We start from the raw sequence: 72,089 nt of genomic DNA, 5'->3' as shown, positions 1-72,089 counted from the left end.
TACAAGTCCACCCCGACCTGAAGTTGATTTGAATAACAAGAGAAAAATCCAACAAGCATAACACTGAAAATTTCATCAAAAACGGATGTAAAAGGAGAAAGTTATGTTATTTTAGAGTTTTGCTTAATTTCACAGAATAGTTATACATGCACATCCTGGTCGATATCCAAATGAGGAGACTGATGACGTCATCAACTCACTATTTCTTTTGTATTTTGTGAAATATGAAATATTGTAATTCTCTCTTCATTGTCAAGTGAAACAAAGATTAATTCATCCCTGAACACGTAGAATTAGCACTTTTTGATACTAAATGGCGAAGTCAAGTTGGTCCTTAATGTCAAATCTGTTTTTTTTATGAAAATTGTTTAATTCAAACAGTAAAAACAAAAGAAATAGTGAGCATGGTGAGTGAAGGACATCATCGACTTTCTCATCTGCATGTCCCTGAAAAACGCACATCACTGTTTTGTGAAAAATATATGAAACTTTAAAATGCCATAACTTTATTTTACATCCGATTTTGATGAAATTTTCAGCATTATGCAAGTTAGGTTTTCTCTATTTGTTCAAAGCATCATTTTTCTGGGGTGGAGTTGACATTTAAAACTTGCTGTTTCGATTTTTGATCGAAAGGGCCTTCTGTAAATAAAGCATTGAAGGCTGTGTAATCAGACCCCTTTAACTCGAGTGAACGGTTTACACAGCACTACCAGAATGACCCGCTTGTTGAAGTGTTCCCTCTCCCTCTGTCAAGGCTTATGTGTTTTAATCATAATATTCTTTCCGAGCATTCTGCAGAGAAATGATTTGATATTGCACTTTATATCATTAATCTTCTATTTATCTTTTATTCCCCCATTAATGTTTTGATGCCATGCCAACGACTGATCATATCTCGAAACGGGAAGTTACCTCTTCAATGCCAGGATGTGATAAAATCGATATCAAATTTATGTTCATTCCTGATCATCATGTATTTTTATCATCATATTATTCATACTGAACAAATAGTATTACATATTTAGCTTTGTTTCTCTTTGCTTGATTGTTAAAGGGGGAATAGGAGCCAAATCGTAAAGGAAAAAAGAGAAGAATATAAGATAGGCGGAAGTTTGAACTGGAATGAACAAATAAGAAAGTACTTTGTTCTAATTGGAATTTTTTGTGATTTAAGTAAAGCATTTGATACTCTTAACCACGATATTTTACTCTCCAAACTCAATCATTATGGAATACGAGGACAATCTCTCTTATGGTTCAAAGATTACTTGAATAATCGAAGGCAATATGTCACTTTTAATAATAATGACTCTGATTCTCTTTTAGTTCAATGTGGTGTTCCCCAGGGTTCTTCTTTTATTTTTACTCTATATTAATGATATTATAAAAACCTCCTCTATTTTGTCATTTGTCTTATTTGCTGACGATACAAATATATTTTATTCTCATCAAGACCTTAATTCATTAAACAGTGTAGTAAATCGTGAAATTTACAAGGTGTCTAACTGGTTTAAGGCCAACAAACTTTCTTTAAATACAAAAAAGACACATTTCATGTATTTCAGACATCAACCTCATAATATCAACACACCGATTTACATTAACATTGACGGTACGCCCTTACAACAGAAAACCAATTCAAAATTTTTGGGTGTAATCATGGATGAATTTCTGTCTTGGAACCAACACATACACCATGTTACAATTTGCGTTTCAAAAAGTATTGGAATCATTTCAAAATTAAAATTCCTTCTTCCTCATAAAACTTTATTCTTATTATACAATTCGTTAGTTCTTCCATATACAGTGCGTCCCAGAAAAAACGAAACCGAGATTTAGCGATCATTTATCATTACTTAATCAAAAATAAAATAGACAAATGACCTACCAATTTAAAGCTTAGAATCTCCTCTTTCATCTGATATTACTTAGATTATTTCTCATTCACGCATGAGTGAGCAAATACAATTTGAAGAAAGGATATCAAAAACTCATTTGGCGGGGGGTATCTGGGTTTCAAAAAGAAAACCATATTTTTGAAAAGTTCAATATCTCTTCTTTACTTTGATACCTAAATTACACGAAATGGTCAAGAAATAACAAAGTTCTGGTCATTTGAAATAAGGCTTGAATTTAAATAATTTCATAAAATGAAGAGGTTCTCCAGTCTGACTTTCAAACTCACTCAACACTCCATTTTGTTGACGATCAGCCATGCATTATATCTTTTGTTCGCCATGCGAAAGCTTCTGTGGGAAACCGGTGAAAACACGTTATCTCATGAAATAATGGAAATACAAGCCTTATTTCAAATGACCAGAACTTTTTTATTTCTTGACCATTTTCTGTAATTGAGGTACCAAATTAAAGAGCAGATATTGAACTTTTCAGAAATGTGGTTTTCTTTTTGAAACCCATATACCCCTCGCCAAATGAGTTTTTGGTATCCTTTCTTCAAATTGTTTTTGCTCACTCATGCGTGAATAAGAAATAAGCTAAGTAATATCAGATGAAAGAGGAGATTCTACGCTTTAAATTGGTAGGTCATTTATCTATTCTATTAATGATTAAGTTATGATAAATGATCGCTAAATCTCGGTTTCGTTTATTCTGGGACGCACTGTATATCATACTGCAATATCGTTTGGGAAAACTGTGCCTCTTCTAAACTAAACTCTATATTCAAACTACAAAAAAGAGCTATCCGTATGTGTACAGGCTCACATTACTTGGCTCATACTGACCCATTGTTTCACAAACTCAAAACATTAAAAATCTTTGATATTAATAAGATTCAATTTGCTATATTTATGTTTAAGTATTTTAATAATCAACTTCCTCAGTCTTTTAATGATATGTTTAGATTCAACAGGTCTGTTATTCCTACCCAACCCGCATATCTGGAAACCTCCACCTCACTAACCCCAAATTATCAATAACCCACAAATCCATTCGACATAACGGTCCCGATATTTGGAACAATCTTCCAGACAATATCAAATCATGTTCAACAATCTACTCCTTGAAAGCTAATATTAAACGTAACATTATTACATCTTACGCAGCCCCCTCTTAAACTTAATATCTCAACTGCTCTCTGCCGCACCTGCACCTACACCTGCACAGCATCCACTTGATCAATGAAGAATTATTACGTACCTTTTATGAGGCCTCCATCATCATCAAGCCTAATCGCTCACGATGGCGGTCTCCTGCATTCATTTATAATCTTGTTTTGAAAAAATACATAACACATCTTTTTTGTTAATGTATTTACAATATTTATACTATGCGACTATTATTATTTTGTTATAATCATGTATTACCTTTGTAAATATTGTAGATATGTATTTTGTAATTCTGATATTGATGTGAATGCAGAAATAAATAAAATAAAATGTATGGTCTGGCGATTTCTTCATTTAATACATTATCATGACAACAGGTGACTCTAGTGAGTGAATGAATGGCGGCTTACGGTATGAACGGCCTGTCATACTCCCCCCCCCCCCTCCTCTTTCTCCACCTACCCGTCTGTTTCTCCCTCTCCCTGTGTCTCTTCGTCTCTCTACCAGACTCCCCCCCCCCCCCCCCTCTCTCGCTACCCCATTCCTTTTCTCTCCATGCTCTGGCTATAAATTCCGTTTTATTATAAAGAAATACAGGTAAGATTTAGTTCGGATGGCTATGCGATCGTTGAGATAGGCTAAATGTAGGTATAGGCCTAGGGGTAGTCCCGAGAAACCGGAAAATCCGACAATCAAGGTTATCTATAAACCACTCTAAGATCATTAATGATTTAAAGGGATGGTCCGGGATGAAAATGTTTATATTTTAATACATAAAGTAGAATCCACTGAGCTAAAATGCCAAAAATTTCATCAAAATCGGATAACAAATAATAAAGTTATTAAGGTTTAAAGTTTAGCAATATTTTGTGAAAACAGTCGTCATGATGGGTTGATGATGTCACATCCCAACTTTCCGTTTTCTTAAGTTATTACATAAAATCGTATTTTTTTCATTATTTCATACTTGTGTGAATAATATGTCTCCCTTATAATGAAATAAGTTGCAGCAATAAATATCTAATGCACTAAATCAGATATCAATCCAATTTTTCTAGTTCTTCCAGGAAATAATTGAATAAACCTTTTTTTCATATAATAAAATACAAAAGGACAAGTGGAGGTGTGACATCATCAGCCCACCTAATGAATATTCATGACGACTGTTTTCACAAAATATTTCTAAACTTTAAAATTCAAAAAAATTGTTATTTGTTATCCCATTTTGATTCATTCATTCAATTTTTCCAACAAAATTTATAAGCAGTAATTACAATAAATAAAATATAACATCAGAGGATACGAATGACATAAATATTCAAATAAACCAAAATATAAAGAATATACACCTGATACAGAAGATGATATATCAAAAATGTTGGAAAAACTGAGTGGTCCACTGAAAAGCAAAGCTTGTAAAGTGTGGACCACTCAAGACGAAAAAAAATATAACAGTTAAAACTATATGGGCCAAAAACGAGCGGCAATACAAAATAGATAATGAAATAAAGATATAAATAATAATTATGATAAAGGAAATTAAAATCAAAAGATGAGCAGAGACAAAGGACAAAAAAGACATGAAGACACAACAAAACAAAACAACAACAAAAATAAAACACACAAAACAAGAGTAAAAATAAAAAAACATTGCTGCACAAACTGCGAAAAACCGAAGAAGGGATAAATGGAGAAAGAGAAAGTCAAAGATAGAAGGAGAGGGAGAGAGAGGGGGGGGGGGGAGTGCAGTCAATCTGACACCAACACCGAGGGCAACCTGAAAACAGGTAAACAATAAATAAACAAATAAATTGTAGAGGAAAAGGAATCAATGTGAAGTTTTGTAAGATTGCAACAAAATAGATTTTAATTTTCTTTTAAATGAATTAAGAGAACGGGGAAACTAGATATCGGGGTGAAGAGAGTTCCAAAATTTTGGGCCCCTATATATAAATGTATTTTGGGCGAACAGTGTTCTGAGCATGGGCAAATGAAGGTCGTCGCGACCTCTAGTAGGGTAATTGTGTGAGGAGTTTTTTTAAGAACATGTCATGAAATATAAAAGGAAGCATATTATTATTGTATTGGTACATGAATTGGCCAAGCTGGAGTACACTGTTAGAAAAAATAAAAGAAGTTCCTGCAGCAGAGTCTCGAGAACACCTGTAATCTTACCGAACTGCGTAATCTTACAGGAAATTGGTAAAAAACCCGTGATTTTACAGAAAATAAACAGAAGATTTTGTAGAAAACAATAACAGAATCATTCTGTAAATTCATAAAACAAGAATTTTTCTGCAATTTAACAGAACAGGTCTGTTTAAAAAGGGAAAAGGGTGTTTTATTCAAGGAAATTTGTAAGATTCCATACATCAAATACCAATTTCCTGTAAGATTACGCAATTCGGTAAGATTACAGGTGTTCTCGAGACTCTGCTGCAGGAACTTTTTTATTTTTTCTAACAGTGTAGGTAAAGATCACTGATCTTCAAAATTTTGTTTTCGAAAAAAATAGGATCAGTGTGGGAACGTACGTGAGAAGAAAAAACAATTCGAAGTGCTTTCTTTTGCAGCAATAAAATCATGTTAAGTAAAGTTTGATGTGTGTTTCCCCATATAAGCAGACCGTAGTGAAGATATGGTAATACTAAAGAAGAGTAGAGTGTGAGTAAGGAAGTCGACGGGAGGAACATTCTTAATTTATTCATAACACCAATATTACGAGAAATTGTTTTGCAAATACTGTCAATATATGACACTTCCAAGAAAGCTTATTATCTACAGTGATACCTAAAAATTTAATATTCGATACATATTCCAATTGAAAATTATCAAACATAATACTATTACACTGTTAGAAAAAATAAAAGAAGTTCCTGCAGCAGAGTCTCGAGAACACCTGTAATCTTACCGAATTGCGTAATAATCATTCTGTAAATTCATAAAACAAGAATTTTTCTGCAATTTAACAGAACAGGTCTGTTTAAAAAGGGGAAAAGGGTGTTTTATTCAAGGAAATTTGTAAGATTCCATACATCAAATACCAATTTCCTGTAAGATTACGCAATTCGGTAAGATTACAGGTGTTCTCGAGACTCTGCTGTAGGAACTTCTTTTATTTTTTCTAACAGTGTAGGTAATGAAGTTAAGGTGTTACTATACAACATGTATTTTGTTTTGTCAATATTAAGAGAAAGTTTGTTACTTTTAATCCATTCGAGTATTTTAGAGAGTTCTTGATTGAGTGTTTGAACAATGGGTCTTTATCAGAAAAAATAAATTGGTATCATCAGCAAAGATTATGAAAGACAAAATTTCAGATGATCTGCAAAAATCGTTAATATATATTATGAAAAGAAGAGGTCCCAAAAGGCTACTCTGTGGCACACCGCAATTAATGTCACATAAGTTGGAAGAATGGTCGTTCAGTAAAAAAATGTTTTCGATTGGAAAGGTAATTCCTGAACCACTCCAAGGCCTTGCCACGTACGCCATAATGGAAAAGTTTGCTAAGTAATACTTCGTGGTTGATTGTATCAAAAGCCTTGGAGAAGTCCAGGAATATGCCAACCATATGAGAAGATTTATCTAAGACATGAGCTACCTTTTCAATGAATGACAAGAGAGCATGAACAGTACTGTGTTTTTCTCTAAAGCCGAATTGAAAATTTGAGAATATATCATGATCTTTTATGAAAGTGAATGTTCGAACATAAATGATTTTTTTTCTAAAAATTTTGAAAAACACGGTAGTAAAGAGACTGGACGATAATTATTAACACTCAGCCTGTCCCCCTTTTTATACAATGGTATAACTTTAGTAGCTATTTTCATAGAATCAGGAACTTGCCCATTAGTTAAAGATAAATTTAAAATATGAACTAGGGGAACAGCAATGAATGGAATAATTGATTTTACTATAATATTATTAATATCGTCATATCCAGAGCTTATCTTGTTTCCTAAGTTAGAAACAATGTCCATGACTTCATGAGTATGCGTATGATTTAAAAAGATCGAGCTTGGGTTAGAGGGACCAAGAAAATCAGAGAAATGCCCACGAGAGGGCGGTATATTGTTGGCCAAATTTTTGCCTATGGAAGAAAAATGAGTATTAAAAACATTTGCTATGTTACCACAATCCTGAATAACCATATCATTTGATGATATTTTTGTAATATCAATTTTGTTATCCGCTATATATATTCATAGCTTGTTTAAGAATTTTCCAAGTATTTTGCATATCATGTTTATGTAATTCTAGTTTATTAGTTAAATATTTTTTTCTTTTCTAAGCGAATTATTCTCGTCAACGTGTTTTTGTAAGATGCATATTTATCTCTATTCATTTCAGTAGGTTTTGATTTGTATTTGTGATATAGGTTTTTTTTCGGTTTATTGAACGAAGTAAAGATTTTGATGTCCAAGGAAGTCTAGGTGTTTTCTTGTAATTATTATTGTTGTTGTTGTTCTTTCTTTGCTTAGGAAGAAAAGTATCCATGTGCCTATTAAGTAAGGTAATAAAATTATCATATGAAGAGCTAACGTCAGTTGAATCAAGAACACAAGACCGGTCCACATTTTCTAAACTATCATTCAGTCTAGATAAATTCCGTGCGTTAACTATACGTTGAAGAGGGCGGGTGCCGTGAATATTGTTGGGTTGCGATAATTTGTAGGAAGTCATTATCGGGTAATGATCAGTTATATCTGAAAGAATAATGTATGATCAGGATGAGGAACAACATTGGAAAAATATTGTCAATTAAAATACTAGATAAATTTGCAACACGAGTGGGTTTGGCAACGAGTGGCAAGAAAGAGGCAGACAAAAATGTTTCTATAAACTCATGCGCAATATTATTAGAGGCATATTTAAGAATATTTTTTTTGTGTTAAAATCTCCCATAATAAAACAATCTTTATTTTTAAACATGTTGTTCCGAAGTATGTCAGATAAACGAGCAATGAAATCGTTACCATTAGAGCTGGGAGGGCGGTAAACAACACCTACAGTAACATTCCTACCGCTTGGAACATCAATTTCTAGAAAAATAGATTCCATTATATCATTACTAATTGAAATTGTTTCGTGGACAGAGTAACGGAATTTATGAAGAATATACAACGCGATGCCTCCACCCAATCTCCCCTGCCGGTTTTTAGTAACAAGGTTATAATTGTCAATATAAAGTGGAAGGTTGGAGTCCTGTGAAAGCCAAGTCTCTGTTACACCTATAACAGATAATGGTTTAGGAGAGGGATTATTTAAAAGCAACTGTAATTCATCAAAGTGTCTGTTCAGGCTTCCTATATTAAGATGAAGGAGAGAAAGTGTGTCAGAGATAAAGTTCATGGTAATGTTGTCAAATTGAGAAACTGTAATGTATCTACTAAAATGATTATTTGCTGGATCGTGTTGACCAAGATTAAGCAGGAACTCTTCGGCTGATGAATTTATTTGATCCGCTATAGAATCATCATAAGTACCTGAAAAATTTGATGGAGTTGTGCTGCTTGGACTACGAGAGGACCTGAACAAATTAAATAAATCATCGTCTGTTATAGAGTTGAAAGCAATATGATCATTCGGCGTAGCCATGGCGAAACGGTGAAGAATTACTGAAGCCAACGGTGTGGTCAGAAGACTGGTAATAAGGAAAAGAAATTATGGGATGAAGAGTGAAAGAAGGACAGATTTGAGCAGCAGGACAAACAGAAACACAATGCTCACAAAAAACTAAGATATTAATTAAGAACATGGATAGCTTACTTAGGCAATATATATCAAAGGAAACAAGAAGATAATTAGAAAAACTTAACTAAAATATATGGTTACAAAAAACGATAACAGCAACAAAAACTTTAAGTATCCGTCTCTCCTGATGTTTTTACTTGTATACATCAATGAAAAAAATGAGGATATGGAATGAATATGAAATAAATGTGTCAAAAACAAAATTAACAATTCGAAATAACGACCAATCAAAGAATATAGGCTATTGCAGGTAAATAATCGAGAACCTCGAGAATATAGAATCGTATCACGTAGGGGGAAAATAATCTTACATAAAGTGAAGGAGGACAATAACATTACAAATGTAGAAAAAGAGAGAGAAAAAAGAGAAAATTGTTCATACAAGGGAAAACAAAACCGCAAATCACCAGCATGTAATTAACATAGAGCCCAACTTCTGTTTGTTGGTTCGTAATATTAAATGATTTTCGACGAAGTTAAATAAAAAGAAGACCCCAAAAAACAATCTGCAGTCTATAAGGTAAGATATTCTAAGCCATTAACATACATAAATACACTCTAAATTCCCTAGAGTGCACTTAGACACCAAACCAAAATTAGATTTATAAATATATCTCAGATAGATTCAGAGTTTTTTAATAGAAATTCTAATTCAATCCTGGCTTCCTCCCTAAAAACAGGCACCTAGACTGATTGTTTTCTAGGAAACTTAATGACGTATTAAAATAATCGTATTACGAAGACCAGCGTAGGTGGGCAATACATCGACTATCACTTTTTTTTTAAACAGAGTATTTAAGGGAGTATTGAACGAAGGAACTTTTCAACTCAATTCGGAATAAATAATACTTGTGTATTACAGTGTACATAAGAAACACTAAAATATGGAAAGGTGTCTGCACATTTAATTCAGGTCATGCTATAATTCTAAAATACCTGCAAGAAAATAATTATCATCGAAACATGATGAGCAAAGCCTATAACAACAAGGTTCAAACAAGTAGTATCCATCTTGGGATCTTATCAAGACTATAGACACTGTTTCACAGGGATGGAAACCCATAAGTATATATTCAAGTAATTCCTTTTTATCAAATAAGACAGTAAATAACAATGATGGGAAAAGTATTAATATTTTTTACGCTTTGTCACATGAAAATAATGGGAAAAATACAATAGACACGAATAAACTAATAGTGTAAACAAGTAGGTTCGCGAATTCAATTATCTAACAAGGGATAATGGTAACTCAAGAAAATGATTAATGCCATCCTTGTAAGTTAGGAAAAACACATTCTCATCATAACCATAATGATGAGGGGGAAAATATAATGACTAAGTTCATTGAAACCTGAACAAAAAACCTGATAGCTCTGGGATTATATATGTGTAGAGATGTGACGTGACTACAATACTATGACTAGCTCGTCGGCAGCTTTTAAAAAATAACTATAAATAGACGCTTGATTAAGCTTGTGAGGGACCGCCCCTCCCCCTCGCCTGCTAGGTCAATTCTACCCCAGAAAAACGTTGATTTGAATAAATAGAGAAAAATCAAACTAGCTTAACGCTGAAAATTTCATCAAAATCGGATGTAAAATAAGAAAGTTATGACATTTTTAAGTTCCACTTATTTTTCACAGAACAGTGATATGCATAACTCAGTTGAATGCAAATGCAAATGAGCCAGTTGATGATGTCCTTCACTGACTATTTCTTTTGTTTTTTTATTGTTTGAATTATACGAAATTTCATTTTTTTTTTACATATTAGGCAATAAGGACCAACTTGACTGAAGCATATAGTATTAAACAATATTAATTCCACAGGATCAGGGAGGAATTAATCGTTGTTTCCCGTGACAATGAGGAGATAATTAGAATACTTCATATTTCACATAATAAAATACAAAAGAAAAATAGCTTCTCATGTCATAACACGTTCAAGTTGACATCATGAATGTAATACAGCTACACAGTCTCCTCATTTGCATACCGAATAGGATGTGCATATAACTGTTTGGTAAAATTAAGTAAAACATTTTAAAATATAATTTTTTTTCATCCAATTTTGATGAAATTTTCAGTGTTATGATTTTTTATTCAAATAAACTTTTTGTTGGGGTGGACTTGTCCTTTAAAGTATATGGGCTGTGTATTTGTTTGTAGAGCGTTGTGGCCCAGTCTTCGGACTTTGAAACAGAGGGTCGTGGGTTCGAATCCCAGCCATGGCGTAATTTCCTTCAGCAAGAAACTGATCCACGATGTGTTGCACGCGACCCAGGTGAGGTAAATGGGTACCGGTATGAAGTAATTCCTTAAGAAGCTGTGTGCGCTATGAACGCCTAGCTTAGCCGGGTTATATAGGAGCGCCTTGAACACTTAACAAGGTGGATATTAGTCTGCTATGCAGACTCTGAATGGCTCATGAGGTGGGATCTGCTACTGGTTTGCGAAGCAAACCAGCCTGAAAGGGCGAGCGTAGCGAGCCATTTCTGCAGCCTCAGTAGACCTAGTCTGCTATGCAGACTCGTTGAAGCAGCTGAGGTACACACACTGCAGATGTGGGTCTACATTTGTAGACTAGGTGGATATGTGCGCAATATAAATATCCTATGTTATTATTATTAAAGACTACCCGTGGGGATGGGAAAAGGTTGGGGATGCCCGATTGTTGCATTGATGTATTGTGCAAGTACTAATGTCCACCATGTTGATTCAAATTTGATGAGTTGGCAATGGACCCCCTAAAATCCTTATGAAATCATAAATATATTTCAGGGCCCTGTTGTACAAAGAATTACGATTGACCTGGGGCCCATTGTATAAAACTTTTTACCTGAGAAAACTCAGGTTGTTTTTACCGGAGTTTTTGCCCCGTGTTGAAGTCAATGGCAGAAATCAGACTAACCTTAGTTTTCAATTTTTACCAGAGTTTTCTCAGGTAAAAAGTTTTATGCAACAGGCCCCTGATCATTCGTAACTCTATGGAAATCCATTATTGTCATAATTTTTCTACGAAAAATTTGCACAATGTCCTTTTTATGCAAAGAGAAATGCGGTGAATTTTCAAGAAAACAACGAATGCATGAATATACATCACAGCTAGAAAATATTTTGAACAAAAATGCATAATAGATGTTGACGTTGCTGGCCGTACATAGTTGCAATTGATTGGATCAATCGTAAATCTTTGTACAACAGGGCTCAGATGTTTGTGGGAAAGACAGATGGAATTATCACTTTGTGCAGCTCCTTTACCCCCTTTCCGCAGCTCTCTATCATTCTCCCCATATGTCTTGTACACACAGGCGGCGGAAGCGGGGGGGACAGGGGGGACGTGTCCCCCTAAATTTTTTTTTTTTTTTGCTTGTCAAAAATTTTTTGGTTGTCCCCTCCTAAAATTTGTTGCTTCCGCCGCCAATGCTTGTACACCTTAAAACCTGAGAAACGTAAGGCTGTGCAGTTTAGCTTCATGAAATCTCCCCCTCCTAAAGAGCCTCTTCATATCAAATGATGATTGCTGTTTGGAATGGGTGGAATCCTTGGTGTTACTTGGAATCCGGAAATCCCAAGGGGACAGGGGGGACGTGTCCCCCCTACTCAAAATAGTAGGGGGACGCAATATCAAATGTTCCCCCAACTATTTGTGGTCTTTTAAGATGGTAATAAATACATCATTCAAAATCGACATAAAACATATAGTTTAGGACGAGATGCCATTACTTTTGGGATGATAACCCTTTTTCTTATTTGCTTGTCAAATTTATTTTCGTCGAAATGACCTTAGATTTGGGGTGACATTTTTTTTTTTTGCTTGTCCAGTTTTCCAGCCCCTTGTCCCCGCTACCTTTTGGGAGAGATTCCCGCCCCTGCGCACCGCACGGCGTTTTTATATTATTGATGCTCTAAAGAAGCATGGTGCAAGTGTAGATGATCTGGGGAGCGTTTCATGAAAGGACTTGTCAGACGTTTTATCCGACAAGTCCTGTTTTATCCGACAGTTACCATAGGAACAGTGCCTCTCAGCCAATCAAAATCATGGAAAGATGTCAGATCTGACAACTTGTCGGATGAAAATTTGAAGAAACGCTCCCCAGGTGACCATCTTCAAAGTCTACATTCGCCCACTGTTAGAATTTGGATCACCAGTTTGGAGTTCGAGTATTACTACAGCCCAGTTGGATGAACTAGAACGTGTTCAAAAGCGAGCTCTACGCTGCATTGCATTTCCGAATGTTCTGCGTTATTATACGATCACCTTACGTTGTACGGACTGAAAAATTTCAAAGAACGTAGAACTGACCTCCTGCTTCGCTTTGTACTTGGATTACTAAAATCTGAGCATCGAGATATGCTCCCCCTTCCAGAAGATCCCAGTCCCGCTTGAACATGTCGAATGTCCAGCTGCGGAACTCTGAATGCTTGGATATACCTTTTTGCAGAACTCAAGATATAAACAATCCGCGATACCACACATTGTATCTGTGTTGAATTCTGAATGATTTTGCTGTGTTTTTTATGTATTCACAAACCTTGCTCAATTCCTTTATTTCTTACTTTCCCATTGTTTTCCCTTTTCTGATCTTTCTCTTTATTTCTTATCTCATCCTTTCTTCACTTTCCTCTTTTACTTTACTTTAGGCGAATGAATGGACTCACTGTAATTTTAACTTTGTGCAATATTCAAAGTTTGTTACTGCTGTATTTTACCTAATTATGTTTGAAATCGTAATGTTTTCTGAAAAGGGGTTTTTTATCCCCCGGCAATCCAGTGATCTGCACAATTTTGAATTTTAGGATTAAAATTAATGTAACAGTTAATTCTTTGAATACTGAATTTTGTAACGTATGTAACCCCTCAAAAAAAGTTTTGCAACTCAGTTTTGGGGGATGATATCTTTTGGTTAATGAAGTATGAAATATGATACTGGTATCATTGGAAAGCTGAATTATTCCTCTTTACATTGACATGCCATTTGCTGTGATTATGTAATCATGGAATATGCAATCACCCTGAACATTGAGAAAAGTCAGAAGTGAAATGTTGCAAAATGCATTGATTTCTAACAAGAGTCTCCATTTCTATAGAATTTCCACCATATAGGTGACAGTGAATGCACTCGGTCCATCCTCGAAAGAATTGGAAATTCGCTAATGGAAACGACGCATTTTACATTTCATTTCTAACATTGCTGCGTATTATCATGTCTGTGTATTTCATGATTACACTAGCATTACAAATGACACATGATTGTAAAGAAGAATAATCATGCTTTCTAAAGATATCATTTTTACACATTATGATGGCACATTGAGCGATTTATTAGCACTCAAACTTGCACTTTGAGTGGCAGAACTCATACATGACATGGAAACGAATTTTGCAACATTTCATTTTTTACATTGCTGCATATTTGTCATGTCCGTGTATTTCATGATAACACTAGCATTACAAATGACACATGATCGTAGGAATAATCATACTTTCCAATGATACCACTTTTACATATGATGATGGCACACTAAGAAATTTATCAGCACTCAAACTTGAGTTGCAGAACTTTTTTGAGGGGTTTATATACTGAATTGTAATTCGTACAATGCCTATCTTTCTTGCAATTATGTTATTGACCATGCATCTCACCTTTTTATTCTCTTCGTTGACGTATATTCTTGATTTTGTTATCAGTTACTGCTATATTTTTTACAAGGTTATAAACCAGTTTTGCGTCCATTTTCCCCTTCTATTTTTCTTACTCTCCCCTTTCTGTTAGTCTTCTTTTCCATATCTTCCCTTTATCCCCCTCCTTTATCTTTTCTTTCCTTTTTACTCTTTCCACTCTTTTCTTCATTTATTCTATCTCATCCTCTCTCTCCTTCTTTCTCCTCTTTTCTCATTTTTAATTTACTGTTTCCCGTAATCTTGGTTTCCTCTTTCTTCTTTTCTTTATTTCTGTCCCCGTATTCCATGCTTATACATGTAATACAGCATTTATTGCCCTAGTTGCGTTCTGTTCGAATTACACCTTTACATTTATTGACGTTTACTTTGCACATGTGCATGCTTCATCAATCAACATGTTACTTAAAACAAAAAAAAATCATGTTTTTTCACCTGGTATATCTTTTATGATTGTGTAATATGATAATCGGTTGGTTGTAGGTTTTTGCTTATATTTCATCTTTATAATATTGTACTTTGCATTTTTGTACCGTACACTGGATATGTCAGTCTTTGGACTGTTTTGCCGGTTTTCTTGATTGAACAAATGCCATACGACTACTACTACTACTACTTCTACTACTACTACTACCAGTGGCGGAACCAGAGGGGGGCGCCCCGGGCGCGCGCCCCCTCCCCCTATTTTCGCCGGATTTTTTTTTTTTTTTTTTGATGGTTATATTTACTGGATTGGTACAATGTAGTCAATTTCAAGGGCTAGATCTATTCAAAACTATATTTTAACTTACGCTCATGGCCTTTGTGTTCGCACAAATGCACCTCTGTCATACTGTATTGCAATATGTAAATTCCGGAATTCCAGGGCGCGCAAGTCGATTGGATGGAAAGTTGCACCACTTGTAATCGGGAGTTGCAGTGCAGTGACCAGTGTGAAGATGTTGGATTGGATATCATTTTTTCCCGAAATTTTGTGTTTTTTGTAACATGCGTTTGTCCGTCTTTATGGCAAATACATGTAAATTGTAAGTAACAGATCGCGAGAGAAAGTGTCAACGATGCGAATGATAATGTCTATCCCCGAGATTATTCTTCACTCAAAGATGAAGCCCTATATCGGGCGCCAAATTCTGCCTTGGTCATGTACGTTTTCGCTGGAATGTATAGTCTCTAAATTCGAGCGATTATAATTGTAATCAAATAGATTAACTTTTTAATCCAGCTCGGATTGTCCTGAGGGACAAATCCAGTCAGATTAAAAAGTAAACTTTTCTTGGATTACTAATTTTTAATCTTCAGGAAGATTACATCAATCATAATCAAATTAGATTAAAAAATAATCAGTTATGAATTAACTATAAATCCCTTTCTAGATTGACACATTCACAAACTAAAAAAAGTACACATGAAATAAAGAAATGGGTGCTTTTACAGCTTTATTTTCATAACATTTCACCAGTTAATTCAAAATTCAATGCTTTCACAGAATTATTTACATTGCAACAATACACATTTCATCAGTTAACATTCCATTTACATTAACAATACATATTAGAGTGTAATGTGATTTTGTCTGAAGACTATTGTACAATCAATTCTCAATATAATGAAAGTAGAAACATTTAATATACTGTACAATTATAAGGTGAACTAGAAATATCACCAAAGGGGATTAATACCCCCGCTCCATCAAAAAATGCTGTTACCATGACAACACGATTTTCAACACATGTTAAAAATGTCTTGCATATCCTCACACCAAGACAAATGTTTGTGCCAAATTGGTTAAGAACTGAGGAAGTAATTTCGATCCGCAAGATTTTTACCAAATTTTCTGACATAACATGCCGTTTCCATGGCAACAGTTTCCGAAACATGTGGAAAATGTGTCCTGAACATCCTCACACCAAGAGCAAAGTATGAGCCAAAAATTTCATGAGTATTGGTTGAAAAATGTGGAAGTAGTTTGATCCACAAGATTTGCAATGGACCGCCCGCCCGACCATACGCTGATTACTATATACCCCCTTCAAACTTCATTTGGTTACTATATTTATACCCCTTCAAACTTCATTTGATTACTATATACCACCTTCAAACTTCATAATAATGATATTAAGTGTTGTGATTTGATATAAATTCATAAAAATACACAGAATAAGTTATATCATATATAATAAGGAAGGGATAAGTGACCAGACAATGTATAATATTGAAAGAGTTTACAATGCAAGTTGTTTTTTCAGCACTAATCAGTGTCTCAGTAAATAACTTCATGGCATAATTAATTATAGTCATGTGCATAGGCGGAGGAGCAGAGGATTATCTTTCGTGTTTTTTTTTTTTTTGGGGGGGGCGCAACAACAGCCGTCCCCAAAACACAAAAGATAAACCTCTGCTCCGCCGCCAATAGTCATGTGTACTCGAATTCATAAATTGCAGAAATAAAAGCAAGTTAAACAAAAACTTTCAGATTGTTGTAACAGACCAACAGGGACCGCGATTAAGTCTCTGCTGAACTTTGTTCTGGTGAGACAAAAAGAGCAAAATATGAAAATGAAAGTTTATTAAACCTTAATCAGACTGGAGTATTTTGGAAGATGGAAATACTGTTGGGGGGGGGGGTTAAATGCCCTAAAGGTCCCCGCCCAATCTCGACTTTGTTGATTGCACAATTGCAACGAAAATAGTCATGCACGTCATCCATGACTTAATCTACAAAACTGTATACTATTTGATTGTTTCAAAGTTGTTCAAATTAATTTGTTTTTAATTATCCTAATTTATGCATGGGATTTGACTGTTTTAAATTAAAAGGCCCTTGTACCGCTAATCTTTTGTTTAGAGACTCCCTGTGAGATTCTGACCAAATGTACATTAAAATTAGTATCAAAGAGTTTTAAGTATTTAATTGTTTTTGAAATTTCATATGTATTTCTTTGTTTTACACTTTTTTGGGATGGAAATTGTCGGCAATAATTTTATGATCCTAAACAACATGAAATTGATTTTAATCAGTAAAAGTAAAGAGAACAGTATGAATTTTGCCTACAAACAGAATTTGCATTTTGAGCAATTTTCGGACTTTTGGCACTTACATAATTAAGCATAATTAAATACCCAGGCGTCGCAAATTTGGTCTCAAAAGTTGCATGAGATTTATCGACACAGATTTATTGCAAAAAAAAATTCAAGGGGGGCCTTTCACCCTCCCCCTCCCCAGTCTATTTAGGGTTAAATTTGTCGTTATGTCTTAATAAGAAACCCTGTAAATTCTGCTTGATTCTTTACCTTTTGACTCATGAATAATAAATCACTCTCAGCAATGTAATATAAAACTAGATATCACCTTGTCTTCAAGATATTTTTGTGAAAAATGTGTCTGCACATCCTGACACGCAGACCAATACATGTGCCAAATTTCATGAATTGGTTGAAAACTGAAGTAGTTCGATCCGCAAGATTTTTACCAAATTTTATGCCAATACATGCCGTTACCCCGAAAACGCAGTTTCCAACACTTAAGAAAAATGTGTCTTGCACATCCTCACAACAAGTCTAATCTATGTGCCAATTTTTCACGAGTATTGGTTGAAAAATGAGGAAGAAGATTGATCCGCAAGATTTGCAACAGACCGCCCAACTATACGCTGATTACTATATACCCCTTCAAACTTCGTTTTGCGCTGGTATAATAAACATTTCTTTTCAACCCTTAGGCTCACACCACAAGTAGTCAACAAACTCTTTTGTCTCGGAACATGTGTACATCATAACTCATCTTAATTCAGATAATTTCATACAAGGGCTCATTGTTCTGGCATAAACTAACCACTAATTTAGCTGCCTTCCTATATGAACAACATTTTCTCACTCAGCGTATATTTATACCATTTGGAATCTGTACAAAACATCTCTTATTTTCATATTTTATTATTTTCAGATTTATGTACAAAATCCGAAATAACAGCCTTAGAGAAACTATTCTCTGTCATGTTCATCAAGACAGCAAAAGTGCTTATGAATTACAAATGTAAGGTGAGTGAGAAGCCTGTCCCCGACAGCAGCTTAGTTTTGTTGTCCAAGCTACTGCACGGTTAACTTTTAATTTCGGATCGATAACGCCATACTTCTCACAGAGGCTTTGGTATTAGATGCCTGCATGACCCTGTACACTTCAGATGCCATGAACTTCCAGAAATTTTGAATTACTTGGGCAAAATGGACTCCAAATACATGAGACTGAAAAAGCCTGTCAGTGGCTTCCATCACATTCTGTCCCGCTTCAATCACTACCTTGTCTGCAATCAAGAAATATTGTACTGGCTTGCGTCTGTGTCCAAGGGCTAGAATATAGGGCTGCCGAAACTCAGCAGACTTCCCAGCTGCTGCCGCTTCAACATCTGCCCCAATCTGGCAAAGAAGCAGAAAGAAGTGATAGTTGAGCATTGACAACATGAGCTACAAATTTTAAAAGCATATAGGCCCCAACAATATCATATTCAAACAAATGTAGAACCTAAATAATCTCGTATTCAAACAGGGAGGAAAAAATTACATGATGTAAACCTGGGGCGGTATTCTGAAAACGTTCTTATCTTAATTTTGTTCTTATCTACGTCACTTCTTAAATTGGTATTCTGAAAACGTTCTTATCTTTTTCTTATCTTTTGTTCTTATCTTTGTTCTTATCTTGCTCTCCACCCCCAATGCTGAGCGCGTAAATTTACCACTCGCGCATATAATACAAAAGTGCGCTAAAAAGATAAGAACAAAATCAAGATAAGTGGTATTCTGAAAACGTTCTTATCTTTTTTCTTTCTTATCTTTCACGGTATTTAAGATAATATTTAAGATAGCTAGAGGGTTATCACATCTCACGATGTCTGCGTTTTTTCTTGCTCAAAATCGACGGCCACTAGTAGTAATATGTACCCACAAGTATTACTCCCACCATTTCTTTCATTCACCCTTTATTTTGCCCGTCTATTTTTTCTATCCCTTTTTCTTTTTTTTCTTCCTTTCTATTTGTCTGTCTTTCTTCCTTTCTATCTGCATGTCTTTCTTCTTTTATTTAATTCTTCATTTATATCTTTTCTTTTGTTCTGTTTAAATCTTTTAATTTTTTTCTTTTGCTTTGTTTCATTTATACTTCATCTTTCTTCCATTTTTATTTTCCCTTTCGTTTTATCCCTTTCTTATTTCTTTATAGCTACTGAGTCTTTATTTCTTATTTTCCCCCTTTTCTCTTCCTTTTCTTTCTTTCTTCCTTCACTTTTTTGTCATCTTTCTATTTTTCTTCCTTATTTTTTCGTCCATTCTTTCGTTTTTATATATGCTTTTCCTTTTTGTTTCTTTCTTCCTTCACTTTTTTGTAATCTTTTTATTTTTCTTCCTTATTTTTTCTTCAATTCTTTCGTTTTTATATATGCTTTTCCTTTTTTTAATCATTCATTTTATTTTTCCCCCTTTTGCTTCCTTCCCTTTAATAATTCTTAATTTTTCTTTCTAAATTTATTTTATTTCTGCTTTCTGAAATTTTTGTGTCTTTTTTTACTTTAGTTTTTTTTTCTTTATTTCGTCGCTCATTCTTTTTTCGTTCATTCTTTATTTACCCTTTTTCTTTACTTTGTTTCTTCTCTCTGTCTTTCTTCTCTTAACTCTTTATTTTCCCGTTTTGTTTTTTTTTCTCTTTCTTTCTTTCTTTGAATTTACCTTTCTTTCCTTTATCTTTTTGTAGTCTTCATGTTTGCGTTAATTTTCCTTTCATTTTTTCTCTCTCAATTTTATTTCTTTGTTTCATTTCCCTTTTTTTTCTCTTCCTTCACTTTTTAAATTTTATTCCCTTTTTATCTTTCTTTTTTTTTCTTTCTAACTTTCTTTTATTCGCTTTTAGACTATTTTTTTTTTGGTTCATGTTACTTTTTTAAATCTTTTTAGTTCGACCTTTTTCTTTTTTGTGTGTGTGTTCCTTTTAGTTTCTTTCTTTTCTTTTTCTTTTTGTTCCTTCACTTTATCATTGATAATTGTTTTATTTCTTTCATCCTTTTCCTTCTTTTATTTATTCTATTTTTCTTTCTTTTTTTATTTTTAAGTCCTTTTTGCTTGCTTTCTTTCGTTTACTCTTTATTTTTCATTATTTTCTGCTTTGTTCCTTTCATCTTTTTTCTGCTTCATTCTGACCCTTTTCTGTCTTCTTACTTTAATACCTACTTACTTTCTTTCTTCAAATTTTATTCTTTATTCGTACCTGCTTTATTTACTTTTTTCCAACGAACGTAGAGGGCAGCAACACACAAGCGTGTTGCTCTAAGGAAGGTCAACTCGATACGCGCATGCAACTGAGCTGCGCGCATATTTTATTGTTCATGACAACGAAATCAAATGCCGATCAAATACAACAACAAATTAGTAGTGATCAAGAAACGAATATGAAAGAATATGACTACAACGATATCAAAGATAACATTAAAAAATATGTTGAGGGATAATTCATAAATATGAAAACATACTTTGATATTTAAAACTTTACAAATGCAAGTTTCAGGAAACAAAAATCATTACCAAATCGGTGATTGTTGTTATCAGCGATTTCACCAGACGGCTGAATTAGGTGATTTGCGCCGAGACGATTTTGTGACCACTCGCAAAGCATTTCGGGATTGAATATGTCCCCCTTATTTTCTCTGGGCTCTTCGCTGAACCCATCATCATTCTATGCTTAAGCTACATTATGCTCCGTCGTCTGCTTAGATTTCAACCCCCTAGTCGACTGGTACTTGTTCTGCTAGGCGTCGATCAGCATTTATCTGCAGTCCATATAGGCCGTGACTCATTTATTTATTTATTCGAGCAGGCAGCAATGCCAATGGGTATTAAAAAAAATAATTCACGTAACTATCAGTAGTATGTTATCATTTCTTTTCACCATTTTCCCCAAAACTTATAAATTTAGAAATACATTCCAATCAGTAATAAGTGAAGTCTACATCTAACCTAGATCTTGATCATGTTGATCGATAGACCAAAAGCTTTAGTCTCATGTATTTTGGTTGCTCTGCTGAACTGCGCTGGCTCACTCACCGATGGAGATTATAGTAAAATGTCAGAAATTGTTGAATAAATCCCCAGAAACGACGGTTATTCCTGTCTTGTTGATCGATAGACCCAAGTCTAAAGATCTAACTTTATTTGTCTAACTAGACAAATGCTCTGACCAGTCTCGATCTGTTTGTTGAAGATGTTGTTCCACACTGGATATCTAAGTAGATCTAGAATATATATAGATCTAGCACGACTTGTTGGTATGAGATCTATGCAACAATAAAAAAATACTAAAATAATAAACTCAAAACAGATGAATTCCACATTTTTATAGGACGCCTAAATCTAGACCATTTGAGGGTTGGTCCATGCAAGCTAAGTTGGTTCAATTAAGGCCAGCCTGCATGGGCTAGCCGCTAGGAGGTTATGATTTTTTAGTCCGTTAAATGCCTACAGGGTAAAGTCTAGATCTAGAACTAGAAGATTTAATGGTTGACAAGTTACCGTTAGGCCTTACCGTTAGGCATGAAATCTTTAAAATTCAGTTAGAAAATGCATAAAAATAAAATCACGACGAGCTCAGTCACTTTGCTCTTTCACTTTCGAAATTTCTCCACAAAAAATACGCGTTCTGCCAGCCAATGCAGGCCCAAGAAAATTTACCAATTCTTGCAATATGGCAAACAAATTATGTAAAAGTCTTTGATTGCACAGAATCAATGGTCAAATTAAGATATGGATGCTGTCTATCAAGTCTACTTTCTGCCCAAAATCAGAAATTAAGATGGTCTAATCTATCTAGCCCCCATTTCTAGTCTAGGCCTAGATCTATAACTAAGGTTAACTAACGCAAAACGATGATGGCACTCGGCAAACGATGTAACATTGCAATCAATTTCCCCTCAATTGGCTGATTTTCTTAGAAATGATTGAAGAAAACCAGGGAAAATGTGAATAGGTGGCCGTTTATTCAAGCTTTAATTTGGCTTTGGAAGTTTGGTTGCTCAATCACCTTCGACGCGACGCAGCGCCTGCATGGCTGTGCAGCTCAGCTGCAGCGCAGCGCGCAGCCAATGCAATGCATCCGATGCATGGGTTTTTTTTTCGCCGTCCATAGTCTCGGACTCGAAGTTGAAATTTAGACCCGGATTTCGGGATTCAGCGCCTTGTATTAAGATTTATACACTTAAAAGTCAAATGCAATTTAAAATTTGAAATCTGACCTTGAACAATCATCGTTGATAAACATCAGCCCTGAAGCAATTGCACTTCAAATCAGACCAGGCAAATTAGATGTCATTGTCTATGTTGCTAGAAGATCTATGACGAGTCGACTGAAGCCCCAGCGCATCATCAACGTCACTAGTTAGCTACGCGACCGGCCCAGACTCGGCGCACCCAGGCCAGAAAAATGACCTCGATTATTACGGTGGTTGTCTATGCATTTATTAGTGGTGCAGCGAAATTCAGCAGAGAAAAATAAGAGATAAGAGGGATCCTCGTCATAGACTTAATATTCCAAAATGAGGAAAAATGTCAAAATCATGATTATTTAAGCTAAATAATTTCTTTAAAAATAAAATTAATATTTTTAATATTTCTACCCAGAATAACCGATCTAATAACTGTTCATTAAAAATATTTGAAATTAACAAATGAAAAAAAATCAACTCGATAAATTTCCAAAAAGTCCCCCTTATTTTTTAGAGTGGTCACAAAATTCGAGCGGAGTTGACCTTCCTTAGAGCAACACGCTTGTGTGTTGCTGCCCTCTACGTTCGTTGCTTTTTTCTTTCTTTATTTTGTGCACGTGGACGTCTCGAAATAATAAAATCAGTCATTGCGTATAAAATGCCTATTTCGCGCAATGCGCCAGAAACAGTGTACGCGCAGCGCCCATGATATTCTCTTCACATAAGGTACGCTTCTATTGGTTAAACTGCCAATATAACGCGCATTTTGATTGGTAAAATCTTAAAAAATGGGCGTGTTGGAGATAAGAAGGGGGCAGTCCTTACAGAGATAAGAACGCGTTAAGAAGATTTTCAGAATACCGATTTGCAATGATTTTAGCGTCTTCTTATCTCAGTGAGATAAGATAAAAGATAAGAACAAAGATAAGAACGTTTTCAGAATACCACCCCTGTAGTATATTTGAAACAAACCCATGGATGAAGCTTTGGGAGGCTGCCACAATCCATAAACAGCCAACAATGAGGTTTTGCCAGTGAAGGAGAGATTAATGACTGAATGTATTAGCTGGAATTTGTATTACATAAGATATTGGAATGCATCTTCAGGATGGCATACACCACTGCATTAAGGCCTCTTTCAAGTTCTGGCTCTGCAATTTCTAATCATATTATAATTTTTCTTTGTTCATATTTTTGCATTTGTTATTATACATGAAGTTGATATTGTTCTTGGATAAATAAATACTACAATTAATTTCTTTTTAATGATTATTCACAATTCTTAATACATAGGATACACAGAAAAATAGAAAAGTTTTCATAGTGAAAAGTCAAGGGGGGGAGGCATTAACCAATGTAGAGGAAGATTCATAAAGAGGTGGCACAAAGCCCGGGAACAAAAGAAAAAAAAAATAACATGGACTAATTAGGCCGGGTGGAGAAAAACCCAATGAAGAGAGGGACGGACAGAAAAAAAAACAGAGAGAGAAAAAAATTATGAAAATAGCAAGAAACACACACCAAAAAAGAAGCATTGTGGGACAGGAATTTAAGGATAAATTAACATCTGGTAGGGAACCCCAAAATTCGCATATTCGCTAACTGACTACTTACAGGTCTGTACTGGATAAAGTGCTCCAAACTCGATGCTCTTGAACTCGAGGTGGGGTTCTTGGTCTTTGTCAGTGGCTTATGTAACATCAGCAGCAGTGCAATCACACAGGTCTCCTGCAAAAGATGAATATTATGATATTAAATTTTAATATGCTTGATTAACCTTGGCACACTCCCTTATTTTCATGTAATGATAGAAGGTAAGATTATATCTTATCTGCTCACATTGATGTACAAACATTGCATCATCTCCTCATTGTAATGCAATGCATAATTTGTACCATCCATTCATCACAATTCCATGTGTGATAGAAAGAGATTACAAGGTCTCTGCCAAACTTTGTTCAGGCATGACAAAAAATTGTGGAGACAACTGTTGTTTTGATCATTAGATCTCTGAACATCTTTTTAATAATCATGGCGAGTACCACTTCAGTATTTGAAAACAGATAACTTTTAATGTTTTGTCTTTCACCTAGATAAAATAGCAAACAAATTTTCTTTGCACATCCAAACTGACAATAAATATAAATCAGAAATAAAGGGGAAATCTAGGCTGAAAATCTGATAATTTGGAAAGTAGAGTAAAATTTAACAAGCACATCACATCATATGTGTATGAAAAATCTATCCCTTTTTATGGACATATGTAAATACCAACAATGATCTTAAACATTCCATCAGGAGTCAGTCATCCCAGTTTATTATGTCTGGAGCAGAAAATTTGAATAATTATTTCACATAATAAAATACAAAAAGTTGAGGTGTGATATCATCAGCTTGCTCATTGAATATGCATGAAACCATTTTATTGAGAAAAAGAACTGCAAAAAAAAGTAACTTCATTTTTTTTCCAATTTTGATGACATATTTCAGTGTTGTGCTTGTTATATTCTACTCTATAAGACTTGAAGGTATATCTTTGATGTACTAAACTTTTTTATCACAATATATGCCAGGGCACTTCCTTTGATCTCCTCTACTGTATGCTCTACATGTATGCACCTTTTATATCCCCTTCAGTTCCCATTGTTCTGTTCTATCTTATATTCATGGAAGTAATCCCTTCCTATGCATGAACCTACTTACTTTCACTACCACATCCTCCTTCTTTTACCTCAACTCTATTTTTACTTTTGTTTTCAATTTCTTTTTTTCAGCCTATACCTAGCATCATACATGTACATAAGTTGTTGTATCTTGCTCTTATCTTCATTCTTTCTCCTGACGACGAGCTGAGCAGTTCAGCTCGGAATGTGGCATTTTCAACTCTCAAATGGTTGAACCGCAAATACCTTCCGAATGGATTTATATTTTACTCTGCTTTTTCAAATCATTTGAATTTCAGTCTGGAGTCATTAAAAATAAAAAAAATACTCACTGTTGTCACCTTCCTAATACTGTTGAATTGATTCTTTTACCGCTGGATACCCGCTCAAACCTAATTTTATCATACGGTCTCGGTAGAACGACTCCCACTTTGAAATAAAGTTGTCAGGAAGGTGCCCATGTTCTGTTTCAAAGTCCAAGTTGATCTGTAAAATCAAACAGGAATAAGTATATTTTTTAAACCTAACTTTCATGCTTGTAATAATAGAACATTGGGTCCATGATTCAATGCGTACATTTTGCCTTGTTCATTAAACATGGACATAACCCACATGAGGATAATTAAAGGAGAAAGAAACCCTAGAAACCAGTTGAATTCATATCAAAGTGAAAAATCAAAGAAACATATTGTTGAAAGTTTGAGCCAAATTGAATGAATAATAAGAAAGTTATGAGTATCTGAATATTCAGATCACTAATGCCATGTAGATCCTCCCATTGGCAATGCGACCAAGATCTGTGATGTCACAGACTTACACCCCCCAATTACTTTACCGGTAATACTTATTTCACTTAAATTCTCTCTTTTATAGAGTCTATTGCAAGATGAGGTGTTCTTTTAAGAGAGGACAAGCACAGAAGTTTCACAGCATTATATCTTGGATGATTTGTTTGCCATATCATAAGAATGAGCAAAATGAGACATTTTGGGGAATATTTTCAGTGTCCAAAGGGGAGAGTTGTACGTCTGTGACATCACTGATATTGGTCACATTGCCAATGGCAATGTCTCCATAGCATTAGTGATCTTGAAATTCAAATGCTCATAATTTTCTTATTACTTGCATAATCTTCCTCAAACTTTGGTTGATTTGCATGCTGATAGTGTGCGATGTACCTAATCTACAAGGCTGTATGGTAAAATTTTCCAAATTAATGAGATTTCATTTTATATAAGTAATTATGCTAATTTTTGCACAAATCATACTTTTTGCTCTAATTCACCAAATAAAGCTCATAGAATGCTTATTTTTGGTAAAAAATATTATTTGTAGCATTCTTAACAATAATAGAAAAAAACTTCGGTTTGGAAATCAATTTCTTATGTATTTTATTGTTTTATGAATTTCTTTATATTCAACCTTTTGTTTTTCACTTCAGATTTATTGCACAAACTTTTATACCATAATCATGCTAAAATCAATTGATTTCAGATGTTTGAAATAAAAATAATCATATCTTTATGAATAAGATGAGAAAGCTCATTTTGCATTGACTTTGTAAACAAAATCACGTTTTGGAACAATTTTTGGTCCAACATGCACTTACAAAATGTTAAGTAATTTCGGAACCATGTACCCGGCGTCGTAAATTTGATCTCAAACGATGCGCCAGACTTAAAAAAGTATAAACTCTGTGAGTGGCGCGGTAAAAAAAAATCGCGCGGCGGAATGATCGCAGAAAATGTCGAGGGGGGCCGGTTGATTCAACTCCCCCCGCCAGTTTAGGATTAAACATGTTTATTAAAAATATTAGTGGATATATTATAAGCAAATGTTTTGTTTAACATGTTAAGCATTAAAGTAAAAATGCAAGTGTTGCCAATTAGCAGAAGAAAAGGTGATCAAATATGCCTCTAAATAAGTCGTCATGAAAGCTTGGGTTAACTTACAAGTTCTGGCATCTCTTGTATCCTTGGAAACGTGGTGATGAAGTCTGTAATGATCATGTCTGTCCTTTTCTTCAGCATCATTTGACGATAAGCAGACAGCAGTAGTGTCTTCGAAAAAATTGGATAATTTTCCCCTTATTTGCTGCAGTGGGAACTGTGTGCTTCATCCATGCCCAGTTAACCTGAAAGACAGTAGTTACCGTATTATTTCAACCATCAAAATAACCTTCAGTACATGTAAGGCACTTTTATTGCCTTGGACATACTCTTTGCATTACTTCTGAACGTGACTAAGGAGCCCCCTTGATCTCGTATTTTGAGCTATTCTGCATTTCATACATTACACAGATGTGCATGCGTACTTGGGATGCCATCGACATTGTAATTACATCATCAAAATGACAGAAACCTTGCCAATATCGACATGTGTGGTCAGAAATAGATTTCACATTTGTCAATATAACCTCCGTAAATGTTAACTGCATGAAATCACTTGAATTCATTAAAGCTTTCCAAATGTGCATTGTCACTCAGATTGATGAAACAAACTTGAAAATGAAAGAATGATGATGATTATCAAGGCAAATCATTAACCAATAATGATTTGCTTTGAATCTCTTTTTTCACTTTTTAATAATTAGACTTATTTTTAATTGTTCGGAGGGCTTATAGTACAATTTGCATAAATTAGCCAAATTAATGAATTTCCAAATTCTATGCACAAATCATGATCCCTGTACTTAGCTCTACCAGATTTAGTTTCAAGTTGGATTTAGACCTAAGTTTAAAAAAAAGCAGTTTGGTGATTTTAATGTACTTGCATTAATTAGCAGTTCATCAATTTCCACATTCTGTGTAAGGCTACATGTATGGTTCCTGTACTTACATTAGCTTTTAGATCTTTTACATTTATAGACCCATCTCCTAGTTTAGATTTTAACTTAATTTAGTCTTGGTCTACATCTAGATTACTTGTCCGGACACTTAACTTTTTTTGAAGCCTTCTTTTTTGTCTTTGAATTTATACACAAGAAATATGAATTCAATACTTGTTATCATCTTTTACCGTATTTTGTTCTTTATATTTCCTAACATTTTGTAATGTACTAAAAATTGATGAAACTTCCCTTGTAAATTTTTCCAAATGACTTTCTAAAATTGATCGTCCGGACATACAACCCGACAGGACACTGGGTATACTATTCACAGACTTAAGGCCCAAGGCCAATTCAGTATAGTGTATCACTCACACTGTGACAGTGACAGTCACACTGGCACCTAATTGATCTCAGGTCTACTGTAACTTAAAGGTCAGTCCACCTCAGAAAAATGTTGATTTGAATCAAAAGAGAAAAATCAGACAGGCACAATGCTGAAACTTTCATCCAAATTGGATGTAAAATAAGTTATGACATTTCAAAGTTTCGCTTATTTTTAATTTAACAAAATGGTTATATGAACAAGCCAGTTACATCCAAATGAGAGAGTCGATGATGTCACTCACTAGGCCTATTTCTTTTTTTTTATTTATTTTCTTTTAATTCTACAATATTTCAATTTTTACGAATTTGACGATTTGGACCTCCTTGCCTGAAGCAAAAAATGTTAAAATAATGGAATTCCATGTGTTAGGGGAGGAATGAAACTTCATTTCACACAGTGGCGGACCGTGACCCGGAGGAGAAAGCATTAATTGGGGGAGCACAGCATTGTTCACAGACAATGCAGTGCCCCCCCCCCCCCCGGTCTCGTCCGGGTCACGGTCCGCTCCTGATTTCACGACAATGAGTAATGAGGAGAAAATAAAATATTTCAAATTTCAATAAAATACAAAAGAAAAAGTGAGTGAGTGATGTCATCAGTTCCTCATTTGCATACTGACCGAGATTGAGATGTGCATAACTAACTTTTTAGTGAAAATATATGAAGCGTAACTTTAAAATGCCATAACTTTCTCTTTTTATTCAAATCAAGTTTTTGTTGGGGTGGACTTGTCCTTTAATTGCACGTGAAATTCTCGCCCAGAATTAACTGCGACAGCCCGAACGCTCTCGTCTGCACAGCGTTCGGGCCGCGCCGGCACAGATACATGTATAGACCTCTGACTTCCGTCCACAACCTGCGTTTGGAACTGGATTGGAGGCAACAAAGCCGAGGTCGAGGAGATAGAGGGTCTCGATCTCGCTGTGATTTTCGTTATTAATGTTAGTTTTTATGCCGTGTTTTTGCAACAAAAATAATATTCGGAGTATGTGGCAACAGATGGTAGGTAAACATAGTACTGCAAAATATTGAATTTTATGATGTGCGTGACTTTTGGTCCAACCTGCAGTCACGCACACTAGACCACACGAGCTAACCTGTCATCATGCACTCATACAACTCGCACGTAATTAAACGTAGATCTCCTTCGCGAAAGTTATAGCATCATTTGAAACGTATGCATACTTTCAATCTCAATCAATCACAGTTGAAAATTGCAATCATTAGCCCGATCTTCCTCAGTTTTGATCTGTATGATTCAATAAACACATACCTTTCAATATCTTAATTATTTCCTCCCCGAAATCTTTTAAAATGTTCTCCAGTTCGGCCATCCTGATCAATACCTAGATGTAGATTCAACAGCTCACACCAACGCAACGTATACGGCCGGCCGCCGCGCCGCCGGTGCGGTACTTACAAAAGTCGAAATTATTTCATGATGAGCTGCCGCGGCGTGGTCATGTGACAAATTCTCAGCCTTTTCATTGGTGGATAGTTCGAGTATTTTGTAATTTTGTTTAGATTAACTTTTATGCGCGCGAATTCGTCGATTTTTAATCCTTTTCGGATTGACAACGGCAAAATATAACCCAATTGAAAAGTTTACAATTTTTTGTAATCGCGTGTTAGAGTACTAATTGTAATCGCGCGAATTAAGAGAGTAGGTCAGACATATTTGTATTTAATGTAAACTAACTTTTACACTTTCTGGTAGATTCAGAGGCATATTATCCAGGGCGCCCCAACTAAGTTTCGCCGAAGCAATCATTCCAACGAATTATCAAGGAGCAAAATTGTATATTCTCAATCACCAGTCCAGCCCACTCCGCGAGCAAGGAAATAAAACAACCACCAACAAACAGTTCATTTTAATAAAAGGAGAAAAATCAAGCGAGCGATGAAATAAAACAATTGATCAAACTCAGATGTTTAATATGTTTAGTATTAATTGATGTTATCTATGATTATTTGATGTCTAATTTCTAAATATACAATTAAAACCACATTTCTCGCTTTCCTTAAGGCGCTGTCACACCTTGGCGTTTTAGACAGCGTATGCCCGACGTATCAAAATTTCTCTAAAACGTCGGCATACGCTGAACTTTGTTGTTGTTTTTTCAACTCTGGGCGTATACTTAACGTATTCATAACGAGTTGGACGTACACATAACGTATTAGTAACTTATATCGAACGCTTCGTTAACTTATAAGTAACGTATTCCAACGAATGCTTAGCGTATTGCTGGCGTACACAACTTATGCCCTACGATAGCCTAACTTAAGGCGCTGTCACACCTTGGCGTTTTAGAGAGCGTATGCCCGACGTATGAGGAATTTGGCGAATACGCTGGCGTACGTCGAATACGTTACGGGTAAGTTTTGCATACGTTAAGAGTACGCTAAAACACGCTGGTATACGTCGTCATACGGCGAGGTCGTCGAAAAATTTTGTGCAAGCACAAAATTTTTCGACGTATGCCAGCGTATGGCTCTACGTCCCGCATACGCGGGCCATAAGTTGTAGGCAAGTTACGCGATCGTTGATACACGTTGACACACGTTACTCGTAAGTTACTCATAAGTCGATGTACGTCGAGATAATGTCCAGCGTACCCTAAAACTTACTTCTAACCTATGAGTAACGTGCTTTGAACGTATGTGTAACTTAACTCCAACGTATATTGACGTATGAAGACGTGCTCCGGATGACCACAAAACTTACTGAACGTGTTTATAACTTACAGGTACCGTATAATGGCGTATTGACAACGTTTATAGGAATTGGTATACAAAGATGGGGTTCACAGGAGTTTTCTTCGGCATGGCGGTGGTGTTGATACGGTGATGTATCGTGCGGTTATGATTTGAATAGTCGAGGGCAGCCTTTTTATAGGCTATGACACGTGTTCGTCAGCGATACGCTGCCGCGCGCTATGCGTAAGTTAGGCTATCGTGGGGCATAAGTTGTGTACGCCAGCAATACGCTAAGCATTCGTTGGAAATAGTTAACGAAGCGTTCGATATAAGTTACTAATACGTTGTGTATACGTCCAACTCGTTATGAATACGCTAAGTATACGCCCAGAGTTAAAAAAAAATCAAAGTTCAGCGTATGCTGACGTTTTAGAGAAATTTTGATACGTCGGGCATACGCTGTCTAAAACGCCAAGGTGTGACACCACCTTTACGCATAGCGCGCGGCAGCTGACGAACACGTGTCGTAGCCTAAAAAAATGCTGCCGCTCGACTAACGCGTGTCAACGTGTATCAACGATCGCGTAACTTGCCTACAACTTATGACCCGCGTATGCGGGACGTATGAGCCATACGCTGGCATACGTCGAAAAATTTTGTGCTTGCACAAAACTTTTCGACGACCTCGCCGTATGACGACGTATACCAGCGTGTTTTAGCGTACTCTCAACGTATGCAAAACTTACCCGTAACGTATTCGACGTACGCCAGCGTATTCGCCAAATTCCTCATACGTCGGGCATACGCTCTCTAAAACGCCAAGGTGTGACAGCGCCTTTAGGCAGGTGTAGATGTTATGCGTACAAGAACTGTACTATCATTATTATTATTATGTAAAATGAATACGATATGGCATTTTTAAAGTTTTGCGTAATTAGTTAAAGTTACATGTATATGCAAATGAGGGGACAGATGACCTCACCCACTCACTATTTCGTTTGCATTTCATGAAATGAAATATGAAATATTTCAATTTTCTCGACATTGTCATTTCAAACAAAGATTTATATACTCCTCCCTGAACATTGTGCCACTGTTTTAGTATTTTCGATTGAGTTGGCCATTATTGTCAAATATGTAATAATTGAAATATTGCATAATTCAGACAATGAAAGTAAAAGAAATAGTATGTGAAGGACATCGACTCTCTCGTTTGTATATTACTGAGTTTATAACTGCTTTGTAAATAAAAAGCGAAAGTTTTAGATTCCGTAGCTTTCTTTTTCTACATCAATTTTTTCTTTCAAATCAACATATTTCTGGGGTGGACACGACATTGCACTCACCTTTGTCCTTCCCGTTTTGCACATAATAATAATTAAAAAAACTTCTAGATATTTGCTTTATGTATCACACACATCATCTTCAATCAATTAAAATATATAGAGCAAGGATTTCTTGTCTACTTCACTGTATTTTGTTTGTTGACTTTATTTAAAAACAATATCTTAAAAGAGTGCTATTTCAGTAAAAATTTATACAGAAGGACAAAACACAGTTAACGCTATTCGGAAAATTAATACAATATGTACACAATTAAAATGTTGGGCAACATACTGTCCATTATGTTGGGTAATGTATGTTGGTAAACATTACATATATATTCTGGGCAATTATCGTCGGCCTTATGCCAAAAGGGCCTTAACTGCTTTTGGCCATTCCGAGATAATGGCGTTTAAAGGTTTTGGCCTCTCTAATAATCAAAAGTTTGTGGTCGTTTTTTTGCTTTTGAAGCCAATTTCGATAAACGTGTTAAGTTATTAAGTTTTACATGAAATGTGTTAAATTTATTATAAAATATTCAGAACCCCTAAAATGGGTTAAGGCCCTTTTGGCATAAGGCCGACGTTATTATACAATATAGAGAATTTATTACTCAATTATCAGTTATTATTACCTAATTTAGGCGGATTTCAACCAATAGTTGTGTGGACAGTATGTTGCCCAGGGTTGATTAAAATTTGGGCATTTTTACCCAACTATTTTAATTGTGTACAGTGATAATAAATGTACTCAATATGTAAGGACACCTATGGCAAACGATGAACCCACTCACTTGTTGAAACAAGGCAAGTGTTTTAAGGATTTGGTTAATTTTCTTTTTACACGAGATGTATTATTTCGACAATCAGACAATAGGCAACTAAATTGGGTGAAAGACATGAATAAACATTACGATTGATAATCGCAATGCGTATCGATGATTCCTAGACCGTAGAAAATTGAGCCCGAAGGTCTGTTATAGGTAAAGTCCCTTCCAACAACATGCTTATGTAAACGAACAGGGAAAAAGATCAAACATACTCTAATAACTGATTAAAATTTTACCCAACATTGGGTAGAAAGGGAACACGCATGTTTGCTGGGCATTTTTTATTCAACGGAACAAACATGCATGTTTCCATTTTACCCAATATTGGGTAAACCCCTTTTTTAAAATTTTAGAGTGCAGCAAGCTGCAGACAGCTATTTGTTGAATGGGAGTCAACCTTAATTTTGGAAGCGCCATGTAAGTGGATTAACCCGATTATCAATTTTGAGCCGATGTTATCTCTTCATATACATTAAAGAGTGATTGACAACGTTTAGGAGCAATTCTGAATCATGGCTAACAATAAAACTAAGAAGAAAACTAAGTCGCAAAACCAAAGTGAGGTTCTAAAAGAAGTTATCGAAGTTGCAGCCGAGTCCTCGTCCGGAGATCCCCGGAACGACTGTTGACACATAAAGGGCTATTTGCGAGTTTTCGCAAATCTCGGGGACGCGTCATTAGGGTCCGGTAGCGCAAAAGTTAACGATTAATCATACACTCGATTTTTAACCCTAAAAAGACTGGGGGGCTGATTCAGCCCCCCTCAACATTTTTCGCGATAAATCCGCCGCGTGAAATTTTTTGACCGCGTCACTCGCTGACTTTTTACTTTCAAGTCTCGCGCAACTTTTGAGACCAAAATTGTGACCCCCAGGTACGCGGTTCCAAAATTACGCAACATTTCGTGAGTGCATGCAGACCCAAAATTACTCAAAAACGAGAATTTGTGTACAAATCCAATGCAAATTGTGTTTTTAGCCAAAATTCATAAATGTATCATAATTTTTCCTTTAACTGCTTAAAATCAATTCATTTTATCTTTTTTTATGGTCAAAATAAAGTCCCTGACAATTTCTATTGAAAAAAAAAATAAAAAACAAAAAGTCGAAAAACAAAGAAATACATAAGAAATTTAGAAAACAATAGAATACATAAGGAAATAAATGTGATGTTGACAATTTTGAAAAATAAATTTGATCAGATGGCTATATAGAGTATGTGAAACAAACTTAGCATTTTAGGGGCTTTATTTTATTAATTAGAGCAAACTTATGATTTTACGCATAAATTAGCATAATTAATGAGCAATGAGATTTATCGCAGAATTTGACATTATGGTTTTGTAGATAATGCCATCGGTAACACGCGTGCCAATTTTCGTCGCGATCGCGCGATCGACGGCCGAGATCATAAGGGGTCTTCTTAGGCGTTGAAATAGCTCTGATTGATTGTACATTATAGTCAATAGAATCAAACGTAGAAAACTGTTCTACAATCATTGCTAAGATTTGTGTTACAGGCCCTACAGCCCAATTGATTCTGTGGATTACATCCCCTCTCCAGCCGAAACCATTTCGCATGCGTTGAAATGTACACATATTATGCAGCAGGCCTATCCGTCTGAAAACCATCATAATTTGCACGTTTTTTTTCTTTTTTTGCTCTCTCCTCCTACACAAACGAAATAACTTGCTCTTCTTTCGGGAAATTATATTGCCCTTAAAGGGGAAGTTCACCCTAAAGAAAACTTTATTGTGAAAATAGCAGAAAAAATAGTAAAAAATATTGGTGAAGGTTTGAGGAAAATCCGTTAAAGAGTAAGAAAGTTATTAGAGTTCAAAACTTTGGATTTGTGACGTCATAAACGAGCAGCTGCCCCATGTGTTATGTAATATAAAATGTATGAATTTCAAATTTTGTATGGTTCCTTATGACTTAATTTCGTATTCTTTTCATGATCGGGTGTGAAATGATTTGTCTATTGATATATAAAAGTTACAGTGAAAACCATTTTCAATTTTCTGAGAAAATGACATTTCATTGATTTTTTACCATTCGCTATGTAGGAATGCTGCTCGCATATGACGTCACAAATCAAATAATTGAAATTCCAATAACTTTTTAATTATTTGATGATTTTTTCTTAAACCTTCGGCAATATTTTTTACTATTTTTTCTGCTATTTTTACAATAAACTTTTTGTCAGGGTAACTTCCCCTTTAAAGGAACCATATTGCCCTCGTTAAAACTCGGGCCAATATCAGGAATATGATTCTTTTGCGGGCGACATATTTGATGCTCCCCTCAAGGCCCGTCAATATTATACAGTGCGTATCAAAAAAAGTTTACACTTTGAAAATGCCCTGGGAATTAAAAAATATACAACATGTGGGTATTTTTTTCACATATAATCTTGGGTTTGGGTCTCATCTATTCAATGAAAGTCAAAGTTTTGACAGAATGTTACACTTAAGTGAGCACTGTCCCATTATGTAAAGCTCGCAGAAATCTGTTTGCGCAGAAATGCTCGTTTTCATGCTGTGTCAAGGGAAAAAGGCGAAATCAAACTCACCCTGCAAAACATTTCTCATACATTTCCCTTGCACTTTTGGTCAGTTGAAATAAAACGGATACATTCAAGCATTTTGTAACAATTTAACAACCCAAATTGAAATTTCAACACTTAGTAAATTATCCTTTTTGTGCCAGCTGCATCTGAGGGCATAACTGAATCTGAACAAAAGTTTATATCAGACATCTCCCGCATTTTTTTAATTAAGTTTTTATCATTTAAAGAGGGTTTACATTTCATTTATCATTTAATAATTGTTTCTCCACACTTTTCCCAAGCTTGACAATGATAAAAAAATGAAAGTCAAGCCTACGCTGTTTCATGTAAATCACAGCTCAGTGTAAAGCAAATATCGTGCAATGGCCTTGGTGTGTGGGGGAGTGGGGTGGGGCGCAATGCACTCTTCGAACTGTTTTGGGGCAAGGAAACAAGTTTAAAAAGGTAAAATATATCTTCAAATCAACTTTACTAGTTAAATTTCACATGTTCTTCATGATTAAGGTCTACTTTTATTCGCATAACTATTTCAAAGTACTGCGCAAATCATTTTTCACTAACTTTTCAAAAGTGAGTGGTGCTCACTCAAGCGGAAAAATTTTCAACAGTTATATCGTCATTTGCTAAAATGGATCTGTACCTATCTTAAAATGTGGAAAAATTTTCAGGATATTACAAATGTATAATTTTACAGGATTTTTCCAAGTGTAAACTTTTTTTTATACGCACCGTATGAATATTATTGCAGCTGTATCGATCTGATTATCAATATTCTCTATCTCCCTTCGCCATGCTGTCAATGTACATTATTTTCTGGTGTATGAAGCTCAGGATCAGGATGATCACGCCAAAAATATCGACAAAACCCAGGAACAGAAAAGCTGTGTCCAAAGACCCTGTTGCATCCCAGATTTTACCTGTAATAAAAAAAAATCATTGCAAATGAAAGTTAGCATAATATTTTGTTTGTATTTGTTTGGTGCTGTTGTTGCCAAAAAGATTCACAAAAAAATGTATATTCGGTGTATTTATTATAAATGTTTTGTGATGTTTAATCTCAGAATTACCATCGGATTTAATTACCATCTTACCGATTCGACCATTTTCTCATGCCAAAATCATTACGTAATTATTCGCTAATTTTGTAAATATAACTTGGTTGCTGATTCGATTTGCACGATTGAATTTTGCCAAAATAGTGCACCATTATCAATATACAACTCCCTAAGGTATAACTTTATTCAGCTAGGTACCTATTCTGCATCATTCCGTTATTGATTAAATTATGTTTGGTATACTAGCATGTGTCGATTAATTCAATACCAAATGAGTGTTGTCCAGACATAGATGTAAAAACAAGGCATAAGCGATTTTGTGTCTCGCCCACTTATAAAAATAACCAGAAATATTTGCTAAGGCACGCAACAGAATTGTATCAAAACTTCATTGTGAAACGACTGGGATGGAATAACACTTGTCATAAGAGTCTTGCCCATAAACTTTAATGTTGACCTCAAAATGAACTTGACCATACCATGTGACCTCCGAACACAATAACATGCAGGGGCCCGTTGCAGAAAGAGTTGCAATCAAACGCAACTCTAAAAATCATGCGCAACTTCATTTTCAGCCAATCAACAGCGCGCATTTGGGACTTGCGATTTATTTTTTGACTTGCGTTTAAACGCAACTCTTTCTGCAACGGACCCCAGTGGGGCGTTTCATGAAAGGACTTGTCGGACATTTTATCCGACAAGTACCAATTCATCCAACAGTTACCAGGAACAGTGCCTCTCAGCCAATCAGAATCAAGGAAAGATGTCAGATCTGACAACTTGTTGGATGAAAATATTGATGAAACGCTCCCCAGGTCTCCTAAGTACACCTACAACCCAAGTTTGGTCGAAAAGTGATTTACGGTCACGGTTGTAGAGTTATGTGTCATAAGAGAGTCTTGCATGTAAATTTTAACGTTGACCTAAAAATGACCTTTGACCTTACCATGTGATCTCAAATTGCAACATTCCATGCAGGGCGCCTAACTACATCTTCAATCCAAGTTTGGTCGAAAAGTGATTTCCGGTTGCATAGTTAGGTGTCATAAGAGAATCTTGCATGTAAACTTTAAAGTTGACCTGAAAATGACCATTGACGTCACCATATGACCTCAGACTGCAGCATAACATGCAGATCCCCCAAGTCCATCTACCATTCCAGTTTGGTTGAAAAATGAATTACAGTTGTGGAGTTATAGGTGTCATAAAAGTGTCTTGCATTTAAACTTTAACGTTGACCTGAAAACGACCTTTGACCTTACCATGTGACCTCCAACTGCAGCTTAACATGCAGGTCCCCCAAGTCATCTACCATCCACGTTTGGTTGAAAAGTGACTTACGGTTGTGGAGTTAGGTGTCATAAGAGAGTCTTGCATGTAAACTTTAACATTGACCTGAAAATGACCTTTAGGTCGGTAGGCCTACGTGCATATACTCCCGCATTTGAAGGGGAGTTGGGGATTCAGTTATTGTCTTGCTCTGTAAGAAATTTCCTTAGTAAGTGGCCATTCTTTCCCCCTTTTAGAGGGTGTTGTGGTGTCCTTACCTGTGGCCCATCCACCGGTTACTTCCCCCATACCGGAACAGACTAATGTGAACGCTAGTGCTGTTGACGAAAACGATTCCGGAACAACGTCCACAGATGCGGCACTCTTCGAGATTGCCTTCGCTCCTAAAGCTAGGCCGTTGAGGCTGGCAAAGACGCCTAGCATCGGAAGACCTGTCGCTGCGGCGTTTAGACAAAGAGGCACCGATCCGATGACACCAAACAAGAGAAATGAAAATCTAGATGAAAATAAATCTTTATTTAAAAACTTCAGTATAGCTGGTAGAAGACGTCCGACTGTGTTGCAAATACCGGCGATAAAAGAGAGAAAGACTGCAGTGTGTTCTGGATGACCCTTTACTTCAGCATTGGAAATTACGAATATAGTCCAACCAGCATACGTAATTCCATGAAGATATGCCGCTATTATCAGGTAGGTCAGTAGTGGATATTGTCCAAACATACTGATATTTGACTTTAGGTAAACGGTTGAGATAATTGCCCACGAAGCGGTTATACAGCGTTGAGGAAGCGAAGTTCGTGGACTTTTTATTTTGCCATCTTGCTCCTTGTCGATGACAGTAGGCTGCGACGAGGGCAATGCCGAAATGCGTGTTGAGTTGTCCTCTTGTGATACCCGTGGTCTTAAAGTCCCTTTGAACAACGCCCCTGATACTACCGTGTGCAGATTGAATCCTCCAAGAAGAAGGATCGTTCCTCTCCACTCATAGATCTCCAAAAAAGTCTTTGTACAAAATGGTAGTATCATCATTCCAACACCAGCTCCCATTGCGCTAACGCAAAACGGTATTAAGTAATTGTCGCCATAAGCAGATATAACAAACGCTTGAGACGGGAGGACGGTCATTGCAAATCCAATACCTACAAAAAAAAGTATGAAAAAATATAATGATATCAATTTCTTTCGATGGGTTAAAATTGCACCATTTATTTTTTTTTTCATTTATTTGTTCGTTTGTCATAAATAAATATGAAAAAAAATTAAAGCCCCTCCCCACTAACTCTTCGCGCGATTTCTCCGGAACGCACAAAGACAGCACCGAAAATGCCCTTTTTTCTTTGATTGTTATAACAATTTGCGACATGTGGCTATTGCATCCCTAGACGTATAGCTTTCGAAAAAAAAATCGTTTTCGGGTGATCCATCAGAAATCTCCTAACCATTCTTAGCATTTTCACTGGCGTGAAAGTACATTATCTACCAATCTTTTTATTTGTTAATAGCTGAGATCTTCAGAAACCTTTAAAATGTGAGCACCAGTCTGTTCGTTTCACTTAATAAGAAAAAATGGACTGTTTTTCCATTTTGTAGAAAACAAATTTCTACGAGGACGGACGGATCATGAAATTAGCTATCAGGCAAGTATTTTTTCTTTGTTGTTTTACAATGTATTTTCTTCCTACTGAATCTCTCGAACACTGAAGATTCTTTAATTCATTACATTTTTATTTGTTTTGTTTTTGCCGCACACAGAATGATGTCTGCCATTGTTAATTTTGCCTCACCTTTTATTTTTCAACATGATTAAGACACCTTGACATATTTTACGATTTTGTATATTTCTCAAAGCAGAGGCGACGCCATGATATTTATACATACAGAAGGGTGGAGCAGGAGTCTTAATCTTTCCTCAATCGAATTTCAAGGATGATAAAGATAAACGGACAATGCCTTGTGTCCTTCTCTTCTTTCTCACTTATATTTTTTAACTCCGGTCTTTCTCTATTTCTCATTTCTATTATATTATTTTATTTCAAAATATTAATTCAGGATAAAAACATGTATCAGCACAATGGCTGTTTTACATGATGGTCCTGAAGGACAAAATACAATCAGTAAAATAATAACTCAATATTCATAAGATTAATATACAAGCAACAAAATGGATATAAAACAAACGAAATAGCAAAACTTAAAGAGTACGGCAAAAAAATTGAATCAAGAGAAATGTGACAAGACAAAATTTGGAAGTAGAAACCATTGTTTGATTGTCAGAGAAATAGAAACGACAGAGGATTGAGCAATAGTCGATTCCAGGGATGGAGCGAAAATAGAGGGGATGGGAGTCAGAAAGAAATGAAAAAAATTAAGAAATTCAGGAATAATGAGAAGAGGAATATTAAGAAGGAGAATATTGAACCAGACTCAAAACATTAATATGACTAACATATCAAATATAATTAAAAAAGTAAACATAATTATTCTAGTCATTGTAAAAAAAAAACATCTGAATGAAGAGTAATATTAATCTCCGGCTTTGCCCACTACTTGAAAACTGTATATAGCGCCGTCCATGTGTTAGAATGATGCCATGGAAATTCGATTTCCATTTAACCCATCACCGCTTGAAATGAAATCTCACCCGAGATGACGAGGAAAACTGCGATGGTGACTTCGGTGTCGGCGATAGAACACAACATTAAGCCAACCGACCCAATCATTCCGCCAACCATACATAACCGACGTGGAGAAAAATGGTCCAGCAAAACATTAGCTAACACCCCTAAGAGAGGGAGAGAGAGAGAGGGGGGGGGGGCGAAAATGCTAATCAAAAAAATAATTAATATATTCATTTTTCTCTCTAACCACAAGAGTAACACACACAACTGCTGCAGCCTGTGAAAAAGAAACCAGCGTTCGAATCCCACCAAGTCTGCCTGTATTTTTTTTTCACAGACTGCGCAGGAGTTGCGTGTGTACCCGTGTGGTAATCTCATTGGTCGATTTCTTTTTCAAGCTTTCCTACTTTATGAAGTGCTGTTGCAACATTGCACAAAGTCGGCCTTATAGAGTGATCTTTGAACATGTTGAAGGTCTAGAAAACTTTTTTGGATGCTCATAGAACATGCAGAGAAACACATTAATAGTGGCACTGCTAGCTTGCCATAGTTGAGTGCGATTTGATTAATCACACTTTTTTGTGTGTGTTTTGGGTGCGTAACGAGTAAAACGTCCGCGTTCAATGCGTTCGATAAGACATAATGACAAACCATAATCATCTTCGTACATTAAAGTAGTTATACATGTAGAGTTGAATCAGTGATCATACTCTTGACCATGTTCAGTATGTAGTCTAAACAAAAAAAAAAACTCTCGCCACGGGCGGCGGAACGGAGGAGGGGGTGGGCAGTGGGCACCCCCCCACGCCAAAAAAAATGAAATATGCCCTTTTCAAAATGAAAACCCTTTCTGAAGTCAAACATAATACATTTTAGGTTAGGCATTTGCCAATTTTTTGGTTCAATTATTGTTTAGTAAGGTAGCCATCCTGTTCCTGGTTACAAAAAAATGCTTAGTTTTTCAAGGTTTTTTTTCGCGCTCAAATTATTCGATCTTATAGGTGAGATAATATGTATCCTATTCATGAGAGATTAAATACTGTCCTTAACAGGTTACTTTTCTGGTCAGCATATTAACAATTTCAGTTCGCGCTTTGCGCTCGCTTGAATTATTTAGATTATTTAGATCTGCACATATTTTTTTCAAGTTTACAAAAACTGATCGGAATGTTCGATGTTATGTTTTATTACTTGAAATGGCCAAAAGTTTGACATCGCGATTCCCGCTTTCAACATCTCGCAAGGATGCCCTCTTACAGGAATTGGCGCCGTAATTGACCAAAAGCGAATTTTACAACTTCAGATTTGAATGTTTTCCAAACCCACGCGCTCGCTACGCTCCCTTGCGGATGAGCCTAAATAGTTCTCTTTTCACTCAGAAATCTTTTCAAATGGCTACAAAACACACAAACTACTTCCAGCAGATGATGATCTCAAGGTGAACATTTCATTTGCACCGAAATGCCCATTTTGACATATATGTGCCCTTCTTTTGCTCCCCCAAACGAAAATACGTTCCGCCGCCCCGACTCTTGCAATGATAGCAGTGAGAGACAGAAAGATATAGAGGGAAGAGGAGTGGGGGGGGGGGGGGAGCGCGCAAGGAGAACGAAAAATCAAGGAGAGAACGAGAGAGTAGAAGTGTGCGCTCGTGTGTGGGTGTGGATGAGCTTGTGAGTGTGGGGTGGATGCATGGGTGTGTGTGTTCGTTTGTGTATGGGGCGGGGGGGGAGGGTTGTAAATATATCATACCCGCACTTATTCAATACCATAACGCTCATCAGTTATCCTGTCACATTTTGGCTGTATGGTATTATGCCAGACAATCACAAGTATGTCAACGAATCTAACCAAAGGGATGAAAAAGACAATATCGATCATTGCATTAGTTCTGTTAAAAGAAAATCGTCGGCGGTCTTCCGAACCGTCGTATCACACATACGACGGTGGAAACCCATTTCAGAAAAAAATCGACTTCAAAGTTTACTATAGTTTTCACACTTAGTTCCCCAGCCGTACAACATATCAATTGCTAGAAAAATACATAGTTGGAAAGACCAAGACGATTGATTGACAGTGGTATCCTTATTTTTACTCAAAAGCACGGATCAGCGAAAATGTCGCGAAAGAGCTACATGTGCTTGTAATTTCGGTTTGAGCGGTTTAGATTTACCCCGTATAAAAACGCCGTAGGGAATACAACAACCAACAACCCTGACCGCGATTTCAATGCGCGCGGTCAGTCAAAACGTCGTATCGCTTTTCACGTGCAAAGTTGAATGCAGTGCAGATGGCCGATACTTCAGTTTGGTTGACCGCGTGCATTGAAATAGCGGACGTCGTATCGCTCTAGTACAAAACACGTTTCCAATGGGATTTGCGCATTTTATTAAAAAAAATGTATGGCATCGCCATGGAAATGCTCTCTATATCTCAGAAAATAAAATTAATGGCTGCCTAGAAATTGAGATTTGTATAGTGTAGGATTTGTAGTTTAATTTTCTGCCAAAATCTCAAAATCGATTTATCGACCAAAATTGACTGATACGACGGTTCGGATGACCGACGACGAAATATCCGCATGTACGTACAGCTCCCAGCGGCGCATAGAGTTAACTCATATGGAGATCCTCCCATTGGCAAAGCGACCAGGATGTGTGATGTCACATGTGACCAATTTTCCCTTTGATGTACTTAATACCCTCAAACTGTCTCTATTTGCTTTTTCTTATGGTGCTACATACACTTTATCCATGATGTATTCTTTAAAAATCTGTATTACATGCCCTTCTATAGAAAGAACACATGATCCCCGGATAGATGTGATAAAAGAGGCGATTTAAGTAAAATATCTACATGTACTAAAGTAATGGGGAGAGTTGTACACAAGTGACATCACACATCTTTGTCGCATTGCTAATTTGCTATCTCCATAGCATATTAGTGATTGCAATATTCAAAAGCTCATAACTTTCTCATTATTTGTACGATTTTTTTTAAAACTTTCGTTGATCTATTTTTTTTTTTTTTTCCATTTTCACACAAGCTTTCTTGTTCCAATGGTTTCATTCTCCTTTATTACAACTGATTTCAACGTCAAATATCTCTTTTATGACATAGGCGGATCCCGGGGGCCCGCCCCCCCCCCTATTAACGGAGAGAAAACAATTTAAAAAGGGGAAATAAAGATATAAAAAAGAAGGGAAAAGAGAGGAGAAAAAAGAAGGGGAAATACAAGAGGAGGGAGACGCGTAAATAAAATAAGATGAGGGGAAGACTTGGGAGATAATAGAAAAAATTTTCCATGCCACTATATAAAGTTTTCGCTCGCGCTTCGCGCTCGCATTGCCTTTTAGGTGCTTTGATCACAGAATATGATTAAGAAGTAAAAAAAAAAACGTTCTGTTCCCTCCACTCAATGCTTGTATTTTCAAAATTGCATTAGATAAACGTGTTTTCACCGCTTTCTCACAGAAGCTATCGCACGGTTAACAAAAGACTTAATGCATGGCCGATAGTCAACAAAGCTAGCCTGTAAAACCTCTCCATTTTTAGGACATAATTGAAATTCACGCATACATTCGTAATTCCGGCGCTTCGTTATTCCGAAGGTTCGAATATTTCGAAGGTTCGTTATTCCCAAGGTTCGTCATTTTGAAGGTTCGTAATTTCGAACGTTCGTAACTCCAAAAACGAAATAAGGTTTGTAATTCCAAAGGTTCGTTGGTCCGAAAACGAAATAAGGTTCGTTAGTTAGAAAACGAAATAAGGTTCGTAAGTCTGAAAACGAAATAAGGTTCGTAATTTCGAAGGTTCGTAAGTCTGAAAACGAAATAAGGTTTGTAATTGCGAAGGTTCGTAAGTCCGAAAACAAAATAAGGTTCGTAATTTTGAAGGTTCGTTTGTCCGAAAACGAAATGAGGTTTGTAATTCGGAAGGTTCGTTAGTCCGAGAACGAAATGAGGTTCGTTAATCTGAAGGTTCGTCAGTCCGAAAACGAAGTAAGGTTCGTTATGCTGAAAATAAGGTTCGTTTGAGGTACTTATTCTATTCATGTGTTCCATGAAGTTCTCAAATATTCCTTTTCGGGTCTGATCGTCAAAACTGATCAGGAGGCGCTGTGTGCTTGCATTTTCATTCGTATCAGTGGCGTAGTTAAGGGGGGGGACTGATATTTGGTGTGCCTCCCAAGGTGCCACCCAGAAAAAAATTGGCAGAGCAAAAAAAAGGGGGAGAAAGAAGAAAAGAAAAAAGGAAAAGAAGAAAGACAGATGAAAAAAAAGAGAAAAATAAGAGGAAGACGAGAAAATGAAATGATGTGAGGGGAAGGCTTGCAAAAAAAATTTCATGTTACTATATAAAATTTTTGCTTGCGCTTCGCGCCAGAATTGCCTGTTCGATGAGATTCATATCTTGCTCAATAGGCTGAGATGGAGCAAGTTTTGAAGTCAATAAACAAAACATATTTTAGCTCGGATATCGAGCTTTTATTACTTTGTTCATTTACAAATTTAAGTGCTCTGTAAAATGTTCGTTTTATGGTCTACATATCAGCATTTTAAGCTCACGCTGCGTTGTCACAATGTTTGGTTTGCCAAGTTCATAATATTGTCTACGTGTATTCCATAATGTTCCATTAAACAATTGTATTCAGAATGCCCAGATTCTAGGTCTAAATCTAAAACATGCGCGATAGCCTGCATGTTGTTTATTCAAAATGTACTTAAATTATCAAGTTTCACATCAGAATATCAATAATTGTCTGCTCACGCTTAAAAATTGCATTATTAATGATACCCAGTTAACTATATCCTATTAATGATTTACAAAATATGAAGAGTGTCCTGCTTTTAGGTCTAAAATCTCAGTTTTCTTCCTCTCGCGCTTCGCGCTCGCATCAATTGTTTAGTTACATACCTATCCGATTTATTAATACAAAAAGAGCTTAGAATGACCATTTTTTAAGTCGGAATGTCAAAAAAATTTGCTCGCGCTTCGCGCTCGCAGCATTATTGAAATATATGCCGTCTTCGTGGGTAACTGTAAGCAGTCCTTAACAAGTCCCTTTTAGATAATGCTAGAACAGTTAATACAAATTTCTGCTCGTGCTTGGCGTTCGCAGTAACCATCTAGTTACATACGAATCTTGTTCAGGATCACACATAACATTGCCCAGAATATCAAATTTTCGGGACAAAGTACATGAAAGTAAAAAAAATCGCTCGCGTTTCGCGCTCGCACTTTCTTATAAGGCTTATGAGATTATTTCATGTTCTATGTTGTTTTATGAGAATAAAACTAAGAAGTGACTGATCGGGGAAAATATAGGTGAAGATAATTTCGGGTCCCGTCCCCTATTGGCGAAAGTCGGATCCGCCCTTGTGACACATACACACATCGGAAAAAATGGCCGGTGCCCCCTGAAAAAGCAAGGACCCCCCAGTGCCCCCCCCCCAGGAAAAAAATCCTAGCTACGCCACTGATTCGTACATATGTATAGGCCTATTTATTTATGAATTCTAATAAACTACTCTTTGTGACAATAATTTAATCAAAAAATTCAGCTCGCACTTCGCGCTTGAAGTAATTATTTAGTTCCATACGCGTCTTGTTCATAATCACAAAAAATGCTCAGAATGTTCATTTTTAGGACAAAATTCCCGAAATTTTTAATGAAATTTAGCTCGCTCCTGGCGATCGCAATATTCAATCAGGGATTATGAGATACAATTATCTTGATAATAAGAATAATGATAAGAAGTCACTGTTTGGACTACCCCTTCAAAAAAATAATCTGCTTGCAGCCGTTTGAGGAAAATGTGAATGAAATCACCCCCCCCCCCCCTATTGGCGAAAGCTCGATCCACATCTGTATAATTAAATGTGTATATTATGTGCATACACATATACATTTAATGTGAAATTAGTGCCCCCACCCCCTCATTCCGAAAAGCTGGCTACGATGCCTGGTGTGAATTTCTGCCCCGTCCCAGCCAAAAAGTCTTAAGAATGGATCGTTTAGTGGAAATTTTGAACTTTGACAAAATAATCTAAAAATGAATCAACACTCCCCTGGCGATATTTAATTTGATAACTTCTATGATAATAATTCTGCTCTTAAACTGCTTTTTGTTAAAAGTAGTTTTCTCGTTGAATGTATTCATATTTTATTTGTTTGATGTTTAGTAATCTTTTTGTAAGTTGTAATTATTGTAAACATGTTCAGATTGGTCTTTGTGTTTACCTTTGTATCATGTTAGATTTTTCTATGTTCAAACACAGGGGTGGTGAAAGGAGGGGGGCACTAGGCACTTACACCCACCCCCCCCCCAAAAAAAAATATATAAATAAAAAATCTCCGTAGGAACGAAATACTTTTTTCCAAAATCAAAAACTATTTTTTTTTTAATGAAATGTGCCGTTTTTCGAAATGAAATACCCCTTTTAAAGTATACATCTTAAGTTAGAAAATCCCAATTATTGTGTTTATTATTTTCAGTTATTGTTTAGTAAGATAAAAGTAAATATGCTTTGTTCTACTTAACTCTATTTTGCTCCTCCGCCTTTCTTTTTGCCTCCCCATCCTCATAACAAATGAACAGCAACAGCACCCCCCCCCCTTCCACCACAATACCCTTCCGGTTTTCTCGACTTTGCCACCGATTTTTTCATTTTTCGGATTAACGAACATTCGGAATAAAGAACCTTATTTCGTTTTCGGATTAACGAACCTTCGGAATAACGATCCTTATTTCGTTTTCGGATTATCGATTCTACGGAAAAACGAACCTTATTTCGTTTTCGGACTGACGAACCTTCGGAAAAACGAGCCTTCGGGATAATGCAACAAATGTTTGGATTAACAAACCCCTTTTCGTTTTCGAATCGAGGTTTAGGCAATTTACGTGTTTCGGAATTACGAACCTTCGATATAACGAAACTTCGGAATAGCGAATCTTCGGAATTACGAAGCGTAACCGAAATTCAAGCCTTATTTCAAATAACCAGAACTTTCTCATTTCTTTATCATTTTTTTTGTAATTGAGGTATCAAATTAAAGTGCAAATATTACACTTTTTGAAAATGTGTTTTGCGTTTTGGAAATTCAGATACAGCCCGCCAAGTGACTATTTGTTATCCCCTTTTCAAATCGTTTTGACTCACTCATGCGTGAAGGCGAAATAATTTAAATAATTTTAGATGATAGAAGAGATTCAAGCTTTACAATCGTATGTCATTAATGTCTATTGTATTTGTTGATAAATCGTCGATATATCTCGGTTTCGCTTTTTTGTGGGACGCAATGGATATTATCATCTTCTGCTCGCGATGCGCGCTCGCAAAATTGAATGTGTCAGGTAACTATTATTTTCCTGTATTCCATAAAGTTCTTAAAATATCCCTATTCAAGTCAAGTGGTCAATGACGTATGACCTAGCGCTCCATGCTTAAATATCTAGTTTTCAGGCCGTACTATTAACATATTTCGCGCTCTCATTGGTCTTATTAGATCAATAAATAAGATATTCATTTACAGGCGCAGATCCAGGAGGGGGCCGAGCCGGCCCCGCCCCCCCCCCTTATTTTTTTGGCAACCTGCATAAAAAAGTGTACTCTTTAACTTGATAGAAACGATGAACAGAAAGAAAAGTAAGAAAGAGGTATTATACCCATCATGCCCATGATGTGTATTTTACAGCCTCGTAACGGCCGGCCCGACCCCGAAAGGAAACCAAAAAAAAAGGTGAGGGGAAGAATTGGAAAAAAGACTTTATATTTAAAAAAAATTCGCTCGCGCTTCGCGCTCGCATTAATTGCATGTGTAATGAATCCCATTCAAGAGGATTAAATGGCACTTAATATATCCAGTTCTAAAATCAATTTGCACACAATATTTTAGCTCGCATATCAAGCTTTAATTATTTAGTTTGATGTACACAAATTGTTAATATATATCAAAATGTTCAGCTCGCGCTGCACGCTTGCATTGTTTTATTTGTGAGATACCTATCCTCTTTGGAAATTCTTACCAAAATTTCTGAAAATGCCCCTTTATCATGTCAGTATTTCAAAAATTTAAGCTCGTACTTCGCGCTCGCATTTAATTGTTTGAGACACACAGCCTGTTCTTTATTTAAATAAAAACGCGCTTAGACTGTCCAGTTTTCAGGTCGGAATATCAAAAATTTTGAGCTCGCGCTCCGCACTCTCATTATTTAATTGGTGATACTTGTATCCTCTTCATTAATCACTAAAACAGTCGATCCTGATTGAGTCCCTTTTTACGTTACTATATTAAAATTTCGGATCGCGCTTCGCGCTCGCATTGATTAGTTAGATACTTATCTTTGTTCATGATTATAAAAACTGCTCAGAATCTTCAGGTCTAAGGACATATCAAAGAATTTGAGCTCGCGCTTCGCGCTCGCTATATGTATTAAGACCAAATGAGATACCTTTCTGGTTTGTAACAATAAAAACTAAAACTCCAGTCTTTAGTTAGGACTACCCCCTAAAAACAGATTTATAGCGTCCAATCGAGAAAAATGTTGATGAAAATATGTTTAAGCCCCCCCCCCTTTTGGCGAAAGCTGGATCCGCCCCTGATTTATAATCAAATTGTCCCCTTTTCCGAATAGAATATCGACAAGTTTCACATCGAGCTTAGGAAGAGAAATAGGAAAATAGTCATCATTATCATATGATGATATATTAAATGTTCTTAGAACGTCAAAGCTCAAAGTAATAATAATGGAACGTATCAGCTCTCTTTTACTGTGATCCATATCCACCTCACAATTTTTCTAAAATTGCTTAAAATACATAGCTTAAATTGACCCCTTTTCAGATCAGAATATCAAATATTTGAAGCCCGCGCTTCGCGCTCGCTTTTGTGATTATCATGATAAAAAAGTATTTACAATGCCAAGTTTCTAGGTCGAATTCTGAAACGCGCGCGCATGTTTATTCACAACCGAAGCTTGTTCTCTATTTAAATCATTATCCAGTCTCAGATCACAATATCAATAATTTTCTGCTCGAGCTTTGCGCACGCATTATTAATCTAGGAAGATTTCCAATTACTCATCCTTTTCATGATTTACAAAACATAAACAGAGTGTCCCATTTTTAGGTCTAAATCTTGGATTTTTGTGCGCTCGCATCAATTGTTTAGTTTTATACTTATCCTTTTTACGATTACAAAGAGTGAAAAGAATTTCCATTCTTCAGGTAAAAAAAATTATTAAAAAAATTTCAACTCGCGCTTAGCGCTCGCATTATTTGATTGTTGAAATATGTCACGTCTTTAATGGCTAACTGCAAGCAGCCGATAACAAATCCTTGTTTGATCTGATCAAAACGTATATTAAAATATCTGCTCGCGCTACGCAATAAATATTTAGTTGGATGCACGCTTCGTTTATGATCACAAACATTGGCAAGAATGTTAAATTTTAGGACAAAATACATGATATCAGAAATAGCTAGCGCTTCGCGCTCGCATTACTCAAATCAGGCTTATAAAATTATTATTCATTAATGTTGATTTATAATAATAAAGCTTAAAAGTTACTATTAGGGCTTCCTCTTTCAAAGAAACAAAAAAAAAATCAACTTCGAGCTGCCGATCGAGGAAAATATCGCAGAACCCCCCACCCTATTGGCGAAGGCTGGATCCGCCTCCAAATGGGCAGAATTGGGAACATAATGTAAACACCTTCAAAGAGGAATAAAAGAAGTAGTTTAATATAGATTTTGCAATTACAACTTGATTAAAAATATACCGATCACGATCCAATACATTCACTTATGGACTGATTAAAAAAGACAATTTCGACCCATAAAGTGCAATTGCCCGACAGCAAATATCAGAAGTAACAAGATCCCAACTGTTTTATAAGACATCCCCAGGGGAACCTTTCCCACCTTCAGTGCCACTTCCAGACCTACATATCCAAAAGTGTATGGGGGGGGGGGGCTGCAAAATGAACGGGCAACGAGGACTGCGAGGTGCGCAGATATCCATGTGTATTGGTAATTTTATGACCGAATGTATAATTTCTGCACTTTACACACCTTGTGAAAAGGCTAGATATAAATCTAAAAAAAAAGCTTGCTCGAAAATAAAAAGCTGCTAAGTTGATATTTGGGCAACGATTGTCAGCCCCCCCCCCACCTTGAAAAAAATTGTGCCGATATGCACATGTCAGGTACGCACTGTTTAGATCAGACATTCGTTATTCTTTTTAATATCAGTACACACATGAAATAATCATGCTTAACTCCCATAGGAGCTTAGCAGGACACTGAGCGTCTTGCTGGTAAACACCAAGCTGGCTACCTGGAAAACATTTTACGTCTAAGTTAATCAGTTATAGTGGCTGACCTTATAGACCACATATATTTCTCTCGGGCCTTTTTATCAAAGTGGAGACAATGCAGGCATGCTGGTGAGGATTTGAACTAATAACTTTTCGATTTAAATGAGTCCAATGCTCTAACCATTGGACCACACGACCAATGTCATTTAATGACATAAAAAAGTAGGGACATTTTCACCATCAGTCCAGTTAATATCATTATTCATGACAAACTGTGCATAAGTGTTTTCACAAAATATTGAAGAAAAAAATTACGTGAATTATTTTGCAATTTGCTTAATGAATTTTACTTTATTTGTTTTGATATGATTATTTTCAGCCATTTCATGGATGCGCAAGTTTTAAAAAGTGTTTTGAGAAACATAATTTTGGCGTAGTGTTGAGAAGGAGTGGCGTACAATTGCGTGGTATTGTGTCGACTTGTCTACACCTGGCTCTACGCCACAGTGCGCAAAAAAATAATCATGTATAAGTTTTTGCGTTCCTCCCGCCTACCCATTTTGCGTATACTTGCTTTGCCAAAAACGAATGGCGGCGAAGTGTTGCGTAGTATCTACACAACTCGACGCAACTAAATACGCAGATCCCGGTATGAAACCCCTTTAGACGTGGCAATGAAAATGCACCATATCCTATTTGATTTTTTTTTGGGGGGGAGGGGGATTGACAAAACTTGATTGCAAATTTGAGTTTTATTCCAAAAGAAGTTAAATCCCAAACAATTTTATTCCAAAGGGAGCTTTATCCACTATTATGGTAATTCAAATTTCTCCAATTTACGAATTTACATAAAGTTATGCAATCAAATATTTAAGTACATGTTGAGGATACAAGTTCACACCATTAGTGCAAATTTGATGAAAATAGCAGCATTTTACTATTTGACCATCCGAAAAGTCACCGCCATTAGAAAAGATTTTTTCAATGGATAAACATCACAGGGGCGGATCCAGCTTTCGCCAATAGGGGGGGGGGGGCGAAATATATTTTCAGCAACATTTTTCTCGATTGGCCGCCATAATTTTATTTTTTGTTGGTTTTTCAGGGAGTAGTCCTAACTAAAGACTGAAGTTTCAAGTATATGTTAGTTTTTATTGTTATAAACAAGATAAGGTATCTCATGTGGCCTTAATATATAAAGCGAGCGCGAAGCTCGAGCTCAAATTCTTTGACATTTTATGTCCTTAGACCGGAAGATTCTGAGGAAAATTTATAATTATGAAAAAAGATAAGTATCCAACTAAATAATGCGAGCACGAAGCGCGAGCCGAAATTTTATTATAGTAATGTGAAAAGGGACTCAATTAGGACTGTTCTTTGGTGATTAATGAAGAGGATAAAGTATCAATAATTTAATAATGAGAGTGCGAAGCACGAGCTCAAAATTTTTGATATCCGACCTGAGAACTGGACAGTCTAAGCGCGTTTTTATTTGAATAAAAAACAAGCTGTGTGTTCACAAACATTTAAACAATGCGAGCGCGAAGCACGAGCTTGATTTTTTTATATACTGACATAATAAAGAAGCATTTTGACAAATTTTGGTAAGAATTTCCAGAGGATAGGTTACTCACAAATCACACAAGCTGAAAATTTTGATATATATGAACAATTTGTGTAAATCAAACAAAATAATGAAAGCTTGATGTGCGAGCTAAAATATTGTGTGCAAATTGATTTCAGAACTGGATATATAAGTGCCATTAATCCTCTTGAATGGAATTCATTACACAGGCAATGTGAGCGCGAAGCGCGAGCGAAAATTTTAATATAAAGCAAAGTCTATTTTCCAATTCTTCCCCTCACCTTTTTCTTGTTTCCTTTGGGGTCGGGCCGGCCGTTACGAGGCTGTAAATTACACATCATGGGTATGATATCCTTTTTTTTTTTTTTTACTTTTCTTTCTGTTTTTCATAGTTTCTATCAAGTTAAAATGTACACTTTTTCTGCAGGTTGTCAAAAAATAGGGGGGGGGGCGGGGCCGGCTCGGCCCCCTCCTGGATCCGCGCCTGCATCAGAAAAGATGTAAAATGTACTCTGCTAGCAATATTCATGTATCTCGTGATCAATTCCATTTTACACATGTTTAGATTTGCATGGACTTTCGACTATAAGGTTATATTCCAAAATACATGAAAAATAAAATTTAAGAAAAATTCCTGGAAATTCATATTGAATGCTAGACAAAAAATTATTAAATTAGTCTCAGACGATAGAAATATCGTGTATATTAAACTAGAATAACAGAAGATAAGGAAAAGTTGAGAATTAAAAACACTCTATTCACAGAAAAGGAGCTCAATCCACATAGCTTTTTCGAAAGGCTTTGTGGATTTAGCTCCTTTTCGAATAAAACTCTTAATGTGTCAGTCCTCCCAAGCCCATCCATCTACATAAAACTTGAAATTAAATTAAATTTCTGTAATCGTGACTTACCAAATATTACAGTGACGGCATGAAAAATCCCGATGAAAGTGCCAATATGACTTATTGTGGAGTCGACGTCTTTAGCAATATGATTAATAAGAACCGAGAACGATTTGACGGTTCCGACCTCGAAAAACTGAATCATCCAAGCACCGAGGAGAATGAATACTTTCCTGTTCATGTTTTACTGTCAACTGTTCTTTTTTTTTTCTTCCTCATCTATGGATCTTCCGTATTTCCGTTTGTGTTACTGATACAATAATGCTCATTCGTAACCGACTTAAGAAATCGCGATCATGAGGGTATGTAGACAGTACCTGCATCTCGAAATGTTTTGAGCCCTCTAAGGCTAAGTTTACATAGAAGTATATGGAATGCATAATTGGATGCTTATTCACTATACGCTGTACGGGCATGGCGGGTCGCGTTATTTTTCCCACCGCAGTTGCGGAAACCAATATGAATATACATGACTTGCGTCTTCGGAATAAGTACGCATGCGCACATCTGTTTACAAAACTGGTCTTTCGCGTTGCCATGACTATAGATCAGCACCTTCAAATTGCCGGTACTCTTATATTGGCCTTAGGCTTAGATCTATATCAGGCGAGATCCAATTCTTAAATACTTATCAAATTGCCATTAATGAGAGGGAAAAAATGCTAATCTAGGCTATGGCTAGGCTAGTGCATTAACTTTATCACAAAATTTGGACCTGTCTATTATGCCTGCGGCTGACTAATGCCATGAGTAACTAAGAATTAATTCCGAACTTAGGTTTACTTCCGTTAGCCAAATCTGACCAATGGTCGCCTTGGTTTAATCGGTCTAGCCCTTATATAGAACCAGTAACACATGCAATGGCTCGTTCAGTGGAGCACATGAAATCAAAAACTTAATTATTAGTAAAGAAATTGCAAATCGATCTCTAGTATCGGCCTATTTTGTTGATCAACACGGGAATCAAGATCGGGAGTTTACTCTGCGATTGCAATTATAGTATATGCAGAGCCGTGCGTCAAACATAGTTTACGTGCATGTTCTGCTCACTGCATGGCGTTAATTTTGACGTTAGAATACGTTCCATGCCGACATAGCAGAGTCTATCAAGATCTAGAGACTAGATCTAAGATAAATTTATTTAGATCTAGGACTAGTTCTGTATACGGACTAAACCTATTAAACCAAGGCTACTAAGCTAATTGGTCTAACCTAATTTAATGTATGGTGTGAGTGCAAATCGCGCGATGCCTAATTTTGCGCACGGTCGAATATCTCTTTATCTAATTAATATCTTGAAAACTGACATCACCAACATAAAAAGCGATCCAAAATTACTGAGTATGGTAATTTTCTAATAAGGTCCCAAACTATGAATATAATGGCAAAACATTGGTGAATTTTGTTGCCTTTTGCGTCAGCTCCGAGAAAATCCGATCTTCTCGACAAGCATCAAGAAATCGCCAGTTTGCAAGCAGAGGTCTCCAAAGAAGTAAAATGTGATACCAACCAAATTTATGGCATTTCTTTACCTCCATCTGATATAATTATCTTACCTTTCTCTGCTTGATTTCTTTTCTAAAGCTTTGCAAAACGACCGTGCGCAAATTAAGGTCACACTTTTTATGACACTTTTTCAGCCGAGCGCGCATTAGTCGATCGCCATGCACTTTTGAGATCGCGATACGAGCGAAACCCTTGACCTACTTTATAATTTCGTCAAGCGAATTTGACTTTCGGATCCTGCCGTCTGTCTGGTACTTATGATTTTGATTAATTTTGTGTGAACTGTGAAAAATATTTGATGGAAAATAGACATCATGATAATATTTAAAATGTGCGCAAATTATGGTCACCCCATCATACGTAAAGTTAGAAATGAACCAGTTCAAAGTTAACCATGGCATCAGTCGTCATTAGACAGGGTCCCCTGAGATTTTAGCTAAAGTTAACGCGCTAGCCTAAGCTATAGCCCTAGCCCTAACATTTTGTCTTGTCATTAATGGCAGTTGGATGAGCTAGTATTCAGTCTAGAATTGGATCTACATATAGATCTAAGCCTGTAATAGGGCACCGGTAATTGCTGATTCATTCGTGGCAACGTGACCGCTGAACGTTCAACCACTAATGACAATTAACTTTGTAAAGATGTAGTCCACGCGCATGCATAATGTTATTCCGAAGACGTCATGAATATTCATATTGGCTTCCAGAACTTAATGGTGGGAAAAATGATTTCGCTGGCGGGTCACACAATTAAGGCTGCAACACGTGTCCTATACTTGTATGGAAGGCGTCAAGATATACCTCAGACGAAGATGATAATGGCTCTTCTCCTCTCATTTGAAATAGAGAAAATAAGAAAAGGAATGTTGTAATGTATTATTCATGTGAAATCTTGTTATATATCTGGGCTTAATGACAATAAGCAGTATTCCTACCTATTTTTGTTAATAGAAGGAAAGAAAACAAAACACCCCCTTTTTTCGGCAAAATGTATTGATATTCGAAAATGAACTTGTGGAATATCTTCGAGCAGAACAATCACCTCTGCAAATTATTAAACTTCTATTTAATTCAACTTTTAATCATTTATTGATGCGGTTAGTTGATCGAGATGGATTTATTTGATTTTACACACCAACAACTAACAATTTATTTATTTATTATTTTTATCATTAATTCATAATTTTTGCTTGATGTCATGGTGAGGGTAGCTTTTTTTTCATCCCAGATCTGTGAACTCGTATCAAAAGTGAATATACATGTGTTTTAATTACATTCAAATTCAACAGATCACCATGACACAGAAAACAACCCAATTGCGAGAGACAATGCATCGTTAAGTTCTGACAAGTGGCAAGGTTCATAAAACAGAGAAATGATGGTGTTTCTGCGTACATGCTGTCCGGTAAAAGGGCCCCCTCTCGTGACAATAACAAAATTACAGAGGGAAACTGTCGCTTCTGACGTAATAAACAAATCTCGAGAAAGAAAAATCAGCCCATTTTCCGCCAAACAAAATAAATATTCCAACAATTTACAGTGGGGTAGCTTTATTCTTCTTTAACATCGCCGCTCTGCGAACTCATATCAAAAGGGAATAAAACAAATATTTTTTGGAAATAATATTCAATATACTTCCTCATGTTTTTCAATTTATCAGAAGTGATTATGGCTCAACTATATTATACACATGAACTAAGCCGCACTGCGTGTTAGTTCAACCATTTTCACATATTGTTTCTTCAATCATTTCAAGATCAAAATAAAAGAAAAACAAGGAGACAACATAAATCACGCAAAATATGCATGATACAGGGGCGGATCCAGCTCCCGCCAATAGGGGGCCCCGAAATTTTTTCACCCACATTTTCCCCAATCGGACGCTTAAAGTTGATTTTTGTTTGTTTCTTTGAAGGGGTTGTCCCAGTGGCGTAATGAGCCAAAAAAATTGAGGGGGCTCAATACGGCGTATCGCGTAAAATCAGTAAGAAGTTGCGAGCGAACAAAAATTTCGAAATTTTTATTTCAAAAATAGAGTTTTGATAGATTTTGCTTTTTGGAATTTCATGTATTTTATTCTGAAAATTGAATATTCTGGGCAATGTTTATGAACCTGCACAAGATGCTTGGATAATTACTGCGAGCGCGAAGCGCGAGCAGAAATTTTTAATATGGGTTCTGGCTTGATCGAAAAGGGACCTGTTAAGGACGTTTTGCAGTTAGCTATTAAGGCGATACATATTTAAATTATTAAATATTTGATATTCCGGTATGAAAAGGGAGAATTGATGCACTATCTAAAGCACTCCCAGATAGCAAAGTATCTGGGGCCCATATGGGAATCATGTGGGCCTACTGGGGCCCATATGTACCATGTAAAACCCATATGTGGCCCTAGAAGCCAGATAATAAAAATCATATGGGCCCCATGTGGTATCTATATGGGCGATGTGGTCTTATTTCAGGGTCGACCGAGCCAAGATAGAACACATATAAAATCCATATGGGGCCCATATGGGTTTTCCCACCTAGAACCCACATAATAAAACCATATGGGCCCCATGTGGTATCTATATGGGCGAGGTGGCATAATTATGGATCGACTGAGCCCAGATAGAAACATATAAAACCCATATGGGGCCTATATGGGTTTTCCCACCAAGAACCCACATAATAAAACCATATGGGCCCCATGTGGTATCTATATGGGCGAAGTAATAGAGTGTCAAGTACTAAGTTCTTAGGTGTTATTATTGATGATAAGTTGTCTTGGATTAATCATATAAGTCATTTGTGTGGTACCATATCTAGAAATATCGGAATTCTTGGAAAATTGTCATTTTTGCCCAGAAATATTCTCAAATTATTGTATCATTCTCTAATATCTTCTCATTTAAGTTATTGTTCCACAGTGTGGGGCTTCTCATCAAAATATAATCTTAATCGTATATTTCATCTACAGAAAAGGGCACTAAGAGTTATAACTCATTCTCATCATTTACATCCTTCTTCCCCTCTATTTTCCAAAATGAATATTCTTTCAATTCATAGTATTATTTCTTTACAAAATGGTTCTTTCATGAATAACTGTTATCATGGTAGTATACCATCGTCACTTTTAAATTATTTTATATTGAATCGATCCATTCATTCATTCCTATAATACACGAAATAGATGCAAATTTCATCCTCCTTTGTGTCGAACTGAGCTAGCCAAATCAACCATCTTTTATCAGGGCCCTATACTGTGGAACAATCTCTCTGTTAAACTTCAGACACCAAAGACATGTCAACTTTTCAACTTTAATTACAAACGACACTTACTTTACACTGAGCAACCCCTTTCTCTTGAAAAATAATTATAGCCTCTCTGTTTCTTTCTTCCTTCTTTTCTGTCCTGTCTTATGCCATATGGATGTGTTCTTATGATTATGTATGTATTATGTTTTGTGTATTATGTATTACGTACTATGTGCACTTATGAATGTTATTTTGGGCCATCCGAACAAGCCTGATGAGCATTCATTTGGTCCACCACTATTTTAAAATGTATTTGTATTTTGCTTTGTATATATTTTAATTTTGTGGAAATAAATGAAATGAAGTGGCATAATTACGGATCGCCTGAGCCCATATAGGAACATATAAAACCCATATGGGGCCCATATGGGTTTTCCCACCTAGAACCCACATAATAAAACCATATGGGCCCCATGTGGTATCTATATGGGCGAAGTGGCATAATTACCCAGATAGCAAAATATCTGGGCCCCATATGGGTCCAATGTGGGTTATCTGGGACCCATATGGAAACCATATGGGCTAGAAGTGGGTAGGTCCACATGGGGCCCATATATATGGGGCCCATCTGGGTTATATCTGGGCCCATATGTACCAGATGAATATCATCTGGGCTGGAGATGGGCATTTCCAAGTGGGACCCAGATGGGCTAAAATATGTGGGACCCATCTGGGTTATATCTGGGCCCATATGTACCAGATGAATATCATCTGGGCTAGAGATGGGTGTTTTCATAAGTGGGACCCAGATGGGCTAAAATATGTGGGACCCATCTGGGATATATCTGGGCCCATATGTGCCAGATGAATATCATCTGGGCTGGAGATGGGCATATCCAAGTGGGACCCAGATGGGCTAAAATATGTGGGACCCATCTGGGTTATATCTGGGCCCATATGTACCAGATGAATATCATCTTGGCTGGAGATGGGCATTTCCAAGTGGGACCCAGATGGGCTAAAATATGTGGGACCCATCTGGGTTAAATCTGGGCCCATATGTACCAGATGAATATCATCTGGGCTGGAGATGGGCGTTTACAAGTGGGACCCAGATGGGCTAAAATATGTAGGACCCATCTGGGATATATCTGGGCCCATATGTGCCAGATGAATATCATCTGGGCTGGAGATGGGCATTTCCAAGTGGGACCCAGATGGGCTAAAATATGTGGGACCCATCTGGGTTATATCTGGGCCCATATGTACCAGATGAATATCATCTGGGCTGGAGATGGGCATTTCCAAGTGGGACCCAGGTGGGCTAAAATATGTGGGGCCCATCCGGGTTATATCTGGGTCCATATGTACCAGATGAATATCATCTGGGCTGGAGATGGGCATTTCCAAGTGGGACCCAGATGGGCTAAATTATGTGGGACCCATCTGGGATATATCTGGGCCCATATGTACCAGATGAATATCAGCTGGGCTGGAGATGGGCATATCACTGGATCGATCGATCTAGACTGCAGTCATGAATATTCATTACAACAGTAAATGACAAAAATTTTAGCTAAAACAGCTACAACAATTGAAATGTTTATGTTTATGCAAGGATTCCACCGTAAAAAGTTTCAGAAAAGTATGTAATTTATTACTATAAAATTAAAAATCGAAACATTTAATTTCAGGACAAAATTTTAAAGGATAAATATTGACAAAATCGCTGTATATATAGAAGTCAATAACAAGATTCAGTGGTTAGGTGTAGGATAGGATTAGGATTTAGGGTTACAATGTAGGATTAAAGGTATAAGGATTAGAGTATTGGGTTGTAAGATCACCTTAATGTCAGAAATTAATGTATTTTTTTTAATTGCTTAAAACATCGTGAACCTACATGGGGCCCACATGGGACCCATATAAAAACACAGTATTGTTTTCACATGGGGCCCAGATGGGCCATGTGGGGTTTACATGGGTTTTATGTGGCAAGGGCGCCGGAAGCGGGGGGCAGGGGGGGCACTTGCCCCCCCAAAGAAAATTTGGGGGGGGGGGGGGGCAAAACGAGATTTTGCCCCCCCCCCCCCCCCAATTTTCCCCCCTAAAAGTAGAAAAATTATATTATTTAAGGACAAAAGTAAACGATGACGGCACTTTTCTGCCTAAGAATTGTCATTTCTTTTGTCAAAAATGAAAAAAATTTCGCCCCTGACGGGGCAATTACACATTATAGTAAGCCTTGCGTCTTTTGACGAACATGTCCCTCTGTGAAACATACCTTTGATAAGCCCCTTTTCCATCTTATTACAGTGTGATAAACAAGACCGCTAAAAGACCTTTGAAAGTCCATGAATTTTGGTTGATCTTTCAGAGGTCTCTTAATGAACCTACAATGGTCTTTGAGGTCTTACGCGAGTCCTGACCAATCTTTCAGTGGTCTTCGTGGTCTTCATGGGCTCCAAAACTTCTTGAAACGGTTCAAAACAGTCTTACAACGGTCTTACAGGAAAATTGTCTTTCAGTGGTCTTTCAGCAGTCTCTCAAGATTTTTGCGGAGATCACTGACTGTAAGACTCATGAGAGATCATTGAAAGACCATTGAAAGACCAGGCAAAGTCCATGGAAAGAATTCTGAAAGATCACTTATTGCATAAAAAATCTCTGAAAGACCATTGAAAGATCTCGAGAGGACTAGTCTGAGACCAGTACGACAAGAAATATCCAACAGTCTTTCAGAGTTCTTTGAGGGGTCTTTCTGAGCCATTCCACAGAGACGACAAATTTCATTGATCTTGAAGACCGCTGTAAGACCTCACCAATCTTTCAATGGTCTCCGTTCTGTGGAATGGGGGCCTATTAGTATTAATGAATACATTTCAGACTAAAACCGAATCGCAAATTTGCATGCTGGCTGTGTCGGCTAACAAACGCGCGGTCGCCCAGAAACGCTCAGACCGGGGTGGTGTTTCATAAATATTTTCGTCCGACAAGTTGTAAGATCTGACAACTTTCCTGTATTCTGATTGGTTGAGAAGCATTGTTACCATAGTAACTGTCGGATAAAACGTCCTACAAGTCCTTTCATGAAACGCTCCCGGACCTGGGGAGTGTTTCATCCGACAAGTTGTCAGATCTGACATCTTTCTCTGATGTTGATTGGCTGAGAGGTACTGTTACTATGGTAACTGTCGGATGAAATGGGACTTTTCGGATAAAACGTCCGACAAGTCCTTTCATGAAACGCCCCCCCCCCCCCCCGATATCACCAACGCGCGTGAACGCTAGTTACTCGAGCAACATATGGAATCTGAAAATAGCTGTAAAACCGAAAAGTTTAAAGAGTTATAGAGGATTGAGTAGTTGCTTATTGGATAAATGAGAAGATGCTAGCTTGATATGGCGAATGGAGTGCAGAGCAGGAGTACTCATCTATCAACTAATCAAGCCTCTTCTTCAACCTTTTCTGGTTTACTGTCTTTATCAGGACTACGCTCATTTGAACAAAACTTTACTCGACTTTCACTGTCTACTTCCTCCTATCAATTTCACTTCTTCCTCTATCCACTTTTTTTTTCGAAAACTCCACATGGTGTACCGTCAACCACATCCGCTGTTGGAATGTAATTGTTTTCTTCTAAATAATGTTACATAATGTACATTATGAACCGCCGTAGTTTGTTAGTTCATGATTATTTACCAATGAATATTTCCAGGAATTTGATATTCATCATTTCCTAGTTATGGTCACATTTTCCCCAGAAAATATGTAAAGAAAAAAGAAGATTTTGAAGGGGTCATCCAAAAGTGCTTCCCAGCCATACAAAACATGTCAAAGGAAACACATAAATCGAGTAATGTTTAAAATTTTCAGAAAAGTTTTAAATTGTTAGACAATAATTGAGCAGGTCATAATTCTTTTTCCTCCAGTTACAAAATATGAAACGTTTTGCCTATGTATGTATAATCAGGGACTCTCTCCAATGCTGAGGTCAGAAATGATTTAAATAGAATGGGTATTTAAGCGCTTATCGTCGTCTGCCACGTCAGAACAGCCGCCATTTTGAATTTAAAAAGACATTCATTAGAATGTATTTTGTTTCTGTTGTTACGCTTCTTCTGCTTCTTCTTCTTCTTCTTCTCGCGTCGTCCGTGTATGTAAATGTACATAAATAAATATTTCTGAAAGGATATTGCATGAAAAATGTAATTTCTGGTATTTTTAGTCAATATAAGCGTATTACGTAATTTAATTGATCAGACACGAAAACCACATTCCGAATTAAGCGATCGTTTTGCGCGTAGATTTCATAGGTTCTCATAAACTCTGAGCATAGTCTTTCGTAGTGAATTCTATGTTTAATTCTCAAGAAATTTATTTTTGAATTCTCTTTGAAACATAACTTTTAAACTCCATTTTTACACAAAGTCCTTACCGTGGGGGGGGGGGGGGTCCCACGCCCTCTACCGCTCGATCGCTTCGGTATCTCACGCTGTCAAAAATATTGTGCCCCCTTCGGGATTTTGCCCCCCCAAAACTGAAAGTGTTCCGGCGCGCCTGGTATGTGGGCTTGCCCAGATTCAACCCACACTAAACCCATGCACTTGGCCCAAATGGGCCCCACATAGGGTGTACATATGGGTCCCAGATTGGCCAGGTGGGGCCCATATGGGCCATACATAGCCCAAATGGGCCCCATATGGTTTACATGGGTACGATGTGGGCCTGCCCATATTTACCCCACGCGAAACCCTGGCGCATATGGGCCCCAGACGGGGTGTGCGGTGCAAAAAACACAAGGGGCCCAGATGGCCTGGGCCCACACATAGCCCACACGGGCAACCCATATGGGACCCACATTTTAGCCCAGATAAGCCCACAAGTAACCCATATGGGCCCCATATATTTTGCTCACTGTGCTGTGTATAGGGAAATGATGTGTAGTGGATAGCACTAAATAAATGATGCGAGTGCAAAGCGCGATCTGATATTTTCATTATCATTTTGACCTAGGACCTGGACATTCTAGGCCTAAGAACATCATTTTATTAAAAAAATCATATTCCTCTTCCTGTAAGCGCGATATGAAACTTGTCGATATCCCTTTCTGATAAAGGGACAATTTAGTAATTAGGAATTAATGAAAATTTTATCATATTTAACGTAAGAAGCCTAATGAGCGAGTGAAATGTGTTGATATTGAGGCCTGAAAACTGGATATTTTAAGCACTTTTATAATCATGAATACGATTTATGAGTTGATATATTTTAACAATAATGCGAGCGCAAATCACGAGACAACCTCGGGGCCCCACCTGGATCCGCCTATGTGATATATAATTCGGTCAGTTAAAAAAAGACGACATGCAATGACATTTACTTATCTACCTTAAACCTGATAACACATGCAGCTTGCCATCTCAGAACTCGATGATACACGTTGCATGAAATCGAACAAGTTAGATTAGATTTAGCTATACGGCATTTTCGATTAGTTTTCTCTTATGTGAACAGGTATATTAGGTAATCTTAAATAGTTCGATTCAAACTATTCATTCACGTACCTTCGAAAACGTGCATCGTATACCGAATAGTATACTTCTGTGTGAAATCAGCCTCATGGCGCAGACAGAAGTCGCCTGTCCGACGAGTCGAAAACAGACGTTTTTGTATCAGCTTCCTGTATGCGTGGTATGTGGTTCGTATGGTAATCCGTAAAATGGCCGTTTTCGACTCACCGTTAGGGCAAACGTGACCGTCGGATTTCTTTGTGTAGATGAAAGAAATATCCGTGACGATACCAACAGCTATTCTTGTTTTTGTACATGTGTCACTTATCTGTATAGATCAGTGATATGGGTGGTACTTTGGGAGAGAATTCGAGTCTAATCGATTCCAAGCAGGCGCGGATCCATGGCGGGGGGGGGGGGGGGGGCGCTCGAAAAAAAGAGAGGAAGAGGGGAAACTGGTAAACTGAATTTCTAACGAAAGTACAAAATTCATATAGATGGCATGAAATTTAGAAAAAAAACATGTTGAGGCAAAATGCATACAATTTAAACTTTTCTATCATAAATTTGAAACCGAAATGAATAAATATTCATTGATATAAAAATACTATTGTTTCTTATATTCCCCCGTTTCTCTTTCCCGTCTCTCTTTGTTTTTGACGGCCGATGGGGGGCACGTGACCCTATCGTAGTTACGCCACTGCTGATATCACTACATCAGGCTCGAAATCAGCCGCCAAAAATGAAATTTCATTTCCTGCCCTGCCTCAAAGAAAGATATCATCGGTACTTTTCTCTCGAGCAATAGCTCGGCGGGCGCGTACCCCAGCCGTCTCCCATGATCTTGTATGTTGGCCTCATCGTATCACCATCAACATCGAACATTTTTAATATGAAGCCCCAGTCAGTCACACATAGACACGGATCAACGCGGCAATGCCGGCATGATCCGGGGAGGTCCGGGATCGTTTTGCCCCGGATTAAGCGTCGACGAGCGTTGATGACAGCACACATCCAGGCGCGCCGGAACACTTTCAGTTTTGGGGGGACAAAATTCCGAAGGGAGCACAATATTTTTGACAGCGTGAGATACCGAAGCGATCGAGCGGGAGAGGGTGTGGGACCCCCACGGTAAGGACTTTGTGTAAAAATGGAATATAAAAGTTGCCTTTCTAAGAGCATTCAAAAATAAATTTCCTGAGAATTAAACAGCCTTGGAGTTCTTTTTGCTCCTTCTGTTTCCTCCCCTCTGACCCAGACTGGTGTTTCTTCATGATCAGGGTCGCAGTTCCATAAAATGACGAGCCTTATTGCAAACGAAATTGTTTCAAACCAATGTAATATAATAATAATAATAGACAGTTCTTGTATAGCGCATAACACATTATAAATAACGTATCTATCCGCTTCTGACAAAGGACTTGGATATTATTACCCTGGCTTTAGCCCCGCAGCCTTTTACAGCGCGGTAGGCCTTTTAAAGACTTCGAAAAAGAAGACGACATGTCGTCTTTTTTTTTAAAGACTTTAAGATGACAAACATGACTGCACGCAGCCGGGGGCTAGTCTGCAGGCACAGACCCTCATTGAAACTTTGATCAACAAGTGTGCCTCCACGCAAAGACTAGCACATACAAAACTTGCTGAGCGAGAGAGCCTTCAGTACACAAGGCATGAGTAGGCTGCACATTCATACCCTTATTTCGAGTGAAGGGTTTGCCCAGCAGACTAGCTGGGGGCCGCCGATCGAGAGGGCAAATTCACCAAAAGTGTGCACAAAATCCTTCAATTCTATTATAGAAAATGCAAAAGCTCCCCCATCACAAACCCCTCGCTCTTAATTATCTTTATATTTTTGCAAACGTCCATGAATAACAAAAGCTGGGATGAACCAGAGAACATATAGCTGCCATCTCGATCTGATTAGTAACAGGTAATGGGAAGAAGTTTTGGAATCTAAAATACATAAGTGCTATATCATATGAGCTGAAATAGTATCAGACATAACGCCTGCCAATCATGCCAATGAAAAGGAATAGAGGAAAATACGGGGCTGTGAAAATTTCTTAGGATTTTTTTTTATAGTAGAGAAGTACTGTAACGCTTATTTGTTCTTTTATATTCTTTATTTACATTTTAGTCATATCTCGGATAATATGAGTCGGGTCAAGTAGACACTTTCACAGATGATTTTATTTTTTTTATGTCTGAACATTATCTCTAAGTTGCTTTCGAGTGGGATTCACCATTTTCACAATTATAATCCTCTACACATGATTATTCAGTGTGTAATTTTCTGATAACATGTCTATATTGAGTTGAAATGACCTTGGTATTTTCTTTAGGGCACTGACTTGTTATCATTGTATTAACTCAATTTATATTTAGTTGAAAATGAAATAATTGAAACAAGTTTTCATAATTTAAATCTGTATCTTTATTAAACTATACATACTATTTCAGGGATGACTTACTCAGGCAACAAGTATGTGAGATATGACGATCTCGAGATGTTATGGTTTCTGGGCTTGACAGCTATGACATAGATTCCATATGTTGCTCGAGTAACTATGTTCACGCCCGTTAGTGATATCGGGTCCGGTCTGAGCGTTTCTGGGCGACCGCGCGTTTGTTAGCCGACACAGCCAGCATCATAGAGTTGTAAACCTAATCATTGGGGGACCACTATCAATTTGCCATTCGGTTTAGTCTGAAATGTATTCATTAAAAGGTTAAACGTTATCACACTGTAACAAGATGGAAAGGGGGCTTATCAAAGGGACGTTTCACAGAGGAACATATTCGTCAAAAGACGCGAGGCTTATTGTGATAATGTAATTGTCTCGTCAGGGGCGATTTTTTTTTTCATTTTTGACAATGGAAATGACAATTTTTTAGGCAGAAAGTGCCTTCATCGTTTACTTTTGTCCTTAAATAATTCATCATTTTTTCTACTTTCAGGGGGGTTCATGGGGGAGGGGGGCAAAATCTCGTTTTGCCCCCCCCCCCCCCCCGCTTCCGGCGCCCTTGCACAAGGCATCTTCACAAGGATCTACACGGACCATGCCGACAGAGCACGTCGTCAACACGTCAGCAACACGGACCTACACGTCAGCAACACGGATCAACACGTCAGCTACACGGACCAACACGTTAGCAATACGGACCAATAAACACGTCAGCTACACGGACCATCCCGGATTGCTTGTCTACCCGGCAGTCCACGGATGACGCCGGATGTTTTGACAGCCAAAAACTGCCATGTTGGCCTCCCGGAAGTTCAAGGACCAACACGGACCTCCAAGGATGCCCAAAGGAGCCAACACGGATCTCTCCCCGGACCACCCCGGATCAGATCCGGGATGGTCCGGGGTCTATGTGACTGGGGCTCTAAACATTTTCGTGGTTTAAAGGTCCCATTACATACAAATTCATGCTGTCTTCAGTTTATGTGTACGAGTCTCTACCTCACTAAATCATTGCCTCTGAGTTTAGATGTGCATCATATATTAAATTTCGATATTTTATCATTTCATTTTTCTTGCATTTATCAGCAGTATACTAAGCCCTGCCCCATTAAAATCCACTATTTTTGCCTCTTGTAATGTCACAGGAGGCAAACATAAGCATAACAATACACATTTGCAACTTGCCATAACTATGTGCTATTGCTAACAATCACAAGTCTTCAAACAACACGATATAGGTCATGCATAGCAACCTTTCAAACTGTCATTTAGTTATCTCTTGGGAGGTGGTATTGTATGGAGGCTTGTGATTGTTAGCAATGACAATACAAGTTGCATATCATTGTGTATTGTTATGCTTATTTCTGCATCCTGTGACATCACAAGAGGCAAAAAAATGATCTTGTGGATTTTAAGGAGGCGGGGCCTAGCATATTTCAGATATTACAATCATGATAATGCAAGACAAATGAAATTTTTAAAAATACTGAAATTATATAAACTCCTCAAAAACGTTAGGAAATCTGACTTTGATCGATAATCCCTCCTCGGATTTAGTACATATCAATGTGTTATTAATATCAATAGATAGAGCATTTAATTTTCCTTAAAATGATACCCTATATGATAATGATTATGGTTCACATGGGGATGCAGTGCCTTGAAATGTGGGGCAATTTCAAAATTCAAAATTTGCAAAATGACACAATATTGAAAGTCACTGTTCTTTTTCAGTAGTGATGAGTGAGTTTCTCGGCGGTTTCTTTTAATTTTTTTCATGCACCGGCTTAACATCAACATTAACATGGAATCAAACAGACCTCTGCACAAGCAAACACATAACAAACAAAAACATGCATGGGTATTTCAAACCACGACTCAAACCATTTTATCTCACAGAACCATCACTATAGAAGCAGGGGCTTGGTTTGAATGGATTTTCATCTCTATTGAAACAGACAAAAGATCATGTTCTGTATTGATCCTTCATGACTATTTCTGCTCGTTTTGCAGATTTTTGAATTCAGACCTCATCCAACACTTTTTAATCCTGCTCTTTTTATGATGGCATAATCATAATAAGCATGGTATAATTTTAAAGAGAATTAAATGATCTTTTGAATGATATCAAAATACATTGTGTACAATTGGGAGTCGGGGCAAATTAATGGCCATACTCAGATTTCCAAACATTTTTTGCTCGTTTTGCAGCTTTTCAATTCTGACCTCATCCAATACCTTTGAGTCCTGCTCTTTTCATGATGGCATGATCATAACAAGCATGGTATAACTTTAAAGAGAATTAAATGATCTTTTGCATGATGCAAAATATACATTGTGTATAAATTGGGAGTTGAGAGAAATTAATGGCCAATCACAGATTTCCAAACTTTTTTTGAGGGGTTAATGATGCACATTCAAACCCAGCAGGACATGATTTACATCAACAGAAATTTTTCTGTATTTTCATTTGGGGGACATTACATCCACATTTTTGACTGCAGGTTAAAAAAAAATTGACTGCAAATTTGGAGCAATTTTTTGAGACTTGTGATGAAATATTTTATTATTTTCGCTCCGCCGAAGTCGAATATTAGACTCATTTCGGGTCACACGCTGGGATAAATTCTTGCCTACCCGCAAATATTTTAGTTGCGCCATTTACAATCATGATAATACCCTTTACATAAGAGCTTATCTGTTTTTAACGGCCCCTGGCAACTTTGACTACAACGCAAGCCGCTGCATATTTTAAATTTTCGCCCCATAGACAAACTTACTAAAATTAAACTTTCTCTTAGGAAACTGCATGTGCACAATTCAATTTAGAACGGATGTAAGTTGCAAGAATGCAAGGATGCAAATTACGAACACGGTAGAAGCCCCCTCCCCCCCCAAAAAAAAAAAATGCGTGACGAACAGAGCGTGACAGACAGAGTGATATCAAACAATGGAAATACCATATCATGCTTCAATAAGCAAACGTAAACAACCAATTATTACAGAGTGTGACAGACAGAGTAAAAGACTGTTTGGCAAATTATAGTAAGGATATAAAACAATGAAAATACTATATCATGCCTTGATAAACAAAACGTAAACAACGTTTACACCGAGTAGATAATAGACATGGGCAGATCGGAATGTCGAAAAACACAAATTCTAAACACAAAGCAATGAATAAATTGATATTATAGAACAAAGGAAAGGAATATGTGTTTGGACCTTTCCAATTATTAAACAGCGTGACAGAGAGGGTGAAAGGCAGTTTGGCGAATTATAGTAATAGTCCGGCAGCCCAGGAGATTTATTCAACCGAAAGCCGGACAAGCAAATGACCCCATCGCTGGATGGCATGGACCCTGAAGTTTACAAAAATGCATTGCTGCCGGGTTCTCTCCGTGGTCTTCCCTCCGAAATGACGTAATATATGACGTCACTACAAAATGGCCCTATTTCACCATTTTCCAGACATTCTACACATAGCACGTGGTCAAGGGAGAATATCTCAGCCAAACCATGCTTGTTCTGTATGAAACTTTCAAAATATATTGTTCAAGTAGTGCACAAGCGATATGCAAAATTTCACGAACAGAAATTATTGTTTACATATGCAAATTACGTAATGGGATTTGCATATCATTAGTATCGGAGATTTCTTGCTTCAAAAATTGTCGAAAATCGATTCAGAAATTTATTTTCTTTTTTAGTGTATTTTCTTTGATATATTTCCTCTCAAGCATAATATCATTCGCTTTATCTATATCTCTACTTTTAGAAATTATATGTCAGTAATTGGAAATGACATTATAGACTGTGATTTCAGCCCCCTTTTCAACATGGTGCGAACATAGAAATCGTGCGTTTTGGGCCTATTTTCACCATATAGCTGAGGTGTGCGAACGATATGCCTACTTTATTGATGTTTCCTGCATTTTGCATGATATCAAAGCTTCCAAACAACATATTTTCCCCTTCATTATATCTCTGCTGATAAATAAATGATTTCAGCAAAGATTAATTGCCCACTGGGCAGTCTATAGGCTACGTTTTCAGTCTAGTTTTCAACAATGAACCTATACCATGTATATCATGTAACACTGCATTATTGTAGTCGAGTCGAAAATGGGAGTTCCTTTGCACCATCGTAATATATATATTTTTCACTTAACGTTTTTGTATTGCCTGAAGTGTCTAATTAATGAATCTTGATGTTCCCTTTGTAAAATCGTGTCCCAGGGGGTTCAAAATTGATATCTTTGGCGGCCCTTTTGGATTTTTTTAAAATGAAAAGTAATTATTTTCATGTTTTTGCACATAGTGTGACAATCATGACAATGGGACAATCTTAAATGAATACGCATCTCACTATGATTCGGATAGTAGAAATCGATTGATTTCATTTTCTGGACAGCTACTATATTTTGAAATAAAATTTATCCCGAAATTGGCATGATTTGGTCAAAAATGTGCATGTGCATTGATATCTATCTGTTCAATCATTAACATCAACAACTATTGCAAAATATCAGCATTCGACAGGAAAGAGGATATAATGTACCGATAATACTGAAACGCTTCATGAAGGGCAAATACCATATATTACTCGATATTGCGATAAAATGACACCAAAAAGCATCCTCTGTAACAGTAGATTTCTCTCTATCAGCTACATCATAAAGAAGTGAGGGCGCAACAAAGCCCCCCCCCCTGTATGCATGGGACCGCCAGAGTCTGCCATCCTTTTTTCGTATTTTGCCTATTTCTTGGAAAATTCGACATTTTTGGAGCCCCATTGAAGGGGAAAGACGTTTCTGCTTTGCAGTAAAGTCATTTTTATTGTTTTTTAACCACTTAGGTATAAAAGAGTTTCCTCTATCTGCTACATATAAAGAAGTGCTGGTACAGCAAAGCCTCTACCCTCTGGAGACTGCCGAAGTTACTCACCCCTTTTACGTACTTTACAAATTTATGGGAAAATATGCCAATTTGGAGCCCCAATTAAGGCAAAAAAACGTTTCTGATATGGAATGAAGCCACTTTTATTCTTTTGAAACTATTTGGAGATAAAAGAGTAGAGTTCCCTCTATCTGCTACATATAAAAAAGTGCTAGCATATTGAAGCATACCCCCTAAAGGGAGCGTAGAAATCACCCACCCCTTTTTCATATTTTACCTATTTATGGGAAAATATGCTATTTCTTAGCCCCCGTTGAGGAAAAAAGTGTTGCTGCTATGGCCACTTTTATTGTTTTTAAACTATATGGAGACGAAAGCGTAGAGATTCCTCTATCATGTCTATCTGCTACATATAAAGAAGTGCTGATGCAGCAAAGCCTACCCCCCTGGGGACTGCCAAAGTTACCCGCCCCTTTTACGTATTTTGCCAATTTATGGGAAAATATGCTATTTTCGAGCCCCCATTGAGGCAAAAAGTGTTTCTGCTATGTAGTAAAACCACTTTTATTGCTTTAAACTATATGGAGACGAAAGCGTAGAGTTTCTTCTATCTGCTACATATAAAGAGGGGGCTGGTACAGCAAAG

At 36.8% G+C, this 72,089-nt stretch overlaps 1 protein-coding gene and 1 long non-coding RNA gene across 3 annotated transcripts; both read right to left on the bottom strand.

Annotated features, from left to right (window-relative positions):
- Positions 1-17,817: 17,817 nt before the first annotated feature.
- Positions 17,818-30,191, bottom strand: LOC121423928. The gene is made up of 5 exons (XR_005971322.1): positions 29,900-30,191; positions 27,364-27,545; positions 25,744-25,897; positions 24,363-24,476; positions 17,818-18,924 (listed from the first exon to the last, which is right to left on the bottom strand). It is a non-coding gene; the product is annotated as an uncharacterized LOC121423928 (long non-coding RNA).
- A 6,589-nt stretch (positions 30,192-36,780) lies between these two features.
- On the bottom strand, positions 36,781-64,261 carry LOC121423476 (monocarboxylate transporter 12-like). 2 transcript variants are annotated; one of them, XM_041618825.1, is made up of 4 exons: positions 64,131-64,261; positions 41,031-41,171; positions 38,647-39,528; positions 36,781-36,961 (listed from the first exon to the last, which is right to left on the bottom strand). In XM_041618825.1, the coding sequence occupies exons 1-4, from the start codon at positions 64,144-64,146 to the stop codon at positions 36,810-36,812; spliced, it is 1,191 nt and encodes a 396-aa protein (XP_041474759.1). In that variant the 5' UTR covers positions 64,147-64,261; the 3' UTR covers positions 36,781-36,809. The 2 variants fall into 2 exon arrangements, with proteins under 2 accessions (XP_041474759.1, XP_041474757.1); XM_041618823.1 differs by lacking the exon at positions 64,131-64,261 and adding an exon at positions 53,826-54,558.
- Between the last annotated feature and the right edge of the window lie 7,828 nt (positions 64,262-72,089).

Source organism: Lytechinus variegatus, chromosome 11 (genome assembly GCF_018143015.1).
Source record: "Lytechinus variegatus isolate NC3 chromosome 11, Lvar_3.0, whole genome shotgun sequence".
In the NCBI taxonomy this organism is placed as follows: domain Eukaryota; kingdom Metazoa; phylum Echinodermata; class Echinoidea; order Temnopleuroida; family Toxopneustidae; genus Lytechinus; species Lytechinus variegatus.
This window is presented reverse-complemented; position numbering and strand designations above follow the sequence as displayed.

Bases quoted from the DNA above. Each gene is read 5' to 3' on its own strand.
- LOC121423476 (XM_041618823.1), bottom strand. From the start codon at position 53,997: ATGAACAGGAAAGTATTCATTCTCCTCGGTGCTTGGATGATTCAGTTT. The intron at 39,529-41,030 runs GTGAGATTTCAT...TTTTTTTTGTAG, and splicing joins AGTTTTCCTCGTCATCTCGG to GTATTGGATTTGCAATGACC. The intron at 36,962-38,646 runs GTAAGGACACCA...TTTTTATTACAG, and splicing joins AACCGGTGGATGGGCCACAG to GTAAAATCTGGGATGCAACA.